Raw genomic sequence first — 72,089 nt, 5'->3', positions numbered from 1 at the left:
GATTTGATTGTCTCTTGATTTGATATGTGCTTGCTATGTTGTAGATGTTCGATTTTTCTCTATGATAATGAATGCAAGATGAGAGTTATTGTAAATGGGATGCAAATTGGATGTAAAGCGCTAATGGATGAAAGATGTCAATGAACAATTTGACATTATGATGGTATGAAAGAATGAAAAAAATTGATTGTGAAGAAAAATGAGGAGATTAAATAGGCTAGAATGGGAGATGGAGAGGCATGAGAATGAGACACGTGTCCCTAAGAAAGGAAAGTGTCATTGATGGAAATGGCATGTGTCCTTGAGAAGGACAAGTGTCATTGGAAGGAATGACATGTATCTTTGAGGACACATGCCTATTTGGGAATGAGACACCCAAATAGGAAGGCTCTATTCCAAATATGGAGATATTTCCATAATTTAGAATGTTTCGGATATTTTCCCAGATTTTAGGAAACTTCCCCAAACTATAGGACATTTGCCCAAATTTTAGGAGATTTAAGATATTTTCAGAATGTGCACACATATGGTGAGGAGAAGGGGGTAAGGTTGACTAAAATCCATAGTTAGCTAGGTGGGTGAGGTTAGAGGAAGGGTTATATGGGGGGTTAGAGTTAGGAGACATGTGGTAAAAATAGAACTAATTAATTAAATAAATTAATTCTATGAAAGCATTTAAGAGGAAAAGGTCGACATGGATTAAATAATCATATTGTACATTTGATGTATTTAATAGAAGAAGGGTCAAATTCAATTAATTAATTGATTTATAACTACCAATTAATTAATTAAAGGGGGACTATAACATAATCAATATAATTAATTAGCTAGAGGGAAGGAACACTAATTAATTAAATAATGTGTAATTATTTAATTAAATATACATGGATAGCCAAATTCAATTAATTCAATTAATCAAATTTAGGTCTCTACATTTTGCCCCTCTTCGTGGTGATGCTAAAATGGCATCAGTGTGAAGAATAAAAGACACTGACGAATCGACAAAATGATAGTGAGAAAAATCCCTCAGGAAACAGAAGGAAAATGACAAGAAACATAATTAGCAGGCAAAGTCGACACTCAAAAAGGTGATCACAAGAAGAGATGGGGAAATAAAGGTCTCAAAGAGATGACTGAGACGGTGAAAAATAGGACTTTAGAAGGTCCTATATTAGAAAATTTGAAAATTTACTATTCACTTTACTGCGCACTAGAGAGAATTTAGAAAAAACTAGAGCCCCTTTGAATTTACCTTGTGCATTATAGAGCTTTGTGATTATTGGATCAAATGGGGGCTAGGGAGACCCTAAGGCATTGCGTGGATGTGGTGATGAGTGTCAGACACAATCGGTGACCTGATTGCAAGGTACTCCCAAACAAACCTAGACTTTTCCTTAATTTCAATTCATTTATTAGCACTCAGGGTAGAAAAAACAACATTCCCATCGGTTCATGAAAGTTGTGGAAATAAGTGCTAAAGTGGAAAGAACATGTTCCTACCACTCATGCACAAGAGAGGGATTAGGTAGGAATAGATTAGGGATAGATGGGTTTGGGAAAGCTATCCTGCAAAAGTGGGTTCACATACAAGGATGGCAGGAATATATTCTCATGATTCTTATGCTAGCAAGATTGCAATCCCACCACTAGATAAGATAGTAGAAAGAAGACATAGACTAGACATTCGTGAGATAGTGTTCTCGTATTGGCAGGTTCATAGAATATGATAGTGGGTTTGTGATCCCACTATCCAAGTACCAGAGAGAATGCATTCATGTGCTTAAGAAGAGGGAGAACTTCCACAAATGGTGGGTTTGAAGGGAAAATAAAGGGAAAAAAAGAGGTTTAGGGAACCGAGAAGAAATAGGATGGATAGAAGAAATGTTTTGACATGATGATTTGCTTGAATGCAATTGAGCATGGACATCTTAGTGAGATGAGAGAGGTGATCATTAGCTCTCTCGGTTACTGATGGATTTGGAGCCACAAAGTGGGCTTAGATTGATGGAATTGGATTGGGAAATTTATTGCATATGCCTTATATTAGGGCTCACATGACCATGTTGACAGTCTTAATAGAGAGATTGAGGAGCAACACTACCACATTTCATTTGTCGATGGGGGAGATGACCATGATAGGAGAGGATACTGTATTCTCAGATTACCAATTAGGAGTATCAAAGTGATTATAGAGTAGGCACCACCTTATGATATTATTCAAAGGCTAGTTGGAGTAGGGGTGTAGTTGTGGCATGGAAAACTATCATTGGTTCAAGCATTATGAAAAGCACCACTTGATTTCTATATTTACTTTTTTGTATGTGCATTGGTTAGCAACTTCATTTTGCTAGATAGAGGTAGTTGATCAGTTGTACTAGGTATGATTTGATTATGTATAGATGCGATAGATGGAGGTTGACCTATGGCCTTGGGTACTCTATTTTTGACTAAGTTGTATAGAGATCTCCACCAAATATGCTACCACTGGGGCCGTAGTTTTGGTTATGTGACTCTTCTATAGGTATGGGCATGGGAGCACATTGTGGTGACTCAACTGACAGAGAGAGTGGTTCGGATAACAAACCTACCAATTGTATAAAACTATAGGGATGGACTCCACTGTGAGGAGATGAAGGATTTTGACCATTGGAGGGTCATTTTTGATAGATTAGATGTGACTCATATTACATGGCAGCCATTTATGGGCTTAGTAGTCCGGCCAGAGAATCCTCACCATATTCCATATGTTATTACTCCTATGTACATTATCAACGGTAAAGAGCATGTCATAGAGAGATATAGATTTGATAGGGTATGACATCAATTCGGTGTCATTTAGGACATACCAAAGGCTCCTCATAGATTTAGGAGGATTACCAGGGAGTGGACCATAAAGTTTGGGCAACTTTTTGAGGGGAGACAAGACCTCGTTGATTAGTGGAGTCGACTAGTACCCATAGCATGGGACCCAAGAGTAAGTGTGGCAGATCCAAGTGTCACAAATGCTTATGGAACATGCTGGACATAACATAGGCCTACTACAATTAGGAGAGAAAAGTTGGCCCCACTAGGGACCAGGAGGAGGAAGGCATGTGCTAGGGGCATGAGATTAGATACATATCACCCAACCTAGGGTAGAGCGGAGGCAACAACAAGGATAGCATTATGGAGAGATAGGGGGATACCAATGGCCACAACTATTCCAGTCAGGAGGGAATAGTAGAGGGTGTGAGGAGGAACAAGGACATGGACATGAGGAGATGGTGTAGGGGTAGGAGGAGACAGTGTCCAAGCTATGGATGTGGATACCCCAACATCTACACCAACACCACGATAGAGACATGGACAAGGGAGGAGCACACTGAGATAGGTGCAAACCTGAGGACTGTTAGGTCCCAGAGACAACTCAGAGGGGGGGGGGGTGAATCAGCTATCTAAAAAACTTAAACCAAAAACAACTTAACTAAACTTAATGCTTAATACCAGTAAACCAAATTTAAAGTCGGTAGATAGTTTATCAGTTAATTGCAGTACCCGTAAAGATTAATGCATGAAATAGAAAGACAATAATATCCACAACCCATAACACCAATATTTGTATGTGGAAACCCTGTAAGGGGAGAAACCATGGTGGGAAACCTTACCCACAATCAGATGGTACTACTGTAGATAGTATATGTATACAATAGTAGGTCTGCACATGAAGAAAGGCCAAGTGCCTAGAGCTCACTGCTCAAACACAAATAGGAGTCACACTGACTACAATTGGATGGTTAAATCCAATAATAATATACTGCTCAAAATAACATCTTCATATGCTGGATTCAGTACCGGTTCAGTTCCGATATGCCTTCATAAAACCTTCTTTCAATCTTCAAATGATGTCTTCATGTATAGCTCTTCTTATTCTCGCATATACCTTATTACAATCCTTTTTCCAATCGCATATCGATCTAACAAATAAGATCTTACATATATACTGAAGCCTAGGACCAAAATGTATAGGTCAGCTTTACAAAAGATATTACAATAAAACAATTTACAATTAAATCAATAATGAATGCAATATCCAATTCAACATGTCATCTTAATGCATTTACAACAATAATAAATCATCTCCATAGCATGTCATGCTGATCTGGAATAGATAAGCCTTTCGATGCTTATCTTGGACCTATTTGCCAGTAATAGCAAATATGCAAACACGAATATACCATTGAAAAAGTCTTCAAGACAAAGTGTTGAAATGATGCCTTCGACATAACCAAGTGTTTTCCATGTCATTCCAAGTGTCGGTTAACAATATATCTTGCCGGTGAACAAGATACCAATGATTGTGCATAAGTCACTAGCTTGTCGATGAACATTGCTGATTCTCCAAGTGCCAGAGTTGATAAGTGTTAATAGGTGTTGACATCAAAGACAAAACCATATCAACATATCCAAAATACCAAAAATCTCCCCCTTTGGCATTGATGGCAACACAAGATGGAAAAACCATCAAAGTGCCAAAACAAAAATGCCAAATACCAAAAACCAACAATCTCCCAAAAGAGATCATAACCAGAAATCAAAATTTAGATATAGAAAGTAATCAATCTCTCCCAAATAAAATCTCTCCCCCTAGGAGTAACATGTGTTTTCCTTATGTTTTTCCATATCAATCTCTCCCCCTTTGACATCAAATGCCAAAGAAATACAAAAAAACAAGTTTAGATACAAAATACCAACTTATTCAGTATACCAACTACTCCCCTTGAGAAGTAGCTCTCCTCATCAAAGCCAAAGTGAAAGATTTCTCTGTTAGTTTTGTCGGTTGATGATAAACATCAGCTATCTAAGTTTCTACCTATGGAGGTATGACCCCAAGCTGATCTTTGAGGTATTCAAAAGTCTCCTTAGGCAAAGGCTTAGTGAAAATATCTACAATTTGCTCTTTAGTATTTACATAAACTAGTTTTACTTCTTTTACTTCAACATTCTCTTTTAGAAAATTTAGTTTGATAGAAACATGTTTAGTTTTAGAATGTAGTACCGGATTCTTAGATATATCAATCGATGTAGTGTTATCACAATAGATAGTTATAGGTTCCTTGTATTTTACCTTTATGTCCTTTAACATTTGCTTAAGCCACAATACCTGTGTACAATTAGTTGCTGCTGCAACATATTCTGATTCTACTGTTGATAAAGATGTGCAACTTTGTTTCTTACTCAACTAAGAAATTAATCTGCTTCCAAGAAAAAATGCTCCGCCGGTGGTGCTTTTTCTATCATCCACATCTCCTGCCCAATTTGCATCTATGTATACACATAATTCAAAGTTTTCATCTCTAGGATACCATAAGCCAAGATTTGTAGTGCCTTGTAAGTACCAGAAAATCCTTTTTACTGTTGATTCATGATTTTCTTTAGGATTACTCTAAAATCTTGAAACAATACATATTGCATTCATAATATCAGGTCTTGTTTGTGTCAAATACAGTAGGCCTCCTATCATATATTTGTACCTAGTCAGATTGATAGGTGTAGATTCATCCCTTAGTGATAATTTATCATTTGTAGTAATAGGTGTGCTTACCAGTTTAGAGTTTTCCATCCCAAATTTCTTTAGTAACTTCTTCAAGTACATAGATTGACTCAAGAATATACCTTTATCAGTCTATGAGATCTGTAACCCTAAAAAGAATTTTATCTCTCCAATCATAGACATTTCAAATTCATGCTACATTTCAATAGAAAAGTCTTTACATAATCCATCTTCTCCTCCAAAGATTATATCATCAACAAAAACTTTTATAACCAAGATGTCATCATTAGTCACTTTATAGTATAAGTTGCTATTAGCATTACCTTTAGAAAAACCAATCTTCAAAATATATTTATCCAATCTAGCATACCAAGCTCTTGGAGCTTACTTCAACCCATACAAAGCTTTCCTTAGCCTACAAACCATATCTTTGTTATTTGTCAAAGAAAATCCATCAGGTTGCTCAATGTAAACTTCTTTAAGATCTCCATTCAAAAATGCACATTTAATATCCATTTGATATACTTTGTAGTTCTTGTGTGCTGCAAAAGCCAAGAATAATATAACTACCTCAATTCTAGCTACCGGTGCAAAGGTTTCAATGTAATAAATTCCTTCTTTCTATGAATATCCCTTACACACTAGTCTTGCTTTATTTCTGATTACCTTATCATCTTCATTAAGTTTGTTTCTAAATACCCATTTTGTTCCAATTACATTTTTGTCTTTAGGTCGGGGAACTAATGTCCACGTGTTATTATTTTCAATTTGTTCTAATTCTTCTTCCATAGCTTTAACCCAGTGTTTATCTTCACATGCCTCATTAATTGATGTTGGTTCAATTTGAGAAATAAGACATACCTCTTCATTTTCCAGTCTTCCTCTTGTCATAATTCCTTGATATTTGTTCCCAATTATCTGATCTTCAGAGTGGTTCAATCTTACATACTGGGGTGTCTTTGTTTGATATTGTTCTTCAGTTACAATGGAATGTTTAGATGATACCGGTGTAACTGGATCTTCATTCTATACCGGTGTGTTCAATGTAGGTTCATTTGTCAGTATCTCTATTGTCGATTCAGAGTCTATATACCTTGAAGTTCCTCTAAACTGTTCATCAATTTTCACATTTGTACTCTCAACAATTTTCTGCAATCTCTTGTTAAAACATCTATATGCCTTGCTCTTAGATGAATAACTAGGAAATATTCCTTCATCACTTCTAGGATCAAATTTTCCAATATACTCATCTCTTCTAATATAGCATTTACTTCCAAATATTCTGAAATATTTAAGAGTGGGAGTAATACCAAACCATAGTTCACGAGGGGTCTTACCAATTTCTCCTTTGATGTGAACTTTGTTGAATGTGTAGACTATTGTGCTTACTACCTCTCTTCAATATACATGTGGTAGATTTTCTTCTGATAACATACTTCTAGTTGCATCCAAGATAGTTCTATTTTTCCTTTCTACAACTCCATTTCGTTGTGGTGTCTGGGGTGCTGATAACTATCTTCTGATTCCATTTACTTCACAAAATGTATTAAATTCCTTAGATGTGAATTCTCCTCCTTGATCTGATCTTAGACATTTGTTTTTCTTACCGATGTCATTCTCTACCATTGCCTTGAATAGCTTGAATTTCCCAAGTGCTTCTGATTTTTTTCTGAGAAAAGTAACCCAACACATTCTAGAATAGTCATCAATGATTAGCATGAAATATCTCACCTTGTAAGCTTTTACTTCTAGCTGGACCACATAAATCAGTATGAATTAAGTTAAGAGCATTATTGGATTTTTCTAGAATACTGCTCTAACTTGTTTTCCAAATTGACATTCCTTACATACTGGATTGAGAGGTTTAACCATCTTAGGTAAATCTCTAACTGCTTTAGTTGTACTGATTTTCTCAATGCAATCAAAATTTACATGACAAAGTCTCTTATGCCATAGCCAACTTTCATCAATATGTGCAATCAAGCATGTCTTTTCATTGTTATTCAAATGAAAGATATTACCTCTAGTTTGATTACCGGTTGCAATTTCCAAACCAGTTCTGTTCATAATTTTGCATTTTCTATTCTTGAATTGTGACTGAAATCCTTTTTCAACTAATTGACCAACACTCAAAAGATTATGCTTTAAACCTTCAACATAGTAAACATTATCAGTATTATGCTTGCCATCAAGAGATATAGTACCTTTACCTTTGATCTCCAAATCTTACTAGACCTCCATTATATTCCTCAAAAGTCAAGAATTTACTTTTGTCACCAGTCATATGATGTGAACATCCTGAATCAATGATCCATTCATCCTTAACTTCAATTTTAGCTGCCAGGGCCTGCTCTACCGATTGAACAGTAGGTGTCGGTTGATCTTTTGTTATAGCAACAAAGACCCATCCATTGTCTGTCGGATCCTCATCATAATCATCAGTGACTCCTTCATCAACAAGATAACAAGATTTGTCTTTATTCTTCTTAAATCTATATCTCTGATATTCAAGGTTAGGCTTGTATGTTCATCTAGCTTCTTCTTTCAATCTTGCATGTCTATCAGGGCATCTTGAAGCCATACGACCAATCTTATTATAGTTAAAACATTTAAAGGGTGCTTTACCTTCATACTTACTTCCAATTGGACCTTTAGGCATTTTCCTTGCAAATAGTGCTTCAAGTTCTTCATTTTCTCTCCTGCTTTTTTCAAGTTCTCTTGTATAAAAGGCTTTCCAATCAGATTTGTCAAATGATGGTTCAGATGATGTTGATGCCTTAAAAGCTAAATCTGTCTTTATAGTAGCAATAGGGCCAAATTCCTCAATTTCAAAAGCTGAAAGTTTTCCAATCAATGTATCTCTATTTACTGATGTATTAGGCATTGTTCTTAACTCATTTATAGTAGTAACTTTCATTTTGTATGTCGGTGGCAATCCTCTTAAATCTTTTGAAACAATTTCATCTTCACTTAAGGTTCCTCCACAATATTTAATACCCAAAACAATTTCATTTACTCTTTCCATAAGAGAAAAAATCCTTTCATCTTCTTCCATTTTCAGATTTTCATACCTGACTCGGAAGCTTTCAAGTTTTGCAATTTTAACTGTGGAATCTCCTTCATTCAATGTTTTCAAATGGTCCCAAATAGCTTTAGCAATAGATCTATTTGATAATCCCATGATTTGCTGATCTGATAATGCACTCAAAAGTGCTTCCCTTGCTTTGCAATCATTTTCTTCATCTTTTCCTAAGGTAGGTGGATTAGGCTGACCGGGAGTAGGAGCAGTACAACCATTCTTTGTAACTTCTCAGATGTCCTTCCCAATGCAATTTATATGTGTCTCCATCCTGATCTTCCGTATACCATAGTTGGTTCCATCAAGTTTAGGACTGTCCTTCCTAAAATAGTTAGAAGACATTGGATCTCCTCAAGCTGTTAAACTTCTGCAAAAAGAGGACTAGGCTCTAATACCAATTGTTAGGTCCCGTAGACAACTGAGAGGGGGAAGGGGGGGGTGAATCAGTTGTCTAATAAATTTAAACCAAAAACAACTTAACCAAACTTAATGTCGTTAGACAATTTATAAGTTAATTGTAGTACCGGTAAAGATTAATGCATGAAATAAAAAGACAATAATATCCACAACCCATAACACCCTCTAAGGGGAAAAGCCATGGTGGGAAACCTTACCCACAATCAGATGGTACTACTGCAGATAGTATGTGTATACAATAGGGGGTCTAAACATGCAAAAAAGCCAAGTGCCTAGAGCTCACTGCTCAAACACAAATAGGAGTCACACTGACTACAATTGGATGGTTAAATCCAATAATAATCTACTGCTCAAAATAGCATCTTCATATGCTAGATTTAGTACCGGTTCAGTTCTGATATGCCTTCATAAAACCTTCCTTCAATCTTAAAATGATGTTTGCATGTATAGCTCTTCTTATTCTCGCATATACCTTATTAAAATCCTTTTTCCAATCGCATATCAATCTTACAAATAAGTTCTTACATATATACCGAAGCCTAGGACCAAAATGTATAGGTCGGCTTTACAAAAGATATTACAATAAAATAGTTTACAAGTAAATCAATAATGGATGCAATATCTGATTCAACATGTCAGCTTAATGCATTAACAACAATAATAAATCATCTCCATAGCGTGTCATGCTGATCTAGAATAGATAAGCCTGTCGGTGCTTATCCTGGACCTATTTGCCGGTAACAACAAATATGCAAACACGAATATACCAATGAACATGTCTTCAAGACAAAGTGTCCAAATGATTTCTTTGACATAACCAAGTGTTTTCCATGTCATTCCAAGTCCTAGTTAACAATATATCCTACCGGTGAATAGGATACCAGGGACTGTGCATAAGTCACTAGCTTGCCGGTGAACATTGACAATTTCTCCAAGTGCCAGAGTTGATAAGTGTTAATAGGTGTTGACATCAAAGACAAAACCATATCAACATATCCAAAATACCAACAAGGACAAGGGAGAGCGGAGAGAGGAGAGAGATTAGTAGCACCCCTAGATATAGCAACATAGATCCAATCCCTCCAAGAGGCCATGGCCAAGGTAGAGGAGAGGATAAATCTAGTTACTACTAAGAGAGATAGTCTTTGCTGGGAGAGGGATATAGTAGAGAAGGTCATAGTATAACTCTAGGAAAAGAAAGGAAAACTCATGCATTAGAGAGACACAATGACAACTGTGAGGGATGTGATTGAGCATGTGTGGTTCTAGATAGAGGAGATAGTTGTTCAATACTAGAGAGAGACATGAGGCATGGCACTAGGTTGGAGGTGGAGGCAAAGTAGAGGCCATATTGGTAGGGATGATAGAGAACTAGCTGGTAGAGATAGAAACATTCTCACATTAGGTAGGTTGGTATAGAGCACAATATGAGAGAGTCATCCCACTAGATTAACAAGAGATGTACATAGTGACACCATGGGCTACAAGATCTAGGTCATCTCATAGTAGGAGATATAGCACAGGGATAGGGTGATCCAGCTAGAGCACCAGTAGATCTAGCAGGAGGAGGCACACTTAGAGAATTAGGAACAACATGGGATCAACATCAAGATCTACACAAGGATCCCAGGGGCAAGATCAGGGACAAGGACTGACCTAGTCTCCCTAGAGCATTTTGACACAGCTTGATGTAGGTGAGATGATTATTTTTTATGTACCATACACAAGATTATTTATCATATCAATTATTTCCACCCCATGCAGTTTTTTTAAGCATGTGAGGTGATCACCATTATTTTATTCATGGTCATTTAGAGATGTACTTATTCTTTATTCATGATGTACCATATGATGTAAATGTTGATAAATTTGTACATATATATTTTTGACAAACATTCTGATACATATATGATGGAGAGTGATTCAACCCCTATGCATCGAATTTTTATGTTTTGATGCATGTATGATTTATGATGATGTATATATGAATGCATATGATATGGGATACTAACATGCTTATGATGTAGGATGCGATGTACATGCATAATATTATACGACATAATGTGATTATATTATGATATGTATAACATGTGTTTATAGACTTGTGATGTAGGATGTGATGATGGCATGATGTATGTTTTTTAATTTATGGCATGAATGTTATGCACAATGATTTCTAATGGATATATATAATTTGGTGATGAGATAAATGAAGGACCAAAAATGGACGACTGAGAGGGTGGGGGTGAAATAATGGTAATAAAAAAAATTGAACTTTCTAAATGATCTAAGATTTAATACCATAAATTGGGAAACTATGAACATATATATTAACCATAATTGCATACACACAGAGAGAAAACTCATAACACAAGATCTATGAGGAAAACCCATGGTGGGGAAAAAATTCAATGATAAATGCTACTAGAGGCTACTATTCTAATGCAACCTCACAATGAAAATTTTGATTATAATATTTATGGGAACCAATCGAAAGGATCACCAACCCTTGAAGTTTGTGGGCACCAAACCAACAGAGCACCAACCCCTAGCTTTATGGGCATCAACCCTTGATTTGAGCACCCACTTAGATGATTACAAAAAGAAAAATTATAGCTACAAGTTGAGTACCTTGTTGCAAATGAGGTTTTGCAACTCACTATGTTATCTATGCTTGAGAATGATTATACTCTATCCTTCTCACAAGCTTCACCCTATTCTCTTTGATCTCTACTAACAACCCCTTCTCTCTACCTTTTCTTTGCACCAATTCTTCTAATCTCTATTCTCAGTTGAATTTAGTTTATCTACCCCTTAGTGTGGCTAAACTTTTGGATTATTTGCACCTTGATATTCTTTTCATTGACTCTATCTTCTTCACTCACTACTCTTAGGTATCTAATATCTACTTTCTTCATAATTTAGTTATATTGTCATTCTATTCTAATGTCTCTATCCTCTATCCTCTTCTTAATTTTTCCCAATGGGGATTGCCACTATATTTTTTCACACACACTTTTTGTCTTGTCCACTTTTTCATTTACTTTTCTACACAACCTCTTTGTTCAGTATTTGCACACACCTCACTCCTCAAATCATCTCACTACCTCCATAATACACTGTGAGGCCTCACCTTGACTCAGTCTAACATTTCTGTGGATTTTATATTTAGACTATTATGGATACTTTATTTTGATGCATTTTGAGACTTAGAACTTATATGATGTCAGGATTTGGATAACATTGCTATGTTTTGATGATTTACTTATATGCTTTATGAGATAGAACACTACATGATTGTTAGATAGGATGATATTGCAATGATAGATGTCATTATTGAATTTGCAGGACTTTACTATGATAATAGAACTATGATGTATGGTTAAGTTTATGTGAATTGGGATGAAATTGCTTATGTGAAATTGCTTGATAAAAAGATGTATTTAATCTGTGCAGATGAAAATTGTATGCAAGGGATGATGTGTATTGATATTCCTTTGAATTATATTATATGTGGATATTTGAAAGTACTAATGTGTAAATTGAGATGCGCAGGAAATTTACCATGTGACCATGGAAAATTACAGAGAACCAAACCTAGACTTATGTATGTTCGTAAGCCAGGGGTTGTCTATTTGGAGAGACAACACCTCATTTGTGTTGTATTTTTATTCGTAATAGTATATGCTGCATGAGTGTTAAGTGTTATTTAAATTTAATGTGTAAAAACCACAAGAGACGATTTCATGTTTTATTTTGTAAAAGTGTTTTATTTGTGTCACTTGACACGTGTGGATTTAAGTTTAAATGTTTTATTTTTGTCTCTTCGTGGGAAAGTGTTCAACTATAGTTTTTTCAAATAATGTAACGTGATGTCATAAATACTTTGGGAAAAAAATCTTTGGAGAGGTCAACATATGTTTGACCCGAAAATAAACTTCAGAGGGGTTTAAAATGGGTTAAATGAACATCTAGGGGTAGTTTAATAGGTTTCCTAAAGCCCATAAGGTATACCTAAGGGTTAGGGGTAATTTTAGGCAAGTTTCTACTCCTAAGTGACCTTTTTGACACTTTAAAAATTGGCTTTTCTGAGTTGTGCGAAAATTGAAATTAGAAGTTTGATCTTAGTTGTAAACTTCCCTTTTCGAATGAGAATCTTTTTCCCATTCTATCTTACTTTCCTTTTTGAGTTTTAGAAACTTGTGAGAACTGAGAGAATGGGCTTCTTAAGCAAGAATTTGAGAATTTGAGGGTAATCACCCACTCTCCATTTTTGGAGACAAAGAAAATTTTGAATAGAATAGAAAAGATTTAAATAAAAAAAAATTTGGCTAAGGGTAGAAGAAGAAGATCCGTGGATTGGGCAGCTCTTCCTCAAATATCATCATACCTTTGGGCAGATTAAGGTTGGTTTCATTATTCTTTAAAATGTCTTCTTTCTTGCATGTGTCTGGAAGTATGTTGGTGTAAGAAATCTGTGTTCTTGAATGTTTTTTTTTTAAATTCATTTGGTATTTTTGCATTATGATTTGTCTGTATTTTGGGAGTTTGCTCAAGACCTCTTACTCTTGGGAGAGAGGAGGATCTTGTGGGTGGTAGCAGTGACAACCCTCGAGTGAGAGACTCTCGTTTGAGAGCGATCACAAGGGATCTTTGTGTGACCCTTGTTGCATGGCCTGTTTGTGCAATGGGGGTCATAAGGAGGGATATAAGGCTAGAATGCCTTTGGGGGGCATAAGGAATAAGGGGTTGAGATTCTTGATGTATTATTGTGCCATGAGGTGGCTACTTGTTTCCATACTTGCAGTTCTCCTCAGGGTATTGGTCCACTACCACCCTTGAAAAAGGTCATCACCAAAGTGTGGTGCAGTGTAACCAAGTTTGGGAGTGTGTTTGTAATTTGTGTGTTTCCTGCCTTCTATGTGTTTGCATGTTTGTTACCCATCTAGGGCTTGGTTCTCCAAGCTCAGGGGTGGCTACCAGTTAGCCTAGGCTGGGAGGTGAGCACTCCATGGTCATATTGTGATTTATTATGCAGGAAGGTCAGGAGAAAAGAGTAGGAAAAGTGAAAAGTTGTAGAAGATTATTGTTGAAGAAATCTAAATTTATTTGCAGTTATTAGTTTTGATAGAAGAAATACACCCTCATTCGTTGAAATGAGAGGCAAGATGTAAATTTGAAATATAGACAGGAGATTTGTTATTGTGGTTAAGTAAAGAAACATCCTGTAATTTTGCAGAGTATCTTTAGGGTTAAAAAGATAGATATATTTCTATTTTCTATTTTGGAAAGAGTTACTTTCAATTTGCATGCAAGAAAAATCAGTTTTATTTAATTCGGTGTTTTTCTCTTATCTGTGAAATTGCCTTAATTCTACTTGCAGAAAAATATGAATTTTATTTATTGTTAGCTTCTAAAATTTGTTTTTAAAAAAGGAAATTTAATGAGTGTATGCATGTTGCTTTAAAGATGGATATTGCAGTTTATTCTTCCTATTGTAAGATCTAAGTTTATGGATCCTAGAAAATAATAGTTGCAAGAAATGAAATTTCATAATCAATTGTAGGAATAAAATCTAAAGTATTTTCTTTCTACTAATCCCATTACTTTAGTATAATAAATTTTAGATTTATTAAGTTGCTATTAAATTTATTGATATCTGAAAATTACCTAGTTGTAGAAATAGAAATCAAAAGCAAAAAGATAGTTGATTTAAATAAAACCATAATCTAGTAGTTGTTGTTTCAAGATTAATAAATTTGATTAATTACTACTGTGTAGGAAGTAAATCTGAAGATTAATAGACTACCTAGTTTCTTTTATTTAAAAAAAAATCTGAGCATTGAAAATTTATGTAAGGAATCAAAGAAAGAAAAAAAAAATACATTATATATCTAAATCCTATATTCACAAAATAAATTGACCCAAAAAAAAAAACAGGAAAACATTATACATTTCATTTATGGAAAATATATATGCATATATCTATGTTTATAAAAATACATATTAACAATTATATATATATATATATATATATATATATATATATATATATATATATATATATATATATATATATATATATATATATATATATATATATATATATATATATATATATATATATATATATATATATATATATATAAATATATAATATATATATATTTAAAAAATATATATATATATATTTAAAAAAAAAAAAAGTGAATGCCTTAGTGGGGGGTTCGGCCGGGGGCCGAGCTCACTGTGCATTGCGTAGTGGCCGGCGGCCGAGCTCACTGTGCACTGCACAGTGGCCGGTGGCTGTGCCCACTGTGTATTGCACAGTGGCCGGCGGCCGAGCCCACTGTGCCCTGCACAGTGGAGGCTACGGCGACGCCGACCCCTTTCTTCGCCTCCTCCCTACGATTGCTCATCCCGTCCGCCGCCCATGTCCGCCCTGCGTGATATCAAGTCAAGAAAAAAAAAGGGAAACCCTAGCTCGGTTAGAGCTAGGGTAAAGAGGGAAAATAAACAAGTTAAAGGGGCATTTAGAAAATGTGTCAAAGAGGTATTTTTATAATATAATTTAAAATTAGGGTTTACATGAGAATTATTTATATAGTTGTGAAAATTAATATTTAAAATTAGTTATGTAAAAGAAAAAAAAACTTATAGAGTTCGGAAGTATATGCAAAATAGGGCAAATTTGGATTAATTAATTTGTGGCATGGTTAATATATATATTTTTGTAGGTTGAAATGGTTTAAAATTAAATTGTTAGGAAGTTAATAATTAAGTTAAAATAAATAGATTTAAAGAAAAAAAAAAACTTATAGAGTTCCGAAGTATATGCAAAATAGGGCAAATTTGGATTAATTAATTTGTGGCATGCTTAATATATATATTTTTGTAGGTTGAAATGATTTAAAATTAAATTGTTAAGAAGTTAATATTTAAGTTAAAATAAATAGATTTAAATGTTTTTTTTGTTGTTGTTACTAAATCATTACGAAGTATTTTTTTTTTGTTCCAACTTAAATAGATTGAGGGGTTGTTAAATCAAATTAACTATATTTAGATTAACTATTTGTGAAGCCTTGAGTTAAATAGATAGGGAAATTAATTCCTTGAAAACCAAATTTGACCTTGGGGAGATAATTATTCTCACCGGTTAATGTCATTAAGGAATTAATTTGACACTTTAATCGTTTATTCTAATTATTGAATTAAAATGTATTTTAGACAATATGGATTTATTGGAGTTTAATTTTTTATTATCTACGCCTTCTATTTTTAATGAGTGTGATTTAATTACACTAATGACTATATTGGATGAGAAAATAAATTAAAACATTTAGTTTTCCGCAAATAAATTTTAATTAATTTCGATACTTAGTTAGTATCAGAATAGCTCGAATATTGTTATGGCCAACATGTTAATGCATTTCGAGATAACGAACTTTGTTAATTAATTAGTATTTAAAAATAAAATAAAAAATCATTCCGTTTTTGCCCTAAATTTTCGGGCATGACATACACTCAAAAGTCAACTGTATAGCTCACAAACCTCCCTCCAAAAGGATATTCAAAAGTAGTCTTCTCGAGCTTCCAAGAAATCTACCATACAACCTACTTGGCTGCCATCATTAATTGCATCTTCTTCTATTTGCAGATCAATCTCTGAGATCAGATTACTATACTTAGTAAAATTCACCTGCCACATGCCTAGATGTCTTGTTGAATAGAGAATTTTTGATATTGTCGTGGCTATTAAATCTGATTGACTGAAGATCTTCTGAAGATATTGAGCTACTCAATTGACTGAAACTTGTCTTCATTAAATGCAACTATCTCTCATTTTCTACATGCGATCAGTTCAATTATATTGCAAACTACCACATCCTATCTATTCATGAAACATATCTTTGCAAGCAAGATTTATCTTTTAATCTAGATCAACATTGATTCATCTTGTATGCTCCATGTCCTCAGAATCTCCTTCTATTTCATTGGGTCAACCTCATTCAACCATCCATATGAACCACACACATATCGACATATACCGGTGAGGAGAAAAACATGTCATTTGGTCAATCTCTGCAGTTAGATACATTTCACCAAGACTCTACATCTGTTACAATGAAGAAAAAACCATGTTGCTATAGTCCCAAAGGGCTGACAAGAAGAAGTTTTTCTGAAACACAATGTAAAATGAAAAGGAAACATCATCAACAAGACACATCTAATGTTATACTAAAATAGGGGTATCGACACGACAGAAAGAAACTGCATAGCCCAAAATAGGTCTCACTGAAGTACAAAGTCATATTAAAAATGAAACTATATCGGCAAGACATCTCATTCATCACAATGAATAGGTTCATGTCGATATAGCTCAAAAGGGTTGGCAAGAAGTAGTTTATGTTTTACCAAAGGGAAAAGTCACAACAAAAAGAAAACTGTATTGACCAAACACCATATACATCACAGTGAAAAAAAAGGATCATATTGACATTACACCAAAGTTTGCCAAGGAGAAAAGTGAGTCTTGTTGAAAGGAAAAGTATCATCAGAAGGAAATATATTGATGAGACATATTGAATGTCACCCCAAAATACAAATATCAACATGTCGCAACAATTATACATAGATCACACTAGGTCTTACTGAACTACAAGGTCACATCAAACAAGAAGCCATATCGGCAAGACCCAACCAATGTCACATCAAACTAGGAGATATCAATATGTTTTTGAAGATTTGTAAAGCCTGAAAGGAGTCACACCAACAAGAGAAATCAAACCAAAAGACATGTTGACAAGACACACTAAAGTCTCTCTGAAATAGGGATGCAATAATTCTAAGGGTCTACCAAGCTTGAAAGAAATATCGCTAAAATGTGAAGTGATGGTGAAGTGAAAGGGTGTCAAGGAGACATGAGAATTTTACACCAAAAAATCTTCATCAAGACTGTAGAGTCAGAGAGACACCATGGATCAACCAAGATGGAAAAAGGTCTTGCTGAAAGGAAAACTTATAACACAATGCTTCATTACAGAGATGCAAAAAATGTCTAGTCTTTTCCCAATGCATTTTCAGAGGCTTTTATCAACAAGACTCAATTGATCTACAAGCTCACTATGAACACATTGTGAGGTCGACATGAAATGCCCAATCTAAATTGACTCATCTACAACTCATCTCTTCTACAACTAAACATGTTGACATCAAAGACAATATGCAACTCATCTCTTCTGCAACTGAACAAGTTGACATCAATGACAACTCAATACCAAAAATCTCCCCCTTTGGCATTGATGTCAACTTTGTGCCTCTTCTCCCCCTTTGATAACAATGGAAAAGGGATTATCAAACTGCTCATTTGCATTATTTTCTCAACTGGAAACACTCCCACTATGCCACATCTACAATGAAAATGAGTTGGAAACACATATGTTGTGCCTATGCTATGATCTTGGAAACACATTTTGATGACACTATTGGAATAAAAAATCATGTTGAAGGAACATCTACATTGTATTAGAATGCATGAACAAAGAATTCCATCATATTAGGAAGCATGAACAAATAATTCCATCCTCATGTATCACCACTTGCTTATGATAACTTCCTTTTTTGTTCTCTTTGTTATTTGAAAGTGTGTGTTCCCTGTGCTTCAGTGCCATGAGTTAGTTTTTTTTTGTTTTTTTTTTAATTTCTGGGGAAGGTAGTGGCTTCCTTGCAGGCATAACATGTAGCAATAATCCTTGAAATATTGACTTGTCTATATTTTCAAGGGCCCTCAAAGAAAATTCTGGAAGCATGTAAAGCACATAAGCATAACCTTTTGATTTCTTTGTCAGTTTGTCAAGCACAAGATGTACTTGTGAAATCTCACCATACTTGCTAAATAACTCAACCAGGTCATATTCACTTGTAGTAAATGGTATATTCCTAATGAAGAGATGCCCTATTTCAATTGCACTCTCTAATTTAGCTGGACCTTCTGCAGAGGATGCCCCATTTTGAATCAATCTCATTAGCATCCATATTTTGAACCTCTCGTCTTGTGTTAGGGACTTTTAATTTACTAGAAATATTATTGTTATCTATCTTTAAGTATTTTAATTGGACATCTAACACACACTGATCTTGATGATGCTTGGAATTAGGAGCATAAACAAATCGTTCATTAATAGATCTACCATTTTCCTCATCTTCATCTAATGAACCCTCTTCAAAACTCTCGTTAACCATTTTTCTATAGAATGTTCTTCACCACTATTGTCTTCATCATCCCATGAATTCTTAGCTCTACTCTTAAAGTAATCCATATTTGATACTTTCTCATCTTTGGCTAAATTGTTAGACTGGCTAATGGTTGGATTTTTATTAGCTTCATCAACTAAATCAACAATAATATTTTGATTTTCCAAAAACTCCTCTCCTTCAATATCTTCATCACTCTCATCATCAAACTTCACATGCACCCTTTTTAGCTTTTCTGTACTTTTTCTTTTCCTAACTGGTATTTTCCTCAAAACCACCTCTACCATCTCAACATATTTTTTTCTTCCTCTCCCCTATCTAACTAGACTTAATTTGTTTGATTCCATGTCTGCTGCAATTTTTCTTGCATTTCCTTGAACCATTTAGAATCTTTGCTAGCATGTCCTCTACGCTACACATTACACACTAGAACATTTGGGGCTGATTTCCAATGGCCTATCATCGGACTTACGACTATTTTTTGTCAGATTGCCGACAAATGAAGCCGTCAAAAACTCATCATTGGTTACTTTGATGGTTCCATCTAACGTCAAAATTCTGACGACATCCTGAACTCTTCTGATGGTGGCCATGACTGCTCATCTGGCCAAATAATGTTGTCGGGGGTCAAGGATTACAACGAGCGTCCGACGATAAAGTGTCATCGGACATACAACATCCTCGTTGGATGTTTTATCAATTTGCATTGAAATTTTGACACCTGCCAGGAACTATGCATTGATGAGGATGTTGTTTGTTTGATGATTTGGTCACTGGTCCAAAGTTGGGACGATGTTGGAATTTTGACGGTGATTTATTTAAAAAAATAATAATAATATGCATGCCAATTACAATGGTTCTTGTTGGTTCCCTTTTAGCATGCTCTACTAGATGGACCCAAGTAGTTTGATTTCAAGTATACTGAGATGAATTTCAATACCATTTGTAATCCCACATGAAGCCACATTGATATTTTATCGATAAGACTTCCTATGCACTACTTCATAAAATACAAAATTGACTCGATTCTCAAATCTCTTATTCCAAATATATCTTTAACAAATCATTTTAGGAGAACAAATTCAACACAAAGTCCAAAAACTAGTAAATTCAAGAAGTATTAAGTCAAGTTCATCCTTGTGGTAGTTTGATTATGCTTGCACCCAAGAAAGTCAACATTGACTCTTATGTCTCAACAAGATCTCAATGAAGAACATGTATCTCTTTCTACACATCAACAATCACTTGGGTCATCTCTAGGCACACTAAACCAAATCAACATATCATCAAGTTTTGATCCAATAAAACAAAATTGGAAAACTATATTCAAAATGTGAGGACTCTATGAATGGATGGCTACACCTTTTGACAGTTTCTAATGCTCTTGTGACACTCATGCTTGATAAAAAATGTTATCATTGTCTACATGGATGATATCCTAATATTTAACAAGATCTTAAAAGAATACATGCTATATGTTACACAAGTACTAAATACACTACATCAACACAAGTTGCAAGATAACATTGATAAATGCATTTTGGCACAACACAAAATTAACACCTTGGTTACATAATCATCCACACTTGCATTCATGTTGATCCAGAGAAATTCAAGGTGATTAAATACTAGCCTATCCCATACAATATTGGAAGAACATATGTTACACATTGCACATGTACCACACATTCTATGCCAACACAAGTTGCAAACCAACCTCAACAAATGAAATTTTGGCACCATGCCAATTTAGTTACATTATCAACCACTCTCACATTCAAGTTGATCTTGAAAAAATCAAGGTGACATGATACTAGCATACCCATGCAAACTCAAATAATTGCACAAAAACATGAGTATGCATTAGGGAGGACCATACATCCATGAAGTTATCATGTTGAAAGCATAAAAACATGAGTCACCATTGTAAAGGATTAAGTATTTACATAAAGTATGAAATATACCTTTAACACATATAGTGCGCAAGACACATGAATACACATAAGATATCGATCAAACATAAATCTTGGATCATACCAATAAAGAAGTACATATATATACATGAATATGTTTAAGGCATGATTTGAATAAGGATCATACATGTGAATGTATGTATCTTATAAAGAATGGGATGTTCATTTTAACATGTAGAGTGTCCATGAATTCACTTAAGCACATATGTTGTGCATGGAACATGAAGAGTACACATGAAACATGAGGAATACAAATGAATACACATGAGTCATAAGGAATACAAATGAATACCTTGAAGCATGAATCATACAATGAGCACTTAAAGCATGAAGCATACAAATGAATACACTTGAATTATGAAGTATACAATGAATACTTAATTCATGAAGCATACTCATGAATATACTTAACGCATAAAGAAGAAAGTATGCATAAAGCATGAGGCATCTAAATGAATCCACTGAAGTCATAAAGCATACACTTAAATATATAGAGAGATTGAATTCTCTTAAGTCATGAAACATACATATTGTTACACGCAAGGTAGGAGCATGAAGCATCCATGCAAGACATGAAGTAATACACAAAAATACCCCCTAACTTACAATGCATATTTGAAAAAGTACACTTATAAATCATACAATAAGGAAATCATGTTGAAGACACAACACACACATTAATATCCATAATTTATCAGGTATATATATAAAAATGTATTTAAGAGAAATATATTGAGGCACATGGATGCACTTAAAGCATGAAGTATGCACATAAATCATAAAGAATACATATAGAGCATACACATGAATATACTTGGGGCAAGAAGCATTCATGCAAAACACGAAGTGTACACATGAGGCACAAATACATGTAAATCATGAAGTGTATGCATGAATTCACTTAAGGCATGCAACATAAACGTAGCATAAAGTATACATAAATACCATAAGATGCGATGTGTACACATAAGGTATAAGATAATGGATACATGTAAGAAAAGAATCGCCATACATGAATAAATGCAAGGCATGAAGTAATGCACATAAGGCATGAAGGAGCTATGTAAAGCACAAACCATACATATGAATACATGCAAGGCATGAATCATACATGTAAACCATGAAGTAATACATAAATACACATAGGGTACAAGCATATATGAGAAAGGCTCTCATGGATTGGACATGCTAAAGATGCATCGATCATGAAGCATACAAGAGAGAGATATTCATGGAATAGACATATGAAAACATCTCATTCATGAAGTATAACAAATACACATACGATATAAAACACATATGCCAGACACATGACAGACATGGTGAAAGCACAAGGTATACATGAGAGAAGTGTACATATAAAATGCCTATGGAGTAGGCATGCTCAAAACATATTAGATACTTAGTAGTAAAAGGCATACTCATAAGAATGCAATGCTGGCCAGGTCAATTCAATTTTTGATTTATTTAAGAAGAGGGTTGAATAATTAGTTCTAACTGAGTAGTTGTTAAAGTAGGTTCGTCCAACAGGCTAGCAGAATCATGCTCTAAATATTGTCAGTTACATTTGACAATATAATTTTCATGCTCTGCATCACAATGCTCCAATGTTGACCTTACCTAATTCTTTGTTGCTCATTAAAGCTTACACAAATGCTACTGAGGATGTCATGGGAGCCATCTTGTTATAAGATGGTAAAATAGTATGCTACTATTCAAATGTTTTCTTTTCAATAATGAGGGACTATCTAGCCTATGATAGAACTTTATGCATTAGTCTAGGTGATGAGAAAGCATATAAAAAATAGTATGAGAAAGAATCAAATTATGGGGAATACAAATAGAAAGAAAATACATGATCATCACAGGAAAATATAAGATTGGTTGACAAATATAAGATAGAAACCATGCAGATCATACAATAGTGATAAAGAGAATGCCTAAATAATAGTCCATATGAATCACCAAGTAATAACAGCATATAGTCATAATAATCCTCACATAGAAAAACCATGGAGTCAAAGAACACTGTCCAATGTACAGTTATAGCATGATAAGAACTTTATATCCATCTATTCTATTGATACATTATTATAGGAGATAAATAGCTATAACATTCCCAATGATGCTATAGGGTAGTCATACTAGATTAAGAGCATGTAATAGTGAATGTACTAGTATCAGCACAATGCCAATGGAAAGATCGTGCATGAGGAGAATTCATAGCAATCAATGGCACAAAGGATAGTATAAGCCCAAACACAAAGGAGTATCATCGCACAGTGTATATTTGTCATAAGAACTAGAAGTCATAAGCAAAATATAGTGTTATGAGTCGCAATAAGTGCCTTAGAGAGTGAGAAAACACCAAAAAGAAGGTCACCCCGATTGTAGAGTAGAACAAAAGCCATAGATTGGAGGTAGAATACAATCATGAAGGCATTTTTTTTGAAAAGATAGGGTTAGAGCCCAGTCATGGCAGCATCACAAGCACAATGTTGTCTAGATCATTTGACAGTCAACGGTGAAAACAAAGTCCCACACTTAATAGTTAAAGGACAGTCCCAAAGTCAGGTAAATCAAAAGCATAAAAGCAGTAGTTATAGTGGCTAAGGGTCCCAAAACCAAGAGATTGGTAATGTATAGAGGATCAAGTGCAAACACAATTATCATGATCACTGTACAAAAGGTCATAGTCCATTCACTGGAAAACAACCAAGAGAGAAACAATGACTTAAGATGCAAAGCACAGTCTTCCATTCATGAAGACAGTGGCATCAAAGTAAATACAATGAAAAATTAAGTCTTAGAAAGGAATCTTGATATTAATGAGGACATTAAAATTTATAGCATTATAACTGATCAAAAGTCACCATCATGGAGGTATCCTTCACAGTCATATGATATAACAAGACTGAATAATGTATTGATAGCTATCAAAGAGTTTGTCACAGTGTTTTATTGTAGTAGAACATTGACCATGATTATAATTTCAATCCAAATGCCTTCAAAGGAGAAACTTCAACATAGTAGTCTTAGGGTAGTTTGCAACCATGAAATTTATAAATAGCTCAAAGTCCAACATAGTGAATAATGGAATACTACTACAATAATTATTCATGGACAACCCATAGCCCTATAATAAATACACTGATAAGGGAAAAAAAGATCACTATTATCATGGGTCTGAGAGAGTTAGGATTCCCAAAGATACTGAGAGAGGGGGGGGGGGGGGGGGAGTGAATCGGTATCTAACCGGTTAATGGATTTTCTAAACTTATTAAATGAATTACATGCCAAAACAGTGTACTAGTAAACCATAAATAATGTAGTAAATAAGATCAATAACCACAACATAGAAAGCACACCATAACACAATATTTTTAATGAGGAAAACCGGTGTGGGAAAAACCTTGGTGGGATTTGTGACCCACAATATTCGCTCACTGGCCAATAAGTGAATATTACTTACAATAGGGGCCTGCACATTCAGGAAGGCCAATTGCCTAAAGATCACCACTTAAATACAAAATGGAAGTCTCACTGACTTACAAAAATGGATTATGTAAATCCAATATCATGTACTACTTCGGTTCAGTATCTGCTATACCAGGTTCAGTATTGGTTTAAGCTCATACAACTTCCATAAACCTTATTCCACAATCTGCCTTAATATTCACATCTGCCTATTATATTTCATACATGCTTCCTTACTTACACAAATTATTTACAAGATCTCATACTTATATGAGTCCTATTACAATTCACCTTGTCGTCTTTACAAAAGATTTTACAATTAAATACAAAATAAAATCCTATCGAGTGGGGTGCCGATAAACTTCTTTGTCACTGCCATTGCTGGAGATTGTGCATGTGTTGGTGCCATAGGATTATAAGGTTGCCATCAATGACAATACCTTCAATCATCTACAATTTCTCATTGGAGTGTGCATTTGCCAACAAAGACAATATAAAATGATCAAAATATACAATTATTAGCAGTCATAAACTGTCTTAGAGGATTGGAAAAGAAAAACATAGGTGTTCTCCTCATAGAACATAGAGATATGAATCAATAACGAGATGTGGGGTAGCAGTTATAAAATTTGGATGAACTCAAAGAGACATTTACAAATACAACCTACCCTTTATGATACCTAATTAAAAAAATGGATGCAATGCAAGTCCTTGTATCAATAATATTTGGCAAATAGTAAAAAACTAGAACAATAAATTCCATATAAAAGTGGTTAGACTTAAAATGATAAGGAAAATTTTAAAATGCTAAATAAAATGTCGAGTAATAAAAAAACTTACAAGGATGAGGCATATTTATAACTTTTGCAGTCCCGCCATGGATATCAACACTAGAAGCAACTCATACTAGTAGTGTACATACAAGACAATATGGGAGTTCATTATACCCAACAACTTGTGGTGTTGTTGTTCATGTTGGCTCTGTTGGACCTTGCAATTAAGATTCAATATACATTATTCAATAAGATTAACTGTGCAACATAACAAAATATTAAAAAGTGTGTTATCTTATTGATCTTTGCTTGGTTTTAAGAATAGTTTAATATTCTCTACTTAACAGGGCCAACCACATGAAGGTGGAAGCTCATTTGGCCCCTTCCCCCCCTAACATCACTCTAAATTCCCTATTAACATCTAACATTCATTCTTTCTTTCTACCATTAATAAAATATAACATCCATTCATTAATATCACATAATGTTCATTAACACATAACATTGATTAACATTTATTAACACGCAACATTCATCAATATTAATTAACACATATCATTCATAACCATTCATTAGCACATAATTACATTCATTAACAAATAAAAATCAGTCATTATCAAATAAGGTAGATTACAATCATTTCTCTTTTTCTTTTTTCTTTGAAGCTATGAAAAGACTAAGTGGGGCATCATTTTCTTCATCATTTCCCCCTCTTTAGTTGTTCTGCCCTCTGCTTGTGAACTCGATGTATGCCTAGTCCTATACTAAGGATGAGGACACTGAAGCGAAGGGGGATCCTCTGCAATAACAAACAAATGGGTTAAATTCAATTTTTTTTTAATTATTGTTACAAGTATTTCATTAATTTAGAGAACATAACTATTGTGCTCTTTACCTGATGGGACCATATCATTTTGTCTAGCCTCAACCTCAACATGCTAAACACCCTCTAGATCCTCTAGAGTTGAAATACTAAAGGTTACATTAATGTTGAACACCAATTGCAATTTTTTTTTTAAAGGAATAACAATGGTCCTCTTTACCTGATTGGGGAACATCACATTCCTAATGTTGTGTACCCAGATCATGCTCCACTTGGTCACCATCGACTACATGCCCTAAAATATTAACAAAAAAGGTTACATTAATTACTACTTTAATTACAAATTAATATGTTTAATTGTATTAGTAATTACATAAATAAATTTTAATAGAAAATGAATACCTCCACTACTGGGATGCACATCTGGACCTTCTTGTGCAGGTGGTGTTTCATGATTAGCAGGCCACATTCCAATGTCATGCACATTGTTATCATTGCTTGCTTATTTAAAACACATATAGTCACTTTATGTTGGAACTCAACATCAATTAGATTATTGGTAAAGTATTCAATTTGAAACAATTATCATTTAGCTTATTTACCTATGTGACGGATGCACCAGAATCTTGTGTTTCACCACTCAATTGTCGTAGTTGTTGGGCCACGACTGTATAACCTTGTTGGTAGGTAATTCTCTTGTCATCTTCTGTGGGCACTCTATTGAATTCAGAGCCCTGCATTTTTACTTGGTATCGTGAATTTTGCTTGCATTGTTTGACAAAAAAAATCATTTGTAATTTACAAATATTTGATGCGATTTTTCATTTACAAATACTTACAATTCATGCAGCAAGTTTCATATAACCACCATAGTCGAGTTTGTGTTGCCCATGCTTTTCTTTTCTTGCCTTGGTTGCCTTTGACATGTCACCCAATCTATGAAAAGTTTGAAATATGTTATATTATATAAATATAAAGAGTAATTAATTAGTACATAATTACATTCTTAATAGTATCCCATACCTTCTTTTGGTGTCTGGTGGTGTATTTCCTTTTTTCCTTTCAATTCTCTCCTTGGCATCCAAAATCAGGTCCTTCCACTCCCTCTCTAGAATCATGGGGGGATGCTCGTACTTTACGTTCTTCTCTAAATGGGTCATGGATCAATGTATTTGTACCATCATCTTCAATTGTGATTTGTGGCTCATGATTGTCATCTTCCATGAGATCATTATCTTCAACTTCGATATTCACACCTCCATGTTCCTCCACTTTGAAAACCATATTCTTTGGGTTGTGTTGATCCATATCATGTACTCTAGGGCTTGACCTATATAAAATTGATAGACATAAATAAAACATGATCATGATCTCATCATCAAGTGATTTCTTATGTATATAAATTGTTAAAATGATATAATAAAAAACATACCAATGGATGATAATCATGTCCCCCTTCAATGTGACCATGCAACCTACAATGTTTCTTAGTTGTTTTGATTAGAAGTCTTCTAGTCTTTAACCCCTTACAAATTTTGTAGGGACAATAACATTTTCCATCACCTTTTCTTTTCAAGTTACATTACAATCTAGCAATTGTCTCCTTATTTTGTTGTTCGCTGATATTGTCTGACATGGTCTTTCTTCACAGGCAAAAAGTTGGGCTATAGAATTAGTTATATAGAAGTTGAAATGTTAGTTATGAAATCATGTTTTAGTATAATATAACAAAGTAAATTACTTGAACATAGAAATTATGCAAATTGAATCAAAACCATTTAACTCTTCATTTTAATCTCAAAACATATCTAATGGCTTTGTGGTGATTTAGATTAGGTGACATGATAATGGATTTGTGGAATGCAATCCTTGTATCATATCTTAAGTTCACTAATGTCTAATTGGGGTAATCCATGAGTATCTAATGTTAATTCATTATCAATGTTATGAAGTCATCAATAGTATGGTAATAGTCATCCTTATAGGATCCTCTCAATATTGCCCAAATCAGTCTAAAAGGAAAGTAACTATCCATTCACATTATCATGCATACTTACATGACTATTGTTGCCCTTGTGTATCCTAAACATTGGAGAGACCTTATTTGACTTTCCTAATCAATGTGGTTGTTGTCCTAATATGAAATAATGATTTCTACCCTTGTTTTTGCATCAAACTTCTCATATCATGTTTCTTCAATAAAACACGCTATTATAATCCCAATCTTCCTCTATACCCTCAATGGAGGGGCATGTATAATGGTTTCAACATAAAAATTCAATGAGCATAAAGTCCATTCTTCTAGAAACCCTTAGATACATTACTTGGCTTCTAGGCTTGGGAAAACTAATATGAATTGAGCCAACACCATGAGGATAGGGTCAAGTATCATGGAAACTAATCATAATACATGAAGACGAGGTTCACACCTAAGTGTTGGCTCTCAACAATGCCACACTTCCAAAATTGTCAGTCTCGAGACTTCTCCTATTGGGTCAACACTCATTGATGGCCACAAGACTAAATCAATGTATCTAGGCTTCAAACTCCTTACTCTAGGATTGGAGGACCCTACACAAGGTCTATGAACACTCACTTAGTATTACAGTAGAAAGAGCCTTCCTCTAGAACTTTGTTTACAATACACACATCATTGGTAATCATTGTTATGATGGATGGTCTATTAGGATGGTAAATAAAATGCTTATTCTTTTTCCACCCTTTGAAACTACAGCAAGGTACTTGGCAAGGTCCCCACACATCACTTCAACACCAAACATTAGGCAATTCAACCTTTTGCCTTCTCAATGCATTTTTTTTGTCTTTCACTAGTTTTCTTAGTCTGATACATAGGGATATCAGACCTTTCATGGCATCATCACACATGCAAACTTCCTCATATGTCCTTGTAAGTCTAATATATTAAATACATTTCACTAGAACTATCTAGTACATATTCTTGTGTCCTATCCATATAGGTTGTTTTCACACCACACTATCATCCTTGACTCATGTGCGTGATGCAGAGGAAGGGGCATGTATAATGGTTTCAACATACAAAGTCAATGATCATACAGTCCATTCTTCTAGACACCCTTGGATACATTAATTGTCTTCTAGGCTTGGGAAAACTAATATGAATTGAGCCAACACCATGAGGATAGGGTCAAGTATCATGGAAACTAATCATAATTTGTGAAGACATGGTTCACACTCATTGATGGTCATTTTGCAACTCACCTTGACTCTACGTGAGCTGCAGAAGCTTGTGATAAGTATGGATGATTGTCTCCTTCCAATATGTAGTCCTCTCATATTTTAGGTTCCTACAGACTATGTTGTTGTTAAGTATTGATGTAGTCTTAAGACATCTCATGACTCCATTACATGTCCACACTTGGGTTTACAAACACAACTCTGTCAAAACAAAAACAATATCACTAGTAAAACTATGACTGTGACAATTAATACCCTTAGAATAGTCATAGAAATTTAATCTATTTCATTTGGTTTTGATCCACAAACCCTTCCAAAGGTTTCATAGGGTCCCCTCACCCCTCTCTTTGTCATCAACCACTTCAAAATACCATTTGCTTTGTCTTCCCACCAAATTCTTTACTCTTACTGCCTTTTACTATTTGATAAATAGAGATATCAGAGTGTCCTCATGCCCAAACATGTACCAAATCTAATTTGGAGCCCTGCACACAACATAATATGATACATAGCATGATACCCAAGTTAGCATGTTACTCCTACCCAAGTGCAAACACAAGAAGCAATGGAAATGGGTGTGGACCAAGATAACTCAAGAATTATCATGACAATAGAAGACTAATAAAATTTATTTTTCAGAGCCTAAGGTTAAAAAAATGAAGAAAGAAGAAACATGGAGTCAAAGAAGCATGGATAACAAGAAAAAGATGATCTATCTAGGCCCCCACCCCCAAGATGACTCCTCCAAAATTTTAAACTTAGGTGCACAAGCAACAAGATGAAGAACAAAGGCCAAAGTAGGTTGTAACTACCATGAACCCATCCATCCAAAGTGATGAGAATCTAGATCTTCCTAAGTGGCTACAATTAAACTTTGAAAGGATAAAGAAGAGAGTATTTAAGAAAGTAAGTTTGCCAAAGGTTATTGTTGAGGTTGAGGCCGCAAGGAAGCCAAAGAAGACAATGACCTTATATGCCACCTAAAACTATGCAAAAGGAGAGATATTTGCAAATATCGCAATCCCAATGCCAAATAAAGATGACTGAGAAATGCATCCTTTTAATCATTAGGGAACTCGAGTGAAATTGAGAAAATAAACTAAATGGGGAGAAGTAGAAAATTTATATGAAACTATTGAGACTATAAAGGTAAGGATGCAAAAATGATACCAATCTAAACAAGAAAGGAAGGCTATTAAGTATCATAGTACATGAACATCTCTTTAAATATCTTGATGCCCCTTGAGCTTCTCAAGTTTCAAGGATACTGATGCCTACTTTACTTCCTAAAAAAGAAATGGAATATTTGTATGCGATGAAGGGTAAAGCTACAATGATGGATACATGGGTTATGGAGAAAATTAATTACATCAGAACCTTCTTTGCTAAGTTCTACAATGTTTATGATGAAGCCAGTAAGTTGGAATTAATAATGTCAGCCCGTACTAATCAATGGGAGAAAGATGTGAGGAAGTGAAATTAAAATGTTGAGTGAAAAAAAAATCAAAGAAGTTGATGTATTGAGAGATGAAGATAATGGCTTCATTCAAAGGAGTCTAGACAAGATAATATTAAAGATAGAAATCAGAGAAGGAAAAATAACTAAGATGGTAAAGTGTCATTATCCCATGTTAACTGAGCATCAGGCTTATGATGAATACATAACAATCAATTTGGGGGCTCATCCCTTTAGATTAGATAAGGATTGGTTGAACACTATATAAGTTATTTTGTCTAAATGGGATAAGAAGGCGGAAGGGAAGTTTGGGCCAAATAGTAAATTTGATGAACAAGTCTTGAATGAATGTATGGGGCTAATTGTGGCTACATCTCATGCCGCCAATGTGGTGAAAGCCTTAGAGAATTCCATTTCCAAACTAAATAAAGTTGTTAGAGTTGTTGACTTTCGAATCAAATGGATAGATGGGCCAAATTAAAGATCTTTAGGCTAATATTTATATAATTATAAGGAGTATAAGGAAAGGCAAAAGAAGGCTTCCTCCATAAGAAATCCAAGTCCAAATTGATTTGTTTCAAATTTTGATCAAGTAAATGGAAAATAATGGATTCTTAGTTAATTTAAAGTGATGACCTAGCAAGCTTATCTTTATTTAAGTAAGGGCCCATCTAAAAACTATTAGTGAACTGCACCCAAATTATAAAGTTTCCTTCTTTCTACAAGAATTTCAAACCTCTTCCTCTACATACATGAAATCCAACTTAAATGTACACAAAGTAAAATGGAAAGTGTGAGTTGTCCACTCTAGTTCAGGCTAGTAATTACTCACTTTCTCTTATTTGGCATATCATACTTACTATTATGAGGTTATTGGACTAGAATGAAAAAAGTTAGCAACTTGCATGTTGGCTGGACTTCCTAGAGGTTAGGTAATTTTGGGAAAGTTATTTCATAGAATTAAGGAGGTTTCCTCCTATAAATTGATGTTTTCAAGATGTTTTAAAGGTTGGAAAATTGATGCCTTGAGGCCTCTAGCATAGTTTATTTCAATTTTTGTGGCTGTTTATTCTCTATGTTTCATGATACATTTTATGAAGACAGTGGACTCAAGTTCTAGTGATTTTCTAGTACATGGTCAATATATCAAGTTGATGTCGATTCATTGTCTCATTGAGTTTTTGGTATTTTTCTAGTGCCTACATCTTCCATGATTTAAGAATGATCTAAAAATATTTGTTTCAATATTATTTACTTCAAAAATCACTTTATTTATGCTAACATTTGGTGTTTGAGGTTAGGGTAAATTTATGGAAAAGGGAAGGGTAATATGTGGTTACTTCATTTATTTGCTAGATTTGATTAATTTAGCATGTCAAATGGAACTAAAAACTAACCATGTTGATAATGTACACTTAGAATATGTGCTAGTAATTTGTTTTCTCTTGCTCCCTATGTTAGGAATCCCATAGATACTGAGAGGGGGGGTGACTTAGTATCTGACTGGTAATTAAAATTTCTCAACTTAAAACATGCAGAACATATTATAACAGTGTACCGATATGCAAGAAATAATGTAATAAACATAATTAAAAACATCCACATGAAAAGCACACCATGACACAAGGATTTAACAATGAAACCCGGTGTGGGAAAAACCTCGGTGGGATTTATGACCCACAATATCCACTTACTGGCCAAAAAGAGAATATTACTTACAAAAGGGGGCCTGCACATGCAGGAAGGCCAATTGTCTAGAGCTCACTACTCAATGGGAAGTCTCACTGACTTACAATGTGGATTATACAAATCCAATATCTTGTACTGCTTTACAATAGCATCTATAATGCTTGATCCAGTACCGGTTTCTACTCTATTCTTTACATAAAACCTTTAACCTATATTTCGCATAATAGGTCTGCCTAATATCTTCTTTTTCTTCTCTTCTATTACTTACAAAATGTCTACAATGATCTCTCTTATATATAAGAGTCATCTTACAACTTTCCAAGTCGGCTTACAAATTTTTTACAATAATAAATAAAATATAATATAACAAAAATCTTGTCGGCCTCTGTGCCGGTATGCTTCCTTTCTCTGTGCTGGTGCTAGTGGTCTAAGTTCCAGTGTAGAGTGTGATCTGTTGATGCCGGTGAACTATCTTGTCGGTGTAATGCCTTGCTAGTGTAATGTCTTGCTGGTGCCATAGGATTGTAAGGTTGCCATAAATGACAAAACCTTCAATCACATACAATGTCTCATTGGAGTGTGCATATGCCAACAATCTCCCCCTTTGGCATTGATGGAAACACTCATGAGAAATTTCAAAAGTGTATCAAAAAATGTGAAGTAAAAAATGTTACCAAAAATGTGTGCTCCCCCTGAGCATATGATTCCTGTGATATTGAATTTTCTCATACCACTACTCCCCCTTTGGCATCAATGACAAAGGTTTTCAAGATGTCAGTAGAGTTTGTAGTTTCAACCTTGTAACTGGGTAGTTACAATTTGAAATAGATCCACCAAAATTGAGTTTATACTCTCCATAAACTTTTGACTGTCTCTTATTGTTGTCTTTGTTCTTTTAGCTGTACCGGTGAGGTGCTGCATATGCTCTGCCGATGTTTTCGGTCCCTGTATCAGTGCCTCAGATGTTTCCTTTCGCAATGATGCTAGATAGTCCAATCTTGGACTTAGTTTTAATCTCAAATGCTTTGCCTTATTCACTATTCTCTCCTTTTCTTTTTCTAATTTAAGTAACTCTTCCTCAAAATTTGTTATCCTTTGCTCAAAAACTGATAATGTATTAGGTGAGTTAACAAAATTATCAGCAAGTTTATTGATTTCATCTGGTACCTTTCTTATTTTCTTATCTATGTCTACTGTCAAAAAGTTTGTCTTTTACTTTGATACTCGGAGGTCCACCAACCTTTCCTTTTCCTTTGTCTCTTTCTTTCTAATATACCTTTATTGGTTTGGGGTTCCTGTATTCTTCCTATTTTTCTTTTTCAACTAGGAATATATCCCATCCATTTTCTATTTATTCAGTCATCTCATTGACTCTTCCAACCATTAATGCAATGTGCTAGTGTGTAGTAGAGAATACTGACCGGTTTGCTTCAACAATTAAATCATCAATTTCTTTAGGTGAGTTCACAGGGTACACAACAAGTAGCTTTTCTATCTTGATTTTCTTGTCAAGTTCTATTACTGCTTGTCTCCTTGCTTCTAGTTTTTTGAACAGTTCATCGGGTATCTCATCTACAACTTCCATCAAAAATTTCTTATACATGTCCATATGCAATATAACACTATTTTCTACTTGTTCTTTTTCATCTGCAGGTAGAGTATTCTACAATTTCTCTATATTCTTCAGTTTCCCTTCCTCTGTAATTTCATTCAATAGTATGTCAAGAGGAGCCAAGTTTTGTTTTGTTCTCTTCTTCTTCTTGGGTGTTAGTTTCTTCTTTGGTGTAGTCTTCTTAACCAGAGATCTCACTGCTTGTTGTTTCTGTCTTGTCCTCCTAGGTGAGGGTGTGGTTGCCGGTGAGGGATCTCTTTTCCTTACAACTCTTTTGAAAGCTGTAGGCATGTCACTCTCCGAAGAAGTGCCTACCGGTGATAGATGAGTCTCAGGCTGTAGGGTTCCTAGCTCATCCTCAGTGATACCGGTTTTCTTTAACACATCTTCTTTAATAGCCTTTGCTTGTCTAGAGCCTCTTCTCACAACTGCCTCAACCCTTTTAACTCTCTTCTTAGATTGTATTTGTTTTTCTATAGTCTCAACACTACCAAATGCTTCTTCCTTTGGTTCGTTTGGTGCTTCCAAAAGTGCTTTAGCATAAGTCTCAATTATATGATCATTTGTCTCATAGCCCATCTCTATTACCCAGATTGTTCTTGGGATAAATGCTTCCATTCAGATTTCATCCTTTTTTATTATAAAACATATTTCATCCTTATATTTGTCAACAATCTTTTGTGATAATCTGATTCTCTTCTTCATTTTGGTCTTAAGTGCTTGAAAGCAATCATGGATATTGTTTTCCTTATCTTCTCCCATATTGTTGAATAGTTTTGTTAGTTGTTTACCTACCGGTATATCAAATCCAAGTTCTTTGTAGCCTACACCGAGAACTTGTTTGGTTATATGTAGCATCAAACATACTAGCAAATTTCCAAACCTAAAAGTTCCTTTCTTATCCTTCTTAATCTTGCCTAGGTTGTCAATTAACTCATCCTTCAACCACTCACATATATCAATCTTTACATTATCTGTGATCATGTCATAAGCACTCTTAATGCATAAACTTGAAACTGAGTTGAGTCTATTTGCATGAGTTTCCTTATACCCTAATATCATGCTGATAAACCTAACATTGGTGTCGGTAATGAAGTAATTTCCAACTTCTCATCTCTAACCAAGGGAATAATAGCACATGTGTCATTAGATTGCCAAACCCTCATGAAAATTTCTTCAATTTGATGAAGAACTTCCTGTCGGTGGAGCATCACTCTGTCCTACCGATGAATCATCACTTTGTCCTGCCGGTGAAGCATTGATTAGATAAATGTCCAAATCTTCCACAAACATAACATCTCACATTCATTCTGCAATATGCCCAATCTTGTTACATGCATAACAAGTCACATTATTCTTCTGAATAGCTTTCCCATAACCTATGTCGGTTTATGTTTGCATTTCTTGCAATAGTAAGATTCTCTTGAAGTGCCTAAATGATATCCTGAGCTGCCTTTAGATCATCTTCTAGTTTGATATTTTTCAATTTTTTTGTATCATAGTCTGAGAGAGCTGCTTCAAGTTGCTTCATTAGATTTTCCATCTTTACCGGTGTCAAGATCTTCCTCAACCTGTTAGGCTTCTGAAAATAGAGGACCAAGCTCTAGTACCAATTGTTAGGAATCCCACAGATACTAAGTGGGGGGGTGAATCAGTATCTGACTAGTAATTAGAATTTCTCAACTTAAAACATGTAGAACATATTATAATAGTGTATCGGTATGCAAGAAATAATGTAATAAACAGAATTAAAAACATCCACATGAAAAGCACACCATGACACAAGGATTTAATGAGGAAACCCAATGTGGGAAAAACCTCGGTGGGATTTGTGACCCACAATATCCACTTACTAGCCAATAAGATAATATTACTTACAAAAGGGGGCCTGAACATGCAGGAAGGCCAATTGCCTAGAGCTCACTGCTCAATGGGAAGTCTCACTGACTTACAATGTGGATTATACAAATCCAATATCTTGTACTGCTTTACAATAGCATCTATAATTCTTGATCCAGTACCGGTTTCTGCTCTGTTCTTTACATAAAACCTTTAACCTATATTTTGCATAATAGGTTTTCCTAATATCTTCTTTTTCTTCGCTTCTATTACTTACAAAATGTCTACAATGATCTCTCTTATATATAAGAGTCATCTTACAACTTGCCAAGTTGGCTTACAAAGTTTTTACAATAATAAACAAAATATAATATAACAAAAATCATGTCGGCCTCTATGCTGGTATGCTTCCTTTCTATGTGTCGGTGCTGGTGGTTTGAGTGCCGGTGTAGAGTGTGACCAGTTGATGCCGGTGAACTATCTTGTCGGTATAATGCGTTTCTGGTGTAATGCCTTGCCGGTGCCATAGGATTGTAAGGTTGCCATCAATGACAAAACCTTCAATCACATACAATGTCTCATTGGAGTGTGCATATGCCAACACCCTACTCTATCTTTCTTGTTAAAGTATAGTTGAGAGGGATCTCAACAAGCAGTATAGTTGATAATTAGCTTAAGAGACCAACACTTAGTCATCCCAGTATAGTTCATAATCAACTTAAGAGACCTTGGGAGGTCATGATTCCTCATCCTCACCTCTTTCAGGATAATTATGGTAGTAATACTAGGCTTGTGTTATTTGTACCATTTTGACCATCAACATGAAATTCCACACATAATTGTAGTTGATGAACTTCTTAGGATTTTGAATAACTTAAGGTTTTCATAATGGAAGTTAAGGACAAATTGGTATGGGATTTATCTAAGGATGGGAACTACTTTGTTAAATTTGGTATTGATGTTGTCCCTTCCTATCAGTCTTCTTTTCAATGTTTTAATATTTGGAACACTAAAATGATCTTGGAGGTTTTCATTTTTTGGAATGCTAAAACAATCTTGAAGGTTTAGTTTTTCTAGTGCATGACCTAGGAATGACAAAGCATAGGTAGTTGTGAATCAATAGGTTCAACAATAGGATTTGAAACAGGCTATGTTTCAACAAGAAATGAGAGGGATCCTACAGGATCTCAATCTAGTGTTGATGTTGGCTATGCTCCTGGTACTCGATCAACCATCTCTGGTACTGGAGTGCAAATGGACTTAGTTGATCCCATGCCCATTGGAGCGTATCCCGTAGATCAAGATGGAGAAGTCAGGAACTAGCCCCTACAATTACAGTGGATAGCTTAAGAAATGGGTGGGATGCAAGCAATTCCTCATATATACAAATCAATGAATGAAGGTGAAGATTTAGCTACCTCGAATGGTGAAGATTCTACCCAAGAAATTCCTCATATTATGCAAATATTATGAAAATCTGAAATTCCTCATGCAAATATTATGCAAATCCAAAGATTCAATGAATGAAGGTGAAGACTCAATAATTCCTCATATTATGTAAATTTGAAATGAAGGTGAAGATTCTACCTCGAATGGTGAGTGTGTCGTTTGATCTTGCCAGGGGTTGAGGTTGATGTGGAAGCTTGCATAGGATTGAATACACAAATGACTTGCCCTCTTTTCTTTTTTTTTTAAGTAATGCCCGTTGTCGTTGAAATTTTGACAAACACGGGCACTTTTTTGAAAAAAATAAAAATTCATTGCTAATGCCTTCTCCTTTGAAACCAAATGTGAAATTACCGTCAAAATTCTAATGAATTCAGACATTTTTTCAAAAAAAATTCAAATTTGGTGACAATATACCTTCTCCGTTGGGATTCTAGACCAAATGTATTAGTGGCACACCCTATTATGCATGCGCTCTCAACTCCTCTTCTCTATGCCATCTATTTTCTATTGAGTTGCATCATCCTTTCATATTGTCATGAGATTACAATCCATTATCTTCTTTATTATTCATGTCTGCATACATTGTATAATCATTGTCTTGGCTTTTATTGTCTTCACAATTTGGTCTTCTTAAATCACTAATTTTTACATTACCTTGTTGCACCAACCAAACTACTTGTAGTCCCTGTTCTTGCAATAAAATGGCACATCATCAATTGTTTCATATAGGCTACTATTTCTTCCATGTGCATTGTCCATTTAACTTCAATATACATTATCTTTTCTTCTTTTCCTCTTGGCTTCAAGTTGAGAATGACTATGATTCACTTCTTCACAGCAAATGGTCAACACAAACATCCTACATTACTATAGTAATTCTTTTATTCCAACTCTAATCCAAGTAACCAATCCATCCTGGCACCTTCATATTCTCCTATATTGTTGTTATATAATTTCTCATTCTCCTCATGCTTTTACATCAATCATTTCACTTTTATGCTGCACCATACTTATCATTTCATTGATTCAATGAATTGAACCCTTCCCTGCTAAAACAAAGTATTTGTCATAAAGATCTATGTGACCCATCTTTCATGCATAACCCTTTCAAGCCTAAACTCTAAGAAATGATATAGACTAGTCTCTTCACTAACAAGCTCTATTGTGATACTTTTGTTTACAATGACTCATCTACAATTGATCAACATAGATACTTTTATGTAATGTGAATTGTCTACAATTTATTTTTTATCAGTTGCAGTTGTACTTAACCTTATATATACAAGTGTGAAACTACAACCAAATGCCTTTTCATAGTGATCTATATGCTAACAATGTCAAATCTTGATATGCTACCAATGCATAAACTTCTCCAATATAAGAAACTAAAACAGATATACAAAATCTTAACCAACTCAACATCAACTATAATATACATACACAATCTTTATTCTAATCAGCTTCCCTAGCATTACTTCCTCTCTTTGAACCACTTATTGTTCCAAAAATTTGGGGTGAAAGATGTTATCATACTTAGCTCCCCCTAAGGTTCTTCTTCTCCTTAAGCTTGAAGGGATATCACACATGCATGGAATGAACCATGCTAGTCCATTGAATTATCCTTCTTGTTTTTCTTATTATCTGTGTTATATTTTATTCCCCAAACATTATTGATCTCCCTCCTTTTCTCAGTTGCAACTTTTGGAGTAGCATCTATCATCTTCCTTTGTTTGACAACCTTTTTGCTACAATATTTTGTAGTGTAGCCAAAATTGTTGCAGTTGTAGCACGTTGTTCTCTCATTAATTATAAGAGTAGAAGGGTTTATGCTAAAATGATTTGTTTTCCTTCTACAATTCGTATTTTATAGCTAGCTAAAGGAACAAGAGAATTTTTAGACACTCCAAAGACACTTTTATGTTTTCTCCATGCATATATATGTCCAATATGAATTCTACATTCTCTTTCATGATGAACATAGTTATAACATCTTGTATTTTTATTGAAAGAAGAAGTAGAGGGGTTGCCACTTGACTGAAATGGTTTCCTTCTACTTTCATAGCTCTTATGGATAACATTATTGTAGTTATAACAAATCAAATTTATATTTCTTGGGACAACAAAAGCATTATTGCTTTCATAGCTTGGAGCTGATCTATACATAAGTCTATAATTTAAAACTTTATGTCCATATGCATTACACTTGTGACAGACTACATTTTTGTTCCTAGATAATGCAACTTGACATTTATTAGACCCCTTTTTACATTCACTTTCCTTATGCCCATATCCTTTGCATGAATAAAAATAACCAAAGAAGGAAGGATTGTACCTTATAGAATGATTTTTATAGTTAGGTGGGGATCTTATGAACACGTTTGTACTATATCTTCTTCCTTTGTTGTTGTTCTTGAGCTGTTTATTTGCAGCATCCACATATTCTCATTTCTTCTTGTTCTCAGTCTTGTAAACAACAAAATATTATGGTCTTCCATACCTACTTGTGTCCTTATCTCTGATGAAGCCATCTTCATTTAGCTTGGCCTTACCCTTTTTGTCCATATTATCCTTGTAGCAACATCTTATGTCTTGAAACTTTCAGCAGTAGTATTTAAATCTATTTTCTCCCTTGGAGGATATTTTACTATGAAGGTTTTCCCATGACCATTCAATCTTGAAGATACAAAGTTTTTGTCTCTTTTTTATGTCTCCCCACTAGTAGAACATTGTCCAGCCTCATATCCTAAGCTTGCAGAATCCTTTGACTTCTTTTTCTTGCTCAACATATCATTTAGTGCATTGGTGATGCTCTCACACTTCATCATTAGCTTGAGATCTTCTTTGCAACTCACAAGCTCTTCTAACTCAGTTGTCAAAATAGAAATATTTTGAATTGATTCTTCAAATTTTTTGCTTAGCTAATCATGTTCCTTTGTAGTTGACCGCTTGTATTTCTTATATTTTTTGCTTACATTAAATAACTCTTCAAGAGAACATCTCAGCTCTCCTTCAAGATCCACTTCAGCATCAACATCCTCTTCACCTTCTTCATCACTGCCAAATGATTCCTGCTTACTAGAATGAGATTCACTATCACACCTTGGTGTGCTCTCTTCATTTTGGATCTCTTGTGCCATGAATAGATGAGTTTCCTTTTCATTTTTACTATGACTACTAACTTATCTTCTTTTATCATCTTCAGATTTGCCTACTCCTTTCTTCTTCTTCCTTCCATAATATGATCCAGTAGTACTAGGCACTTAATCACAAATTTTTCTCAACTTGTCCCATACATCCTTTGTAGACTTATAGTTATTGACCTTCAAAGAAAATATTTCAGATGACCCACTAAGAATAGCCTTCTTGGCTTCAACATTGCACTCATATTTCCTTTTCGCATTAGGGTAAGTTGGAGGAGTGGTAGGGAAAGTGTATCCATTTTTAACTAACATCCAGACATCATAACCTAAGGCAAATGGACTTCCATTCTTGAGCTCTAGATGACATAGTTGGTACCATCAAACATAGGTGCAAGGATTGATACATATCTAGCCATTGTGTTAAAAAAATAGAATATACCCAAGCTGAAGAAATCTTATCAAATAGGGAATCTATTTCTCTAATACCAATTGAAGGAATACAAATAGACCACTGAGAGGGGGGGTGATTTAGTGGTAATAAAAAATTCTAACTTTCTAAATAATCTAAGCTTTAATACCATAAATTAGGAAATTATGAAGAAATATATTAACTATAATTGCATACACACTTATAAACCAAACTCATACCACAAAATCTACAAAGAAAACCAATGGCGGGGAAAACCCTCAGTGAGAAACGCTGCTAGAGACTACTACTCTAATACAACCTCACAATGAAAAGATTGATTACAATATTTATGGGAACCAACCCAAATGAGCACCAACCCTTGAATTTTATGGGCACCAACCCAATGGAGCACCAACCCCTATCTTTATGGGCATCAGCCCAAAGGAGCACCAACTCTTGATTTGAGCACCCACTCAGATGATTACAAAAAGAAAAAATATAGCTACAAGTTGAGTGTTGGTCATTGACACTCATTTGGTGGCCTTTGATGGTTTATTATTGGTTTAAGGTTGTCAGTGATGGAAAATCTTCATGGATATTTCATTTGGTAGCCTTAATTCTTCTTAACCAGAAGCGAATGTCAACCAGTAGCTAGCTAACCGATATTTTAGGAAGAATAGAGCAGTTTTGGGTCCGGAAGATTTATGGTGATTGTGGTGCATTGAATCATGTTTGGATTGATTGGGACAATATTGAAAAATAATTTTATTACTATTTTGGTGATCCGCATTTATCTTTTGTGATCCGGTCAAGCCGAGATGTGACTACACATTACACTAGCAGCCTGACATGGTAAATGACCTATTTTGTGATTGCGGATATATAAGAGTGGTGTTGATGATCTTCTTGGTGAGTGGTATGATTTTATGCGAGAAAGTGGTGATCAAGAATCCATTTTGGCAAAGTTTCTCATGTGCATTCTTGATTCGGTAGCTGACTAGGATAGTGAACAGGGCAGAACAGAGCAGATCACTAGAGGTGACCCAGTTGGTATATTTGGCACTCAACTGGAACTCATCCAGGCATTGTAGATGCTATTTCAGATTTTATTTTGTTGTAATTAATCATTGTAACTAATTAGTAAGGCAGTGAGCCTTACGAGGTTGTAGCCCTTATTGTATTTGAGCAGTGAGCTCTAAGTAGTATGCCTGAATGCTTATGCATTCCCCATATTGTAATATTATTTTTCTACTGGCCATAGTGAAATAATATTGTGGGTTTAAACTGTGGTTTTTTCCTATTTGGGTTTCCATGTAAAAATCCGGTGTTATGATTTTGTGGTTGTTTGGTTTATGTTTTTGCATTTCAATTTCATTTGTATGCATCCAGTGGTTTAAAGTTAAGTTTGAAAATTTGCTAACCAATAGATCACTAATTCACCCCCCTTCTGAGTGATCCCTCAATCCAACAATTGGTATCAGAACCTAGTTCCTCTGAGGAAGATTAACTGCTTGAGGAAGGTCCGGGAGATTGACTCGATGGATTCTAGTTTTTAGAGATAGCTCGGTGTGGCACTTGAGGATCTTGATACAACAAGAAACAAGATAAATTCCTTGAAGAGAAACTTGAATTTTTCTTATGATTTCATTAATGACTTCAAGGATCATGTGAGCACATCAAGAGGCAAGAGGAAATAATTGGTGGAAAAGTTGAAGGAGAAAGAAGATCAAATCATGGAAAATTGAGGTAAAGTTGATGAATGTGACAAGCTTGAGAGAGAGAATGTTGCCTTAAAGAATGAGATGCAATCCATTGTGATGAGGCTAAATAAGGAGATTGAGGAGAGAAATAAAAATAAAGATAATCTGACACAATCATTGAAGGAAAGAGCAGATGAAAGATTCAGGCTTACCTATGAGAATGATCAGTTGAAGCTTGAATTGACACAGTCAAGGAATTATGGTCAAGAACTTGAAAGAAAAATTGTTGTCTTAATCTATCTTAGCAAGGCTTGATGAGATGCTAGAAAGTTAGAGACATGGAAAGGACATGCAAGGACTTGGATTTGAGAAAGGTCAATCATCCAGATCTGGACCAAGAAATGTAAAACATGATCAAAAGAAGAGAAAGAATCATTCGGTAAGACAACCTAATGCTCGTAAATTCAATGGTAGATTCTTTAATTGCAACAACTTTGGTCATATGGATAATCAATGTAGAAGTAGGATGGATAATGGAATGAACAACATGAATAATGTTCCTACCTTTATCAGTCAATGCTTCATATGCAATAATTTTGGTCGAAAGTCAAATATGTGTAGAGAAATAATGAATAACTTCCAAAATAATAGGTTATATGCTTGTGGGATGTTTGGACATATCTCTAACCAGTGCAGGATGAGGACAAATTAGATGAACTTCAGACCTATGTAGAGAAATATTGTTTGTTGAGCATGCAACAAAACTACTCACATTGAAAAGTACTATAGAAGCAAGAATATTGCTCTAGTAGACAAGAAAAAATGGATGATAAGGGAAAGGTGAAGGTAGAAGATATCAAAGACAAACATGAGAAAATGTGGGTCAGAAAAGATGAATCTAAAGTAGAAAATGGATTTGCACACGAATCTGGTGTAGGATCTTCATCTAGTAACTAGGGCTTTATGCCTTAGGGGGAACTTTTCATGCAGATTCTAAGAACCCCCTCTTTGATGATCTACAATTGATTCCAGAAGGTTGTAAAAGGATTGAATCATATGTGCAGATGTTATCTGAAAGTTTCAGAGAAGCTTCAGTGCTCTGGTAAGCGATTCTATGAAAATTATGGTAACCGGTTGCAACATTTATTACAAAGGAAAATTAGGTTTTTGAAGGATAAAAAGGCATTTAAAAACTTCATTGGTTGCAATACGATCAAGAAAATAGTGTAGAGAAGGAGAGTGAAGAAGCTTGGTGATTTCAACAGTGACTCTAAAGTGAATTCCAGTCCCAGTTGAAAATCAAGGTACTTATCTATTCTAGACTATCTATTTCTGCAAACCCTAAATTCAAAATGGTTTCATCTTTTGGTATTTCTACCCCATTCGTCATGGAGATTAAGGATAGGGCATGACCTGTATTCAAGAAACACCCTTTCAAGTCAGTTGAAGATGATCCAGAAGGTGCATTTTCTTTGGTACCCTATGACATCCTTCATAATAAATATTTTAGGGCTTACATCCATTGTGATCTCGAGGAGCTTGGTAATGTAGACATGTTGAACCTGTATAACAAACACTTGGTGGACAATTTGGGAAACCTCAAACCAAAATACAAAGTTCTTCAAGACAAGGGTTTTTCATAGTTCATCCATTTTTTGTTGTTCAATGAAGCAGAGTAGATATGGTACATTCTTAGTCAAGTTCATGATGAGTTTGTATGGCTTGATAGGCCCCACAAGACTACCAAATAGGAAATTCGAGCTATGACACGCCTCAATGAAATTGGTGAACTACCTAGTCTGAGGAAAGTATTGAATAGCACAGTGATAGCTACTATTGGTTCCAAGTTTGATAGTAGAGGAATGAGCATAAATGACATTCTGGAACATGATGTGAAGTTTGCATCAATGGTAGTGGGATACAAAGTTTACCAGTCCAGCAGACATAACTTCGTCTCTGGAATTACCATTTACTTTGCATATCAGATGTTGAAGAATGATATGAGGTATGATCTGTGTACAATCCTCCTGAATTAGTTGATAAGTAGTTTGAACAAAATTAAGCAAGATAAGAAGCACACTTTCAAATATGGAACTCTTCTTATTTGCTTGGCCTTGTATTTCTTGAATGAGATACCTGATGTGAAAGGAAAGGTCCAATGGGCCTACGATAAACTAGTGGCTATACAAATCAAATAGGAATTATGGGTAATAGGAGATTCTATAATGAGAATATATTCTCTCTGGGGATACTTCAAATCTTTCCAAGCTGCAATGAAAAATAGAGAGAGAATCCCTAAAGAGATTGTTGAGAATTATGAGCAAACCATTTTCTTCATGGTAGATAAAGATCAATGCCAAATAGAATTTGTGGAGCCTAGAACAGTTTGGATCATGCCCATAGGGTATGAAATTGACTCTATCACTCTCAAGGCATATGCTCAATAGTTATTGAGTCAATCAATGGATCCTAAAGAAGGGAGATTTGGAACATTCAAGGGAAAAGACCTTGAATTGCACAGACAATTCACTACATCTGCTAGGAAAAGGAAAGTTACAAAGATGGTTGAGGAAGTAGCAGTGCAGATGGGGTTTACCCATGAGGAGGTGTAGCAGGAAAGAGAAAAATATGCTCAAAAGGAGGCCAAAGAGGAAACCAAGAAGTTTAAGGTTGATCAAGTTCCCTCCAAGGTCAAACCAAAAGAGACCAAGTCTACCCCTGCTCTGGTGGTATCATCTTCAAGACCTAGCCCATCCGGGAAAGGTGTATTGAAGCTAAAGGAGAAGCTCAAGAGAACTTATTTTGATGTGTCTCTGATGGCCTCTGAGATAGAATCTAAGGAGGAAGCAGCCAAGGCAAATAAGAAAGGTGAATTTGCAAGAGTGGTGAGGAAACTGTAGTCTAGTGGAGCCCAATAAAGAAAGAAAGAAAAATTTGGTCATGCCTTTGTCGAAAGACCTCAGAAGGAAAGAAAGGTTAAAACTCAACCTAAGTCCAGTGTCAAGCAAGGTAAATCTACATTATTTCCTTCATTGTCAGTGAATCGGTTAATTAATGAGATAATTGTAGATGGTAATCTAAAGAATCTTGGAGTGTGTTATGCAAATTTGAATGAGGTTGATCACAGAAAAGTGGAAGAAGTTGTATTATACTTACACAATTTTAGAAAAATATTGATTGAGATGGAGAAGAGCTTTCCTAAAGGTCTATACAACCTTATTAATGCAAGGAGACTAACTACCAACAAAATAGACAAGGAGATGATAGAAAGAGAACTGGTAAATGTTCGAGGAAGTCAAAAGACTTATTGAAGAGGCTAATAAGAAAGAATTTAGAAGCAAGAACAGGGTAAACAAGTTAATGATTGGGAAAGTGGAAGAGGTGAGGAAGGGGACATAGGACATTTGGATAAAGATAATCATAAATGATCCTTTGTACAAATATGCATTCAAGTCCTCTCAGCCAGAAGAAAAGCAAGGTGTTTCCAGTGATCAAAAGGATGAAAATCAGATTGAGGGACATTCAAAAGATTAAGGTAACACAATACTTGATGATGAGACCGGTGATAGCCCTCCGATGATGGACAATTTAGCTTCCCTCGAGATCCAAAAATATGACACTGCACCAAGTGGCAACACTGGTGCAAAAGATAAAGGGGATGGAGAAGAGAAAAGGATTCCGAGAGTGCAGAGGAAAAGGTTGTAGAGTGTACAAGGGAATAGGAGTAGTTTATCTGGCAATTGTCACTCATCAGATTACTATAACCCCATCTCAGATCCCTATCAATATTGATGGTCCACTGAACCTTGGACAAATGTCTCCTACAAAAAAGCCCATGCTCATAGCTATTGTGAAAGCCCAAGCCAGTCAGAATTTGGTGAAGTCAGAGTTAGGAGACAAGAAGCTCATTTTGATGTTGGTTGGTTCTTAGCAAAAGGTGTCTCCGAATGTACAGTTAGATTCTAATGATAGCCCCTCCAGTAAATTGTTGAAATTGATTAACAATGTAAATATTAGTTTTGATTCTTTAGAGGATTTTGCTACTAAGAGAGTTTTGGATAGATTTAAGGATGTTAAGATGCAGACATTCTGGAAGATGATTGAGGATGATAAGGTGACATTAAATAAAGGCTTGCAAGTCATCTCAGACACTCTAACATAAGACAAAAAATTATATATGTCTTGTCTAATTTTGCCTAAATTAACTGTACACATAGACAAGCAAATAAGTGTTTGTCAGGGAAGACTTGCTAATATTTCTCGATCCTTTGATCCAAAGGTCGCTCCAATGAATAGTGTTGAAGGACAAATTTTGGTTCTAAATGATCAGATCTCAAGGCTCAATGCAGAGAAGGACAAAATTTTGAGGAGATTTGGTGAACTCAGAAACAAAATTGCCACCCGGTTGGACACCATGCTAAGCAATAAGGTAGATTTCATAAGGCTATGGCACAACCCGTGTCATCCAATTTGAAGGAGGTAGAGATTCATGCCACTATATTTAGTGAATTTATTACTATTTTGGATAACTTAAAGAATGGGTGGGATACTCACCTAGGATCTTTGAAGACCATTTTTGCTGACATATTCAAGTATAAATGTAAATATCCAACAAGAATCCAATAATTGGTATAAGTTTTGGACTGTATAACACAAGATATCATTAAGAGGGGGATGAATCAATGATTATAAATAATTTTAAACAATGTGTGCAACTGGTACGATAATGAAAACACTATCAGACAACTACACACAAGAGCACATCACATAAAATTGGATATACGAGGAAAACCCAATGTGGGAAAAACCTCGGTAAGAAATGTTGCTAGACATCTACTATTCCAATCCAACCTCACAATGAAATAACAAGTTTAAAATTTTTAGGGCACCAACCGAAGGAGCTATTGGCATATGTGTAGAAGTGTGATGACATGATGATATTGTATGTTGTCATTGATGTCAATATGCTGAAGTATGAACCGGTATATTGAAGTAAGCAACCTGGCAAGTGAACCGGTATGATGGTACAAGTGAAGTGGTATGATGAAGTGTGAACCGGTATGATGGAATGAACTAGTAGATGGAAAATTTGTATCGGGGTTTCTGGTTGATGCTTTCCAAGTCTATGTGATTCGACTGATGACATACTATGATGGGTTAGCATTGGAATGAAGATCAGATCATGTTGCCACGTCAGCCTTGTGCATGTGAAGGATTTCCTTGAGGATCTTGCATGAAGAAGATTGATCCTATCTACCTTGGGAATGTGCGAAGTCTCAGTAAATGGTGGAGAGCACATGATGGGTTATCAACTTCTAGATGCGGCAAAGAATGAACAATGGAGAACATCTTGAGATTTGTTCAAGATCATTTTACACTATGCAATGTGATTGAATGGTCATGATTGGACCGACTGTATTGATAACCTAAATGTTTAGGGTTTAGGGTTTATGCTACCAACCTATCTATTTCCTATAAGGTCGATGATGATTTCTATTGTGAAGTTGTTGGCAAATGTTATGTGTGTATCCAAGTGAAGAGATACTTGATTCTTGCTAGACCAGAGAAGTGTGTTGATACCTGCAGAGTGTGATTGCAGAAGCAAAGGAACTAAAGTGGATCTGCCTTGGCATAGAGTGATGTTATCATATCAGTGTATTACCTATTGACTTCTAACCATTTCAATAGTTGGAAAATCCCTTAACAGGGTAGCTTTAATAGGCTTTCTATAAATCCTTTAATAGGGTGACTCAAATTCATTGAGTTCTTCAAATCCTCTTGCGAGGTAACCTTTAACAGGGTTCTAACCTTTAACTGGGTATTTAGCCCTCCCTTAACCAAGTGATCCCTAGCAGGATTGGTTCCTAGCAGAACCTATTGTAAAGTCCTTAACTATATTAGGCTTCTAACAGAGCAGACTTCAAAAGAGTTCAAAGAACAACTTGTGGGTATTCATCCCCACTGTGGTTTTTCCCAGTTGGGTTTCCACGTGAAAAATTAGTGTCACATGTGTGATGCTTTTTCATGTGATGATTAGTGTTTTTTGTTAAGTGGTAATGCATGTTGATCCATTGGTCTTTATATTTCTGATGTATTACTTGCTTATGCATATGGGTGAAGTGGAAAGGAGAGATTAGGTTTTGTGAAGATCTAAGTGTTATCGGTTTATGTGTTTCACAGTCTCACTATGTTTTACCGGTAGTGCCCTGTTTTAGATCGGTGACTCTGTTTACCAGTTTGTGCAGTCTTTATAGTAAAAGTGGTTTAAGGAAGTTTATGTCTATACTAATTCACCCCCCCTCTCAGTATCTGTTGAGTATTTATTGTTCATCATTAGTCATCAGGAGCACCAATCCCTAGCAATTTATGGGCACCTACCCAAAGGATCACCGACCCCTAATCTATTCCGATCATCAACTCAAGGAGCTCAAACCCCTGCACCGAGCACCCACTCACTAAAATACAATGAGATATAAAAAAATACAATAATAAACACTTGTTACAACTAAGTTTTGTAACCCTTGCAAACAATTATCTCTACCGATTAAACTCTTTTCTATCACACTACTTCTCTTCTCTACCAGTTCTTTGTTCTCTCTATCTGAATATTTTTAACTTAGCTTCTGCTTTGTCAAATCTCCTCTCACACTCTATCTTCTATCCTTCACTGCTGGTTTGATTAACTATTACAATCTATAATTGTCTACTAGTTACTTTGTCAGCTTGAATTTCATCCTCACAATGCTACCTGCAATAAGTTAGTTTCACAAAATACAAATGGAAATACTATAGGAAATCGAAACTCAACCAATGAAACTACATGAAGTATACATAAAATAAAATACTAATATTACCTTCATGGCTTATGTTTCATTGTGTCCTAACTCCACTATTCCTGGTTGTAGATGGTGTGCTCTTAGACAATGCACTGATGGCTTCCAAGATGGCATATGAATAATGGACTGATAACTTGCAGTTAACTAATACTATGGTATGCAATTCTATACAATTTTGCTAAAATGATTATGCTAAATGATATTTGCTATTTGCTTCAAAATTAAAACTCACAGATGCATATGATTAGCTTGAAAAATGCACTTGAAGTCTCTTGAAGTCTAACTCTCTCTCAACTGAAGCTCTTGATTTTATAGACCTTGAGAGGATTAGATGATGTGGCTTAGATCAATGGTCCTGATCAGATCTACAGATTTGGATGGTTGTGAGCAAAAGTGAAAGTTGAGAGAAAGGGGGAAGGAAAAGACAAGTGTCACTCATCTCACCTTGACTGGGTTGCTGACTGAGAGGATCTAGGGATGGTTAGAGAAAATTTAGGTATGATAGGATAAGTGGAATCAAGTCCTTCCTAAGATGTAGGGGTGTTGGAGAGAATATAGAAGATGGTTATGAAACATGTGTACATACACAATATTCATTAATTTTGGTGGTTGTAGATAAATGATGAATTAATATTTAAGAAATATTAATTTCCTTAGCCACATGTTTGATGAGTTGGCAAAGGGAAGATGAAGTGGAGATGGAGAGTGAGTTGGAAAAGAAATTAAATAATTTAGGAAATTATTTAATATTTGAGACTATAAGATAGGAGAATAACTATTAAATATTAGATATTTAATTGTTTGGAGAAGATAATTAAATATTAGATATTTAATTAATTAGAAGAATATGATAGATGAATTAATTAATAAAATATTAATTAATAGAAAGACACAAAAATGAATTAAATAAATTAATCTTTTCAAATTAACTATTTAATAGAAGAAAAAAATTATTAAATAAATATAAAATATTTATTTAATTGCCCATAGTCATTTTTATGTGTATACATTTTGTCCCTCTTTGAAATGATGTCGAGACAACATCGTTTCAAAGATTAAATCAAGTCTTGATAATGCACCTAATGAAGATTGAAAATCCTGATTGTGTGCCCCCTCAGGAGATTGATCGTGAAATTGTTGAAAACTTTGGTTGGAACGATTGATCTCATGATAATTGATAAAAATTATGTCAATTAAATTAATTTGTAAAAAACAAATTAAATTGCCCCATTGAATAGCATTAATTACTCTTCAAATAGTAAATATAAAATTAACCAAGGCTAATTTTAATTTCATTGTTATCTTTGTGAGCTTGTGAAGAAAATATTCTTGATGAGGTGGTGAAATGGTGATTCCTATGGAGAACCATTGTTTTGAGCATGTTCGGTGATATTGGTGACCTACCGAGTATGAGTATCCGGTATGTATCTTATCCTGAGCTTTGTTTTCAACCTTTCGTTTGACTTTTCATGTTTTTAGGCGCATTTTTTGAATTTATTTATTTTTTCAACATTGATTTAGCGCATTTGCAGTTTGTTTTAGCGCATATGTTAAGTATGTTATCACATATGAATGGGATAGCGCAAATGTTTCGTTTGTTAGCACTTTTGTAGCCAAAGTTAGTGCCTTTTCTTGGTTTTGTGCATATGCTTTTAGAGTTAGCACATTTATTCAAAAAGATAGCGCAAATGCATTAGTTTAGCACATTTGCATTTAGATTTAGTGCATATGCTCAATAGGATAGCACAAATGCTTAAAATTGATGTTTTTGATAAGTGCAAATGCTTAAAAATTACTTTGATGATTAGATTTAACATGTTTAATGCACATTGATAATGAAATAGGAACTTGATTGATTGATTGATCGGAAAAAAACCAATTTAGTTTCTGATGCAATAGCTTATCAAAGTGTTGATTGAGTTCAGTGATTGATAGAAAACCATGATTTGATAGGTTTTAAAATGATTTGATAGCGTAAGTTGCTTCAATTTGATTTCATAGATCGATAACATAGGTTCTTTCAGTTTGATTTGATAGATAGATAATGATTTGATGCAGTTTGATTTGATAGATAGATATATAGATGATTTGATTCAGTTTGATTTAAGAGATAGATGATGATTTGATGATTGATTAATTTCTCTTGATAAATAGGAGAAACATGATGTTCTCCAGTGTCGGGAGAAATTACCGGCAGTACGATATTTAGTGCCAGAGCTGACATATACTGAGATTAGACATATAGATGCCTATGGTTTACACCATCTTTTGTATATGCTTGAGATTACACATAATAGAGGATTGTTGACGGTGTTAGCCGAGAGATGGCATAGTGAGAATAACACTTTCCACTTCCCACGAGTGAGATTAGTGTGATGCTCGAGGATGTTTATAGGATTCTGCACATCCCAATGACTGGCGAGTTAGTGCAGTATGATTTTGAGGATCGTGTTGGGACAGAGGCTTGCAGAGCCATGTTTGCTGATGATAGTATTGATAGAGGAGAGATCGGCTGGGAAGATATGGTGATGTATTATGAGACTCATCCTATGATTCTTGTTGGTTTGATTGGAGGATTTATTTGTCCTGATAGGCGATCCCAAGGATTTTCTATTGGATGGGGTGAGATTCTCCTGAGTATGTTGCAACATCATACTCGATATGCTTGGGGTGTTTGTATGTTGGCTCATTTATATCATGATCTTCACCAGGTAGTGTATGATGAGAGTGTGAGTTTGTCTATAGGATGCACTTTATTGTAGATCTGGTGCTGGGAGCACATTGTTGTTACTCGACCTATCTATCACAAAGTTCATGGAGAGAGACAATCATATGTATATTTTTATGTAGGTATCCTTACTCAACATAAGCTAGGTAAGATGGAGTATTGGTGCTGGGTGCTTGATTCATTGGATAACATTACTTGGAGACCATATGTTGATTGTGAGCCATGGATGGATGATGCATAGACCTTACCATTTATCATACAGTGTAGATATCTCATTGGTCGGACTCCTTACATTATTGAGCGATATTTGATTAGTCGCATTATGAGATAGTTTGGTATCATCTAGCCTATGCCTACTGGTGTGATGATATATGCTTGGTGGTATCGAGATAGACAAGATTGGGGACCTTCCTTGTCATTTGAGATTGCTTGTGTAGAGTTTCTTGCTACTCTGAGAGTGGCTTATGATATGAGATTGCACATTCTTGATCCTAGGGTTACTATAGATTATGCTCAGTATATATTAGCTCATCCATCTCCTCGCATTACTGATCTTGTAGATCCTCCTCCCAGAATAGGAGATGAGGATGATGATTCAGATGATCTAGTTTTTAGGAGACAGAGATGAGAGCTCAGAGCTTCTTGAGAGGCTGAGGGAGGTGGAGACGAGGGTGGTGATGGTGGTGGTGCTGGCAGGAGACTTGGATGGAGAGGAGGTTGCTTGAGAGTCCATGGAGGACCATTTGGACTGATTGGTAGGATTGGGAGACCACATCCTATGGGTGGGAGGGATGTTGGATGGATTGGGAGGGAGCATGGAAGGGTAGGTATGAGATCACTGAGAGGGTTGCCATTGACAGGAGGAGGTAGGGTGATTGGACTAGATGGGGGTTGCGAGAGAGGCATTGATTTTGGACAGATTCAGCTAGACCCTAGGGTTACTGCAGCTCATGGTGGAGATGATGAGGATCCTGAGGATCATGTTCCCCTTATTAGATGATGGGTTTGGAGAGTTACTTGAATGGAGATTCCAGCAGTTAGACAAGGTGGTGAGGAGGGGATTGGGGTTCATGCACCACAAAAGGATTTTCCAGAGCAGGATGCACCAGTGCATGATATGCCAGAGCAGGATGCACTAGAGCATGATATGCTAGAGCAGGATGCACCAGAGTATGATGTGCCAGAGCAGGAGACCATTGATAGTATTAGAGCATAGATTGATCAGCTTCGAGCACGGGTGCAGACTCTTATGGCTAAGAGAGATAGAGTTGTTAGGAGACAACATGATACTCAGGGTCTTCTTGATCATATTCAGCAAGTTGGTTCAAATACTCTCTTTGATGACACTATTAGAGCACTAGTTCGGGCCGGGAAGGAGATTTCCCACTGGCGACAATGATATGAGGAGGTAGTTTCAGAGAGCCAGAGAGCAGGTAGTTATCATACCACTGTGTTGATGGATACTAATAGTGGTGGGGTCATGGGACCTCCTCAGAGGAGTAGTAATCATGGGAGATAGGCATCTGGAGGATCTTCTCACCCATAGCCACAGAGATGAACAGTGTCAGGTGGTAGTGGTACAGGACAGTCATGACTTGATTTGGAACATTTTTATTGTTTATCTGATATCATTGTATATTTGGACTTTTATTGTTCTACTATGATCTATATGTAGACATGGATTCTATATGATGATGATATTAATTATGCATGTTACTCTATATGAGGATGATGCTTATATGCTTTGATTATATAGATGCAATGAATAGATGGATGATGTTTTATATGCATGTTATTCTTTTTGTTTATTTTGATGATGATGCTTTATATGATGATGCAATGATGCAATGATCTATATGGAAATTCAAATGAATGATTGATTTGGTTTTATTTTATGATGATATAAATGCAAATGATCTACATGAAATGTTTTTAATTTTATATGTAATGTTCATGAATCTAAGTGCAAATATGCAAATAAATGATCATTAATGGAATGATAATGCAAATAATAATGATGATACACTACATGATGAATGAAATGAACTTAATTAAATGCAAACTAATGCAATGATAAAATACAACTAAATAAAATGGATAATGATTGAAATGATTCTAAAAATGAATACACCTATAATGATTAAATGCAAATTTTTTGTTTGTCCAAGTATACTCAATCTTTATTTATGACCGTTGATCTGTTAATGTACACAACTAAGTCATGATCATTGGAAAAGACATTCAGTTCCAGGTTGTCTAAATTATCCCAGTCAATTAGTTCAGGATGAAGAAGGGGTAAATCATAATCACTATCATCATTAGGTGTTTCAATGTTCATGACATAATGATCATAACTTGGCATAGAATAGGTACTGTCATAGATTAAATGTTTTTGAGAATTGTCTTTCTCAAGTGTCTCTGAATTAGTTCTAACAAAATCAATGTTAGCATTTTGTAGTTCACACTCAAGTGGTTCTTCAACTGATGTTTGTCCCTTAAATGAATGGATTATATCAACACACATCTTTAATACTACAAATTCCTTCTTGATTGACCTCATTTGCATTTTGGAGTTGACATACTTGTGTACATGATAAAGAGGATTCTTTTGCTAGATTTTGTCTCCTTTCAAACTCAACTTTTTGTGGACTAATAGTTAGTCCAACTTGACTATCTCTTAATTCTTCTATGGTTATGCCATATCTAGATACATCTTGTTCCTCTTTAGATGAAAATATTGTATTTTCAGATGCTTGATCTATCCTTATTTGTATTTCTTGTGGCATTAATTCTTTGTCTTTGTCATTCCCTTTCCTTTTTGCATATGCCTCTTTTCTCTGAATTCTAAGTTTTTCTTGTCTTGTTTCTAACTCTATCTTTTGTTTTGCAATATACAAGTCTTCTTTTGTGATAGCTTCTTGGTCTTCATTATGTTCCTTACTTGATGTAGTAGATAAGACATCTGGACCCCATTCATACTCATTTGAATCTGTCTCTAAATTATGATCTAGGACTACTCCACTATACCATACAGGAATGTTGTCTGCTGCAAAAAGTTCTCTGATTTTGGCCATCTCTATTTTTACTGCTTCTAGAATATCTTGTTCAGTTTTTGCATTTGTTTGTATTTCCAGAACTTGTTGACAAGATTTCTCTTTACCTTGATGGTAATCTCTTTGTCTTGCTTTTCATGTTCTCCTTGCTTCTTTTGTTTATTTGTTACTATTTTTGCCGCTTGATGTAGCTTTTCTTGCCAATTTTCTTCTTTAGGAACTGATTTCTTTTTCCATTTTTTGTTGTTGATGATTATGTTGCTTTTGATTGGATTTTAGATATCCAAGCCCAAATTTATCTTCTTTGGATTGCGAGTGTGGACAAATAGGTTATAAAATACCTTGATGTAGCTTACCAATTGGTCCTTTTCCTTCATATCCCATTTTTTGCATGATTTCATATCCTTTGCCATATTGTTCTATGGGAATACTGACTTCTGTTGTTGTTTCTATAGTTTTATCTTCATCCTTGTACAACCAACCAAGAATGTCTTTGTCTTCATTTTCTTCTTCAAGAGTTCCAGCACTAACAAATGTCCCTTTAAACATATGTTTTGGTCTTTCTGATGTCTTTGATTGAATATCTGTAGGCTTTCTATATGACTTAGGTGAAAGTGGAAAATTATTCAAAGAATACTTTCCCATTCCTTCATCATTTAACTTGAGCTTTTCTTCAAAAGTTTCCCATAACTTTGCTTGAATTTATTTGGTAGGATATACTAATTCTCTTTTATGTGGTACTCTTGTATCTTGTGTTGGCTTGAAATTATTGCAATATTGACTGGAATCTGCAATTATAGTGATCTCTTTTCCTTCATGAGGAAATTTCACACATTGATGATATGTAGAAGGAACTGCTTGCATCTTGTGAATCCATGGTCATCCTAGAAGAATGTTGTAAGAGGGGTTAAAATCTAAAAACTAACACAATGTATTCCTTTCCACAAGTCCTATTCTTATTGGTAGTACAACAGTTCCTTTAGAAGAACGTTCTACTTCATCATAAGCCTTGATGGTTATTTTCTTTTTTGGGTCCACTGCATTTTCTGAATATCCCAAAGCTTTTATCAAACTTAATGCACAAATATTTAAGTCGGCTCCTCCATCTATGAGCACACATTTGACATGATTTTTATTAATGGAGACTTCAACATGTAAGGGAGCATTGTGAGGATGTTGTAAGGACGCGTCATCATTTTCAGAAAATGATAAGCAATGAGGAGATACAAGGTGTCCTACCATGTTTTGGAACTGATCTACATCCAAATATTTTGAAACTGTTGCTTCCACTAAAACTTTCTCTAAAATTTCCTTATGCATAGGTGAAACCTTAAGAAGTTCCAGAATTGATATTTGAGCAGGTATTCTTTGTAATTTCTCTACTAAATTGTATTGTTGTGAAGTGGATGTTGGGTCTTTTTCTATACCTGGAAAGGTAACTTTTGCTTTGCTTATCATGATAACATTGATTGGTTCTAAAGATAAATTATCTTTAACAATGATCACATTTACCACATCATCATATGTATAAGTCTAATTCACTTTGTCTTTTCCTTTGTCATCTTTTAATTGGGATGATTCACCTTTGTCACAATTTGGAAGTGGAGTTTTAAAAGCCAAGTGTGATTCATTTGTCTTATGGCTATCCACTGTGATGGTTCCATTATCAATTAGATCTTGAATAATGTGTTTCAATCTCTGACAATCATCTATTAGGTGTCCTTTATTCTGATGATAATTGCAAAAATGATTGTCATTCCACCAATTGGGCTTGACCGGTGGTTCATAACTTCTTGCTCCTGGTAAAACAATCAATTTGTTAGCAAGCAGAGTTTTTAGAGCTGATTCTAAAGGTTCTCTAATGTTTGTGAATTTCCTCTGAGGATTGGAGAAAAAAGACTTGTCTTTATTGTTTTATGGATTGTTATTGCTTGGTATTTGACTTGATAGATTAAAAATTGGTTGTTGTTGTTTTGTAGTACTATTATCGTCATTTCCTTCATTGCTGACATTCCTATTCTTTGACCAAAACTTGGGTTGGTCATTGTTGTTGTTGTTGTTGTTGTTGAATGAATTATTGTAAAATTTTAGCTCACCTTTCTTTACCATTGCATTCTCTATTTTTAAACCATTCTTGATCATTTTGGCAAAACAGGGAGGACATTGCATCCTTAGTCGATAACTCATTTCACTGATAAGATTATCAATGAATATGTCCATCTTTTCTTGATCAGGTATGTCTCGGGGATACCTATTAAACATGAATTTCCATCATTGCAAGAAGATCATAAAGGATTCACCATTCTTTTGTTTAACATTGCAGAGATCCAGCATTTTTATTTCATTCCTTATATTGTAGGAGTATTTTGAAATAAATATATTCACAAGTTTTTCAAAAGATTTGATTTCGAATGGTAATCTTGAAAACCACTCCATTGATTGACCATTAAGACTCCTAGGAAAAAGATGCATAAGATAAGTTTCATTATGAGCAAATTCCATGCTCATAGTACAAAACTCCCTAATGTGATCTTGAGGATCAAATTTTCCATTGTATTTGTCATATTTAGGAATCTCGCAATGTTGCGGAAATGGTATCATATTCAGATTTTTATCAAAAGGATATGGGAATATATCTTCTAATGAATACTTCTTGGAGCTTGTTCCATTTTGTATGTCTTGCATCTGTTGTTGTAGATTTTTTATTTGTTGAGTAAGGTTTGACAATGGATTATCCACATAGTTTCTCCTTGTTTCTTCGTGAGTTCTCTTATCACTATGTTCTTTTCTTGTGTCATCCCTTTCTTACCTTGTTTCTTCATGACTTTCTTTGTTCACGTCCTCATTATTTGGATCATCTGTGTTTTGGGTGTTACTTGCCTCCACATCTTGTTTCAAACTTTCTATGTTAAATTCTTGTGGTAGTTTAGCTCCAGATTTTGCCAACATCAAGAGATATTTCTCTTTTTGCTTTGCCAACAATTTTTCCATTAGCCTATCTAATTTCAAATCTTGCTCAGGTTTTTAATGGTGCTATTGAATGCTTCTTCATCAACAACGATAAATCCAAAAGTTTAGAATACAGGATTATCTTCTTCCTCCATTTGTTGTTGTTTTCTAAGTTGTTCATATTGGACTCTAGTCCAAATTGGCATGTGATTATTTCAAAGTTGTTAAAGTGACCAAAGGAAAAAGTCAATAGGTGATTATTGGTTTAGGAAGATATGCCTTGTTGATTTTACCACTATTGTTTGTTTGTTGGGATAAAGCGTCTCTTTGTTGAAAAGCACGTCTTTGCAAAATTTCACCGTCAAATTCTATACCACAACCACGTAAGTAGTGACAAAAACGGTGTAGGAATGTCCTATGTTTCAATAAGATCTTGTGATTGATATACAAGAATCTTATCCTTTTCTGAGTAGCTTTATAATTGGGTTCTCTTTTCTTAAGGTGATACTTAAAAGTCATATAAGCATTTGATAATTTACAAGTTTGTTTGATTCCAATGTTAATGCAATTCTGGTTTTGATATAACCTAGGTTCAAAATAGGAAAGATGTATCTAGGATTATGAACCTAGTATAGATTGATCAAGCTTCGTGATAGAGGATTTGATTATCCTGATGAGAGACTTGATAATGATGTTGATTTTTTTGCACTTAAGATGTTTGAATCAATAGCTTGTTGAATGTTGATGCTTATAGAGCTTTTTGGGAATAACTTGTTGGATTAGTGGCCTAGTTGTTGAGCTAGTTTAAAAATACGTGATTGTATAGAGACAAACCTACTTCAAGAATAATTTTGATACTGACGTTTTGACACTTTGGTTTTGATTTGGTGTTTCAAGTGTTGGAAGGCTTTCATATTACCCTTTTGATCAAACTTTTTCAGTAATTTGTTGGATTTTTGCTCACTTTTAGATGATAATTTTCTTCAATTTTTGACCATTTGGAACATGTTACCGACATAGAACACACAATGTCTAATAAAGAAAATACACAAGCAAGTACAAATCTTATGGCAGACTGAGACAATAGCTGTTGAATCTCACATGGGGTTTCCCTTGAGGCTACACTATTCAAAGCGGATATTTAGATGCTTGACCCCACTGGCTCCACTCTTGGCACTCACTTCTTTGGGGCAGCCAAGCACCACTTTCCATGAAAACTCCCCATGGAAAACTTTATATCTTTACTAAGAACCGTATGTGTGTGAGCCGCTTCATAGGTTTGACCTCCTGCACCAACAACTAGAAGGATTTTGGCAACTAGTACAAGTGGTTTTTAGTAAAGGCTTCCATTCATGTGGCCATACATGTGGCACTTTCAGCTCTGTAAATACAGAAGGTTCCCAGCCTATAGAGCTTATGCTCCATAGGGTTTATGGGGAAACATAGTGTCGGTATGAACTTATCAGCACATGATGTTTGGGACTTTCATCACAAACATGATTTATTTATAGTGGATTGGAAGGACTCAGTATTAGCCCATTTCCACTTTAGGTCGTTCCCCTCTCACTGGCCCCCTCAAGGTAGCTTGGGAAGGCAGGTCCTCTAAAGGATTTAATGGCTTGAAAGTAAAGAAAGCATAAAAGAGTGGGTTTGGCTGTTTGGTCACCCAATTAAGGGGAGAGCATATACCTACCACTTTTGAGACATGGAATATAAGTGTTCTTTTTAATCCTTTCAAAGCAATTGTTGGCTAAGTCCTATTTGGAGATGTTGCTCCAACAAACATGGTGTTTATTTTAGCCTTTTTAAAAGTCTATGTGCAACTATTTTTAGAGAGAATACTAAAAATGCAAGTTGCATGCTATCAATTTGCCCTCCTAGTTAGTCTAAATGAACAAAACATGATATGTTACTTCCCAAAATAAGACTTTTAATTAACTAGATGAGGAAATGCATAAGATTTTCCTTAAACACCATCCTGCACATGCATGTTAGTAGTCTGAAAAATCTGATTTCTTGGACTTTCGAACCTGCAATAAAATTTTAAGTTTGTAAACAAAAGCGCTAATCTAACCTATGCGCTATCTTCTTGCTCAAAAGTGCTAACCTATAGGTCAAAAGTGCTAACCTAGACTGCAAAAGCATTGCTCTATGGATACAAAAACATGATTTCTTTGATGAATGTGCTAACCTAGGACATAAATGCACGAACCTGTGATGCAAATGTGCAAACTTTAAGACAAAAGCACTAACCTATGGTGCAAATACGCTAACCTAGACTGCAAATGCGCTAACCTAGACTACAAATGCGCTAACCTATGGAACAAAAGCAATGTCAGAATTCACACATGCGTGAATCTACATTACAAATGCGTTAATTTTACTTTTTGCTAAATTTTTAAAGGTATATGTGAGGTCCATGAGCCCCACAGTGGGTGCCAAAATGTGTCGACTTGAATTTCATCCTCAGAATGCTACCTGCAATAAGTTAGTTTCACAAAATACAAATGGAAATACTATAGGAAATCCAAACTCAACCAATGAAACTACATGAAGTATACATAAAATAAAATACTAATATTACCTTCATGCTTATGTCTCATTGTGTCCTAACTCCACTGTTTCAGGTTGCAGATGGTGTGCTCTTAGACAATGCACTGATGGCTTCCAAGATGGCATATGAAGAATGGACTGATAACTTATAGTTAATTGATACTATCACATGCAATACTACATGATTTTGCTAAAATGATTATGCTAAATGATATTTTCTATTTGCTTCAAAATTAAAACTCACGGATGCATATGATTAGCTTGCAAAATGCACTTGAAGTCTCTTGAAGTCTAACTCTCTCTCAACTGAAGCTCCTAATTTTATAGACCTTGAGAGGATTAGATGATGTGGCTTAGATCAATAGTCCTGATCAGATTTGCAGATTTGGATGGTTGTGAGCAAAAGTGAAGGTTGAGAGAAAGGGGGAAGGAAAAGACAAGTGTCACTCATCTCACCTTGACTGGTTTGCTAACTGAGAGGATCTAGGGATGGTTGGAGGAAATTTAGGTATGATAGGACAAGTGGACTCAAGTCCTTCCTAAGATGTAGGGGTGTTGGAGAGGATATAGAAGATAGTTATGAAATATGTGTACGTATACAATATTCATTAATTTTAGTGGTTGGAGATAAATGATGAATTAATATTTAAGAAATATTAATTTCCTTAGTCACATGTTTGATGAGTTGGCAAAGGGAAGATGAAGTGGAGATGGAGGGTGAGTTGGAAAAGAAAGATTAAATAATTTAGGAAATTATTTAATATTTGAGACTATAGGATAGGAGAATAACTATTAAATATTAGATATTTAATTGTTTGGAGAAGATAATTTAATATTAGATATTTAATTAACTTGGTTAGATGAATAATTAAATATTAGATATTTAATTAATTAGAAGAATATGATAGATGAATTAATTAATAAAAAATTAATTAATAGAAAGACACGAAAATGAATTAAATAAATTAATCTTTTCAAATCAACTATTTAATAGAAGAAAAAAATCATTAAATAAATATTAAATATTTTTTTAATTGCTCATAGCCATTTTTATGTGTATACAGTTACCTTACACCTTGTAGGCTAGACTCTTCTTATTGGTTCTTATACTAACACTTAGTCACTTCAAAAAATTTCTATCGACACTCAGACTAATCAACTCTCACTTGGCAAAATCACACTTTCTCATCAATCATCCAACATCCTCTCTCTTCTTCACTAAGCTTAAGTCTTAGATCTACATATTTATACACTTTCTTTCCCACCAAAACAAAAACTCAAACTTCACGGGCTAAGGGGTTTTCTTCACCGACAACAAAACATTGTTGGCAATTTGGAGGAATTGATTATGTTACATTGGTGTTTTTCATTGATATCAACACTAGTTGTTTTGTTGTCTACCGAGTTCTGGTAGTGTGGCTGGATTGTGATGAGCATACCAGGGATATGTTCTGGCTTGTGGAATTGGTTTGGACTAGTTATTCATGTGTTCCTAATGCGTATAGAATTCAGTTGGTTCAGGATTCGATGATTTGGATGCTATTATTTATTCTAGTAAGTCTTCTAGCTATCGATAAGGGTTTTATTAGTAGAGATTTGTTGAGGATCTTTTGGTGAATCCAATAAGTGGTGTTGTTGTGGCTTCTAGAAGGTTATTAGGATGTTGATGGTTATCATGTTCATGTTTCAGTTGATTGGTGGTGTTTGTACTTAGGACCAGACCTATTCTATCATTAATCTTATTTTGTTAGGTTATGGACCAGTTTATGTAACATGTTAGTTGATGCCCCCGATGCGTTACCGGTTGGATTTATTGTCTGGTTTATGTTGTTTTAGTCTTAGGCCAGCTTGGTTTATCATTGGTTTATGGGATTATGTAACGGATTTATTGTATTATATTTTAGGTGATCGACCTTATTTTTTAGGTCCCAGGTTTGTATAAATATGATGTAAGATCCCTTTGTAGATCATAGGATTAAGGTTATGAGATCATCTATGTGTGAATAAAGTTGTAATCATATGCAGAGGTTTTGGTCAATCATAGGTGATCAAATTGGGTTTGTGCAAGAGTTTTAAGACATCTGGTATTGAGCTTAACTAGAACTGTACTCAGGCATAGGAGATATTATTCTTGCAGTTCATTCATCTTTCTGGATTGTAGTCTAGTTTTTTTTTGTAGTCAGTGAGGCTCCTTTTGTGATGAGCAATGTGCTCTAGGTTGTTGGTCTTCCTGCATGTGCAAGCCCCTCTTATTGTAATCACATACTTACTATAGAAGTAGTATCTGACTGTGGGTAGGCTTCCTACTGTGGTTTTTCCCTTTACTAGGTTTTCCATGTACAAATCTTGGTGTTATGTGTTATGGATGGTTGGTAATTGTTCTTTGATTTATGTTTATGCTTAATTGTCATATCTTCTATTCTGGTAAAAGGTTTTGTGTTCTTAAATTTTTATAATCTATTGACAATTGATTCACCCCCCTCTTAATTGTCCACTGGTTATCCTAACAATTGGTATCAAAGCTTGGTCCTCTCTGCAGAAGCTTAACCACTTGAGGAAGATCCTATGAAAACTAATAGTTCATCTGCAGTTATTTTTTGAAGAGACATCCCTAAGCTTGATTCAACAAATTATAGAGTATGGAAGATTTGGATGAAGACTCACTTGAGATGTATTGGGAAAGAGATTTGGGAGATCACTGAGAAAGGATATACTCCTTATAATCCATCATCTTGCAATCCTCCTCCAATAAAATTGGATAAGAACATTGAAAATGACTGTAGAGCTAGAGAAGCCCTTTTGAGTGCACTTTCTGATCAACAAATAATGGGATTAACTGACCAATTATCTGCAAAGGCTATATGGGATAAGTTGGAGGTTCTGAATGAAGGCAACCCTACTATTAAAATTTCTAAACTTGATGGTTATTGGGTAAGGTATGAGAACCTAAAAAATGGAAGAAGATGAAAGGATTACAACTTTTATGGAAAGAGTTAATGAAATTTTTATGGGAATGCAGTGTTGTGGTGGATCTCTGAGTGAAGATGAGATTATTTCTTAAGTATTGAGATATTTTCCACCAGCTTACAAGATGAAGGCTATTGAAATTAATGAGCTGAGAATAATGTCTAACATCTCTGTCAACAAGGATACTTTGGTTGGCAAGTTATCTGCTTTTGAGCTTGAAGAATTTGGTCCTCAAGGAGCTGCAAAGACTGAATATTCTTTTCATACATCCGCATCATCAACTAGCAAGAGTGATTGGAAAGATTTATATGTGAAGGAACTAGAGGAAATGAAGAAAAAAGATGATGAGTTTGAGAAAATTGAAGCCCTATTTTCTAGAAGAGTACCTAAAGGTCTGACAGGAAGTTAGTATGAAGGAAAATCACCTTTTAAATGATTTGCATGTAATAAGATAGGTCATTTTGCATCTAGATGTCCTGAGAGGAATTCAAGATTTGAGGAGAAAGCTAGAAGATCTTAGAGGCCTAACCATTATTATCAGAACAAAGACAAATCATGTTACTATGTGGATGAGGAAGGTTTGATTGATTTGGATAATGAATTGACACAAGATTCAGCTAGTGGATCCAGTAATGGAAAGGATTGGCTATTTTTGGCCATCAAGGAAGATGCTCCAACACTTGTTATTCAAAATGAGGAAAAGGCCCTTGCTACTAAAATTGAAGACAAGGATGAATGGGTGATAGACAATGGATGTTCACATCATATGAATGGAGATAAAATGAAGTTTCTATCTTTGTAAGAATTTGATGGTGGCCTGGTTAGATTTGGAGATGAAAAAGCATGCATGATAAGAGGAAGAGGAACTATATCATTAGATGGTAAGCATAACACTGATAATGTTTATTATGTTTAAGGTTTAAGGCATAATCTTTTGAGTTTAGTATAGTTGTGTTGGTATTTTGCATAGAGATTGCATTAATGATATGTTGTCATTGATGTCAATTGAACTGGTAATGGTATTCATGATATTGTTGATATTGTTGTTTTTGATATTGGCTAGTAACCGGTAATAGAGCTTTGTGAAAATGTTGTAAACCAGTATCTAAAGTTTGTGATTTGAACTGATGAACTGGTAAACCCTATTAGTTGTTAAACCCTAACTGACCAAGTTTGATCATTTATTATCTGATAAGCAGTAATGATGGAGACATTGTGATCATTGAATGAGGATATGTTCAAATTGTTTTGGCACGTTTATTCTTGTCTAGGGAAGGATCTAGGGAAGGAGCAAAGTGGATTGCATCTAATACATAGCACGTGATGAGTTACACAGTTTGATGAAGCGGTGAACATGGAGCAGTTGGAAGTTTCTTGAAGAATGCGAAGAGATTGTCATGATTTCTAACGGTCAAGATTGTACTGACTTTTTCGTAATCTTGATTATGAGAATTAGGTTTCTCCTATGTTACTGACCTAATTGATTTCTATTTAAGGTTGATGAAGTTGTTGTAAAGGTTGTTGGCAAGATTGGTAGAAAACATGTTGAGTGTGTAGTTGCCTAACCAGTGAATGGATCTGCACTTTGAGTGAATGTAGATTGAAGGTTATAGAAGGATCTAATCAAGCAAAAGTAGTGCTATTCAAACAGATCAACAAAACTATTGTTTTCTAACAATTACAGCAGAAGTTAAATCCCTAAACTGGGTAAGCTCTAACAAGCTTGGTTACTCATTAAATCCTCTAAAAAGGTGGTCCATTAGCTTGGATTCTTAAATCCTCCAACGAGGTTACTCCTAACAGGGTATTGTGCTTTTTAATCAAGGAATATTTGTAAATCTCTTAATCGGGTGATTCCTAACTGGAATTAGTTCTTAATGAAACTTATTGTAAAGCTTTAACAGACTTGGCTCCTAATAGGGCAAACTTCAAAAGAGTTCAGATAGCTATCCTTGTGAGTCCCATCTCACTGTGGTTTTTACCTATTTGGGTTTTCCATGTATAAACATTTGTGTCAAGTGGCTAATGCTTTTATGGTAGTGACTTTATTTGTTGATATGGTTAAATTCTGATAAGGAATGTTATGTAGAAGCATTGAGAGATGAATATGTTGAGTTATGATTAAGCTTTGTAGATATTTACAAGATTGAAGTTATTTACTGTTAAAGTTGTCATAATAGTTAAACTAGATAATGTCAAGTATTACTATGAATATTGATCTTGACTGAGATATATTAACTTTGTTTGACTGAGTTTGAGTTTAGGAACTTTGTATCTATTTTTCAATATACTGATTCACCCCCCTCCCTCTTAGCATTCTATAGGATACTTATTATTTCATCATACCATCAATTGGTATCAAAGTAACTTAGGCTCTTAATCTAAAAGCGTAACAACTTGAGGAAAATATCTTGCAGATCATGATGAAGAAAGAAGGTCCGAAGTTTAACAAAGATAACTATAGAATATGGAGTGACAAAATGAAGATTTACATTAAGAGTTTTGGAAGTCAGTATTGGGATCATATAGAAAATAAATATAATACACCTACTAGACCCCTGACTGATGATTAGAAGAAAGAACAACAAGAAAATCAATAGGCATTAGAAGCTATTATCAGTTCCCTGTCTGATGTTGAATATGTAGATGTTCATGGTCTTGAAACTGCATATGAAGTATGGAATAAATTAGAAGAGATTTATAGCAGTGATGAACATGTTAAGATTGCCAAAGAGGAGAGTTTAAGAGGAAAGTTTGATGGCATGAGAATGTCTGAAGGTGAGAATATCTAGCAGTATGGTCAAAGGATTAAAGAGATAGTTGGTGAGATAAAGAGTGCAGGAGGGAAAGTGGAAGATGCCACAGTAATCAGTAAGGTATTGAGAACCCTTCTACCGGTCTATGCTATCCAAGTTGAAACTATTCAGGAGCTGAAATCCATTGATACGACAAAGGTAAGTCTTGACTCTATTATTGGCAATCTTGCTGCTTTTGAACTAAATGGCTACGATGGTAGTGTACAGAAATCAAAATCTGCATTTAGAGCTTTTGTATCTAACCCATATGTGAGAAGAAGTAGAGATACCGGCCATAACTATGAATCTAGATCCAGTAGAGATGCTGAAGATGAAGACAACTTAGTGGAACTTGAAGCATTGTTGGCAAAATGACTTCCTAGAGGCACCGGTAAATATAAAGGTAAGCTACCTTTAAAATGTTTCACATGCAACAAGATTGGTCATATAGCAGAAAATTGCCCTAATGTTGAGAATGAATACAAAAGAGACAAAATTAAGAAGTACAAGGGTAAAGGCAAGAGAGATTGTCTTGTAGATATAGATAGTGGTATTACTGATGAAGAATCTAATGATGATGCTAGTGAAGATATTGTGTTTGTAGCTATTAAGGAAGAAGTATAAGATCAGAAGGCACTAGTATCCAGAATGGATAATTATAATGATTGGATCATTGATTGTGGTTGTTCACATCACATGACTGATGATCAGAGCAAATTTCTTTCAATAAAGGAATTTGATGGTGGTGTTGTCATATTTGGGAATGAATCACCCCATATGGTTAAAGGTAAGAGAGTTATTTCTCTTAATGAGAAGAGTAGTGCTCATGATGTCTATTGGGTTGAAGGCTGAAAGCACAATCTTTTAAGCGTGGCACAACTTAATGACAAAGGATACCCATTGGAGTTTAGAAATGGAATGTGCAAAATCTTTGACAACAAAGGTGAATTGATTGCAACCAAGAAATAGACCAGAGGTAATCTATTTCATCTCAATCCTAAAGTTAGAAATTGTTTGATTGCAAAAAAAGATGATAGTTGTCTTTGGCATAGGATATTTTGTCATATTAATTTTGACAATATTGTTAAAATAAGAAAGTCTAAGACAGTAAGAGGTCTGCCTCAGCTAGACAAATCGGTAATTGCTCTTTGTAAAGAATGTCAACTAGGAAAGATGACTTCTTCCACTTTTAAGAGAAAGTCTTTCTCAACAGATAACTTGTTAGATTTGGTTCATACAGATCTATGTGGACCAATAAGAATAAGAAGCATTCAAGGTGACAGATACTTCATGATCTTCACTGATGATTGTTCAAGGATGATGTGGGTCACATTCTTGAAGGATAAGAATGAAGATTTTGGTAAATTCAAGGCATTCAAAGCCTTAACTGAGAAAGAGAGTGGAAAAAAGATACAATGTCTAAGAATAGATCAAGGTGGTGAATTCACTTATGCAGAGTTCACTAAATATTGTGATGATAATGGTATCAAGTGGTAGCTTTCTGCACCAAGGACACCACAACATAATGGTATAGCAAAGAGGAACAACTGGTCAGTGGTTAAATCTGATAGGACTAAGTTGATACAAGGGGGTGTATCAAAAACATTTTGGAAAGAAGCTGTAAGTATAGCTGTCTATACAATGAACCGAGTTCTGGTGAAAAGAGGTAAGGACAAGACCCCATATGAGTACTAGTATGGAAGACCACCTGATGTTAGCTATTTTAAGATATTTGGATGCAAATATTTTATTAAAAGAGGTGATTACATAATCAAGTTTGAAGCTAAGAGTGATGAAGGCATATTTCTTGGCTATTCCACCAAGAGTAAGGCCTATAAATGCTTCAACAACGGGACACAAAAAATTGTTGAAAGTGCTGATGTTCGTATAGATGAATGTCTTGAAATTTTAGAAGGAACTAGTTCTAAGAAGAATGATGAAGCTCCTTGCATTTTTCTTTTGGAACCTGAAACTGTTAAGACAGAAACTAATAAAGCAAATCCTGATGTACTTGTTCAATCAGAACAAATAAATTCAAAGGAAGATGATAATGAATAAGTTGAACATGAAGAGAATGGTCATGTTATTCCTAGATATGTGAGACTGAATCACAGTCCTAAACAAATAATTGGGGATAAGGATGCAGGTGTACTAACTAGAAGGAGAATAAGAGAGAACTCTTTCATGATCTCCACCTTTGAACCTAGAAGTGCTAAGGAAGAATTTGATGATGATCAGTGGGTGAAAGCTATAGAGGAAGAGTTGGATCAAATTGAGAAGAACAACACTTGGACCCTGGTACCCCGACTGGTAAACAAGAATGTTATAGGTACTAAATGGGTGTTCAAAAACAAATTAAATGAAAATAGTGTTGTAATTCATAATAAGGCAAGATTAGTATGCAAAGGTTATGCGCAAGAATAAGGAGAAGATTATGGAGAAAATTTTGTACCAGTAGCAAGACTGGAAGGTATCAGAACATTGCTTGCATTTACAGCTCATAAGAAGTTCAAGGTATACCAGATGGATGTCAAGTTTGCCTTTTTGAATGGGATACTGGAAGAAGAGGTTTATATAGAGCAACCTGATGGTTATGCATTGACATATAAGGAAGACATGGTATGGAAATTGCATAAAGCCTTGTATGGATTAAAGCACGCACCCAGAGCATGGTATGAATGACTTCATACTCATCTGATGAAGATAGGCTTTACTAGAACTAATGATGACAACAACATTTATCTCAAGTCTGAAGGAGATAAAATACTGGTTAGTGAAGTATTTGTAGATGACATTATATTTGGAGGTAATGATCACATGAGTAATTATTTTGCAGATGAAATGAAGAATGAATTTGAGATGTCATTAGTAGGGGAAATAAAAAATTTCATAGGCTTACAGATATAGTAGATGAAGAATGGTATTTTCATTACTCAATCCAAGTATGTGAAAGAGGTTCTGAAGACTTTCGGTATGAGTGATTGTAAACCAGTTGGAACCCCAATGGTTACAGTGATGAATACTAAGAGGGGAGGTAAATTATTATGCCAAAAATCTCTATACTTAAACACTTACACAGTCTGAAAATAAACTGGTAAAACAGTCTAACGGACAGACCGGTTATCACACATGCAAACCAAAATGTGAATAAAACATTCACCCACAAGAGCAATACAACCATACCACAAGATATTTGACATGGAAACCCAACTGGGAAAAACCATGGTGAGATGAAACTCACAAGTCACTATTTTCAGAATAGAAACTAGACCAGTTAAGGTCAGACTGGTTAAGGTCTTACAATGTTCTTCACCAGAACAGATCTTGTTAGGAATCTCAATCTCTGTTAGGAGATAAGTCCAATTAAAGACTACCTTGTTAGAGGATTTTAGATTCACAGAAGTGAACCACCTTGTTAGAGGATTTTACAATGGCTTTTGGGCCTACCCAGTTAAGGGCTACAAACTTGTCAAAGATGTGAGTAATCAACAAGTGTTTGATCTATCTAATAGCACAAACTGCTTGGTTAGATCTAGTATAGCTTGCTACTAATGCGTTTTAGCATTACTTCAATCTTCTCTATCTCTCTCTCTGTTACAACTTGATCTTCTCAGATAAGATTGCTCTTACAACATCTCAACAACCACCTTAAACCCTAGCCACAACATAAACCCTTTCAACAACAACAACTACAACAACTCAAAACCCTAGACATGATGTCCTTTTAAAGGAATCTGATTTCATGTCGGTCCAATAGGATTACATTACAATTTCCTAGGTTCAATGAATCTAGACATACTCAGTAACATGACACAAAAAGCACTGTCAATGTGTTAGCACCATCAATCAATCAGTGGGTTGGTAACTCGTCACAAAATGCCAGTTGGTAACTCATCACAGAGTATTACCAGTTCATACAAAATACTGGTTGCCGGTTCGACAAAAATGAAGACTGGTAAGAATGTGTTATGCCACTTTTCTCCCTCGTACTAGTTGAGATCTACGAATTGCTTGGGATCGACATGCCGCTTCAGACCGAGAAACACATTCTGAAAAATCACCAATAGTCTAAAGACTAGAATATAACATACCGATTGGAACAAATACTGGTTGAGCTCTAGCTCATACATATAAAGGGGATCTCTATACAAGTGTGTGTCCATCAATGACAATCACAACATAAACATCAAAAATGCCAACAATCTCCCCCTTTGGTATTGATGACAACACTTAGGAAAATAAAATTTTGACATCTAAGTGTTTTACAACAAAAACATGCCATTAACAAAATTGCTCCCTCTAAGCATATACACTATCCCTTAATCAACACAATGTATAGCAATTTTGCATACAGAGCATAAACATTGAGATATTAAAGCACATAGCATATATCAAAATTTTAAAATCAGATACTTCTCCCTATTTGTCTCCAAAATAGATAGAGTACTTCTCCCCCTTGCCAACAATGACAAAGTACCACTGAACAACCCTGTTTCCATTTGATATATATAAAAAGTTTATGACAACAATGAATAATACTTGTCAAAAACCGATCTATAGTCCTGCAAAAATTGTTTCATGGATAGAGACCAGGACTCAAGTAAGGAGGTGGCTACTTCTTTTTTTGTTTGCATCTGGTATACCTGTTCCTCCATGGCATCAACTATGCTCAGCTCCTGCGTAACTCTCAAGGCATCCAGGTTCAGATAACACTTCTGAAGAATTTGCAGACGTGGAAGTAAAACCAGTTGTAGCTCCTGCAAATCTCTAGATCATGTACTGATCTCTTGCTGCATTTTGGCTGACTGGATCTGGAACCGGTGAACGGTTTGCCCATATTTTGCAAAGGAATCATAAGGTGGCTTAAATTTGCTCAAGTATGACTGTAAGTCCATTTGAAGCTTTTCCTTCTGAGCCAGCACATGATCGCAGAATAGATGAGGTTGACAGATTTTGCTTAGTATCAAGTTTCCCTCATCCAAAGCATTCCTTATATCCTTTTGGTCTTTCAGCATTTTAGACCAAAGCTCATTCAACTTTTTCACCAGAGCAATGTTAAGAGCCTTTTGATGCTCTTTCTTGACATTTGCCTCAACTGCTTCTTCCAGGCTCTGCACCTGATCATCCACTACAGTACATAGTAGTTTGAGTTGTGCTAGTGATGATTCAGTGTTAGGAAGATTGGTACTAGGGATTAAACCGATAAGGGTGTCTATAGCCACCTGAATTATGTCCTACTCCTTTTTCCTACAAATGATCTCAAGGAGCTCTTGAGCAACCTTGATGCTTTGCATAAGCTCTGACTCACTTGCAGACTAGAGATTGATAGGACTCGAGATATCAGCCTGTTTGGCTTGACTTCCGGTTGCCTT

Source organism: Cryptomeria japonica, chromosome 4 (assembly GCF_030272615.1).
Source record: "Cryptomeria japonica chromosome 4, Sugi_1.0, whole genome shotgun sequence".
NCBI classification, from domain to species: domain Eukaryota; kingdom Viridiplantae; phylum Streptophyta; class Pinopsida; order Cupressales; family Cupressaceae; genus Cryptomeria; species Cryptomeria japonica.
Note: the sequence above shows the minus strand (reverse complement) of the source record.